The sequence below is a fragment of the Thunnus thynnus genome, chromosome 14, assembly GCF_963924715.1.
Source record: "Thunnus thynnus chromosome 14, fThuThy2.1, whole genome shotgun sequence".
NCBI lineage: Eukaryota > Metazoa > Chordata > Actinopteri > Scombriformes > Scombridae > Thunnus > Thunnus thynnus.
The window spans coordinates 6,243,793-6,315,881 of NC_089530.1; the positions used below are offsets into that span (position 1 = coordinate 6,243,793).

At 38.6% G+C, this 72,089-nt stretch overlaps 1 protein-coding gene across 4 annotated transcripts; it reads right to left on the bottom strand.

Moving 5' to 3' along the window:
- Nucleotides 1-2,265: 2,265 nt before the first annotated feature.
- On the bottom strand, nucleotides 2,266-59,814 carry LOC137196683 (cilia- and flagella-associated protein 46). Of its 4 annotated transcripts, none has more exons than XM_067609453.1 (59): nucleotides 59,517-59,814; nucleotides 59,313-59,434; nucleotides 57,066-57,197; nucleotides 56,616-56,680; nucleotides 55,574-55,738; nucleotides 54,550-54,673; nucleotides 53,999-54,093; nucleotides 52,218-52,370; nucleotides 51,935-52,034; nucleotides 51,445-51,543; nucleotides 51,071-51,261; nucleotides 50,608-50,833; nucleotides 50,093-50,210; nucleotides 48,139-48,268; nucleotides 47,755-47,879; nucleotides 47,257-47,375; nucleotides 46,041-46,153; nucleotides 44,378-44,590; nucleotides 41,792-41,993; nucleotides 39,452-39,601; nucleotides 37,418-37,528; nucleotides 36,445-36,626; nucleotides 35,909-36,040; nucleotides 35,635-35,800; nucleotides 34,573-34,645; nucleotides 34,121-34,256; nucleotides 33,819-34,002; nucleotides 33,281-33,434; nucleotides 32,143-32,366; nucleotides 31,897-32,019; nucleotides 31,417-31,578; nucleotides 31,013-31,161; nucleotides 29,108-29,206; nucleotides 28,983-29,034; nucleotides 26,309-26,461; nucleotides 25,791-25,991; nucleotides 25,595-25,701; nucleotides 25,171-25,353; nucleotides 24,330-24,468; nucleotides 22,888-23,085; nucleotides 21,800-21,988; nucleotides 21,283-21,405; nucleotides 19,576-19,758; nucleotides 19,054-19,227; nucleotides 18,188-18,285; nucleotides 17,766-17,842; nucleotides 16,980-17,146; nucleotides 16,600-16,706; nucleotides 15,886-15,962; nucleotides 15,258-15,431; nucleotides 8,873-8,952; nucleotides 8,405-8,465; nucleotides 8,189-8,221; nucleotides 7,729-7,831; nucleotides 7,483-7,595; nucleotides 3,857-3,938; nucleotides 3,483-3,619; nucleotides 3,215-3,304; nucleotides 2,266-2,890 (listed from the first exon to the last, which is right to left on the bottom strand). In XM_067609453.1, the coding sequence occupies exons 1-59, from the start codon at nucleotides 59,563-59,565 to the stop codon at nucleotides 2,787-2,789; spliced, it is 7,791 nt and encodes a 2,596-aa protein (XP_067465554.1). In that variant the 5' UTR covers nucleotides 59,566-59,814; the 3' UTR covers nucleotides 2,266-2,786. The 4 variants fall into 4 exon arrangements, with proteins under 4 accessions (XP_067465554.1, XP_067465555.1, XP_067465553.1 ...); XM_067609454.1 differs by having other exon boundaries at nucleotides 3,200-3,304; nucleotides 31,417-31,533; nucleotides 59,517-59,813; XM_067609452.1 differs by having other exon boundaries at nucleotides 3,200-3,304; nucleotides 15,892-15,962; nucleotides 59,517-59,813.
- Between the last annotated feature and the right edge of the window lie 12,275 nt (nucleotides 59,815-72,089).

The window sequence follows — 72,089 nt, forward strand, 5'->3', positions numbered from 1 at the left end:
AAATGACTGTTGATTAAAGACTTGAATTGAAGCATCCTCAAAAACTGTTAAAGCTGTTAGAAACCTAAATGTAAGTGGTGTGTGATCATGTATGAGTATATTGAACTCTGGGAGCACAGCAGCAAATGACAGAGACATCTGTTGGCTGCCCAGAGGGGTGACCGCTGAGTTGTCCCTGGGGGAAAAGACAAACAAGCTGCTGAGACAGACAGTTAGCAGCAGTTATTTATCAGAATAAGGGAAATAAGAAAGGTTGCATCCAGCAACTTGCTCTGAATGTCATCAGCTGTCCAGATGTTTGCAATGCAGACATAAGCTGAAACAATAATTTCTTAAGTGTTATTTGCTAATGAGTGATTTGTTCTAAAGGGTACAGTACCATGTGTCTACATAGGAGAAGCTCTGTAATCTTATCATCAATGTAAGATTGTGGACACAGGGCAGCATTTGGGCTTGACATAAAGAAATCAGTATGAGTCTCAATGTTGCTAGGTAGAGTCAGTCAATACAAATACATCCTCTGACAAGACAGTGAGATGACACTTAAAGCCTTCATTGTGTTTCAGTCAGCAGATACTGTACATCAATCAGGATGTTTATATAGAAGCTCATATAAAATTGAGAAACAGACACAGAAAACAAGAACTGAACGTCCTTTTCAATCAAATACAAAATGGGAATCCAGGAGAGTAAAATGTCTTTTACCCTTTTGCAGGGCCTGATCCCACCCAGTAAAACCTCTGTTCACCTCAAAACGTGACTCCATGGTTCCAATGCAGGTTTGAGAAATGTTCACCTTGATATACACACAAACAAACAGTGAGAGAGACAAAGATTAAAGGAAGCAATTCATCCTTAAAATGCCCAAACAATATTTGTGAGCACAAGAATATTTCGACCAAGGTCAGACCAGAAAACTGTGACTTTGTGTCACCACTAATAGTGTTGACATTGCTTTATTTGATATTAATTTGATTTTGTTGACTTAGAGTTTGAAGGTGGTACAAGTGAGCTCAATTCTGCCACGATTTCTACACAGCTGGCTTTGTGTGTCCAGAGGATCAAAAGAGGGATTAGATTTGAAGCCAGTTTTCTAGAGTCTACTGGATTATATTTGTTCTCAGAGAACAAGACTTTTGAGAACAACAGGAAATATAGTTTAAGGATGGATGTGTTAAGATTGTCTTTGAAATTAGTTAATTAGTTTTTGAAAAATAACTGAAAAAAAATGAAAGAACATACAATTGGCTGCTGCTAAAGACACTGTAGTATTTTCTGAAGAATATGTATGTGTGTATTTTATATATGATCATTTACATATCTCTCGTACATTTCTGTACTGAATAACTGTTTTAAAAAGTTTTTTTCTATATTTTGTATCTATTGTGATATGTTAGTACGGCTGATCAATGGACTGTATATACGGAAACCAGAAAGAAGCTCAGACAAGACATCATAAGCACTGGAGAAGAGCTGTGTGACGTGTTTTAATGTAATAAATGTACCAATTCAAGAAGAACAAAATCTCTCAATTTTTACATACACTGGGATAAAAACTGATCTGTGTCATAGTCAACTTACGCCCCTGAATCTACTGAACTGTAAAGTATTATACACACCACTGTTGTAATTTTAGGTTTTAGTTCATTGGGGCTCAGTCTAGTGAATTAGATTTAAAGGGATGTCAAACTTAAAGTGATACTGCTTTAAACGTTAAAATAAACAGAGAAGCATTTAAACTTCAAGTCACATAATTCCAACAGTGAGAAAATTATTTTCTCAAGGGTTGTGTTGTGGAATTTTTAAATTAATTAATAATTAATTAAGTTAGTGCAATACAACAGGATTAAGCTTTAGCTGCAATACATGATAAAGGCATTCCCTAAATTAAAATTAGTGACCATAATTATATTTAATATGAACCTCATGTCAAGGAAAGGATAAATCCTGCTTCTCTCAACGGAACGACTTTCATGAGTGCATCTTCACATGTGGGGTCAAAAAGTGAACGCGGAGTCAAATATCATGACAACAGCATTAGATAAATACCAAATAAATCTACTAAATAATCTGTCTAAATCTAGACTAAATCAGCACTATTTTTTTTAATTTCTGAAGCTACAATTGGAAAAGGCTTGAGTAAATAGACATTAGAAGACATAAGAAAACAAAGCAATAACAGTTCAGTTACACTTCACTCCAGCTGAGACCTTTTATTGTAGGATTTCATCCATTCTGTCAGCCCTCTCAAACTGTTTATTTGGCCCAAAATCATTTCTCACATTCAGTTTGATAAAGTCTGATGCTGACACACATTAATGGCGCAATGAAAATCATAGTGACTGATGTGGACAGACACTCTACTCTACACACTCAATATATTGAGTGTTATCTACAAGGCAGAGATCCTGAAGGTACAACATGTCAGCACAATCCTCAGCTGTAATGTTGCTATTTTAATAATACATTAATAATAGGGGGAGTCTCTGAAAGCTACACTCTCCTAGATCATAGAGAGCTATAGTCTCAGTTTATGGAGCCAGGCATGTTGATATTTGTATCTCACTTCGGCTGTGTACGGTGAAACAATATTGAAAACATCAAGTGCAAAAATGACTCGTAAAATTACTCAGTGGAGAATGTAAGTAAAGAATCTTTTATGAAATGTTTTCGTCTTCATAGTTTTTCGCATACAGCAATTTTTTCAAATCCAGCTGACATTCATGCCAGTAATTGTCTTGAACTGTACAATATGAGTGAGAAATTAATTGAGGGTATGCAGCATATTATGTGACAATTAAGTTAGGGAGTCCATAAAGTATACAGTTGAAGGCTGATGGTGTGAGAGTTGTTTTGTGTTGAACATCATCTTCAGTGAGGAGCATTTGATCTGCAGAGAACCAGAGAAAGTAGTAATTATGTTTGAGTATCATATTAAATCATACACTCTAGTGTATATACAGCTGATTCTATAACCAGCTTAGTGGGATTCAGAATGTGAATTATTCTGCTTGACGTTCATTTTTTTCTCTTTGCGGAGAAGCCCAAACCTCATACACAAGACAGAAAGAGATGTGTGGGTGTGAGGGATGGGGTGAGGTGCTCACACGTAAATACATGGACATGAATATATTTACAGTAAATGGAAATGCAAATGTGAGGCTAAATGAGGTAGAGAGCAGGATATACAGTACTGTACCGTATGATCCTGTACCATTGTGATGTGGTATCTCTGAACTGTGAAAGTCCCCTTTTCTCAAGGTATGAACAGTCTGGCCAGAGGTCTGTCTGACCCTCAAGAGATCTGCAACACATGGTGACACATGCAGACTGTATTACTGTAGCTGCTAATAATGCCCAGAGCCATTATCATTCAACCTTACAAGCAACTAAAATACAATGTAATGTTTAAATGTTTGACAGTAATAGAGATAAATTGTACTGTCAAACATCTGCTGTTTATTTGTGTGTGTAAAACCTACTGTCAAGAACAGTAGCCATATTGCGTGTGTTCTGTTGAAGGCTGCTGTGCCACTGGTTGAGGACAATACAGCTCACGCCATTCAAACTCAACAGCAGAGCAGTCTCCAGGGGTTTCTCCAAGGCAAACTGTCCAGCACTGCAGGAAGAAAATAGCAAGATTTTGTGTGACACACAGAGGGGAAGCCCTGTTTCTATGAACTACTTCCAACCATAGAGCCAAAATACTACCAAAGACAAATACATCAGTTGTCACTGAGTGAATCCAGTAAACACATTAGAGGAGGGGGATGAAGGAATGTGTCTGTGGTAAGAAAAAGGTGGGAAATTTCTTTGAAAAACTAATTTACTTAAATCAATAAAGCAATTTTGTTACCTCTTGTGCATGTTAAGGTCTGATTGGCGGAGAACACTTGCATTGTTCTGGACCAGGTCAAAGAGCAGAGCCATGTGACACTCTGAAGAGAGCAAACATCATTATCATTATCAAGAAACGACGACTATTCACTAACAGCTGCATTAAAAGTGTATCGTACATGTAAAACTCCTCATAAACACAATACACAACACATTTTGTATACTAGGCGCCTCAGTTGCCAAATGTTTGGCTGTTTCTTACAATGCAGAAATGCACTCTGCTTGCAGTTATGAATCCTTCATAACTCTTCTATATTGAGCATAAACCGCAGCCTTGAGGCAGTCAATCATGTTCTGCCCCAAATAAGAAGAGCTGTTTTCAGCTGTCCTCATGTGTCCAACCAAACACAATCTAAGTTAAGTGACAGAAGGCAAGGCAAGAGAACCAGGATGTAAAAGAAAGATGTACAGTATGTTATTGAAAAGAATATCAAAGATGCTTTAATTATTAAGATGATGATTCTATTTTTGTTTCAAATATTTTTATTGGAAGCATTTGTGCAAAAATCTTGACGTTTATACAGAATAGAGAACTTGATGAGTATCTAAATTTGTTTCCTTTCATGTACTAACATGTTCTGGAATGACAATAAACTTCCTTGAATCCTTGAATGATTCTATTTTTGCTCTTGTAACAGTATAAAGCCAAAGGCCTGTGTCACTTCCAGTCTATCTTCTGTCCTTTCAAGATCATTTCCCATGAGTCTATGTCTAAGAATTAGGTAAGCTCAGCTGGTGTATGAATGCACAATTGTCATTTTTAAATGTTTGTTAGAATGACAATAGATACCTATTTACACTGGCTGCCTGTCAAATACAGCACTGAATTCAAGGTTCTTTTATTAGTTTTTAAAGCCATACATGGGTTGACACCTCAGTAAATTTCAGAGCTTCTCTGCCCCTACTCTAAATCTAAGCCTCTTATATCCTCACATCAATTACTCTTGACTGTTCCACGATCGAGGCTAGTGGGTGAGGGAGCTCATGCGGTAGCTTTGGAATCTTCTTTCACTTTCGATCAGACAAAAGTCAAGACTTACATGTTTTCAATGGCCTTTGGCTGCTCTTGATGATTTTAGTATTTTTATATTTTTATTTATTTATAAATGTATCTTACACTTTGTATTGTGTTTTCTGTTTTACATTTGTGCATATATTTTTATATTGCCTTGTATTTTATCATTGCCTTTCATTGTCTTCTATTCATGCCTTTTATTACTGATGTCATTTCATCCTCTACTGTTGTGCCTTGCACTATAATTTGTACAGCACTGTAGTCAACTCTGATTGTTTTTAAATGTGCTCTATAAATAAACTTGACCTGAAAGTTGACTTGAGTATTTAACTAAGAGTAGGGACAGAAAACCCCACTATCAAGCTCTCTCTTTGCAAAAGTACACTATTGAACAGAGGTAAGGGTGAGGTTTTTGATGAAACAGGCCTACTATAAAAGTGGTAAAATGACACAAATGTTCGAGTTTTCTATATAGTTAATGTCTGACTGGGAGAAATTATCAGCTGATTTTACTATGCTGTTAAAAATGGCCTTTATACCTGGAAATCAAATTTGACAACTAAGTGAACAGAAGAAAACTGACATGGAAAATTAAGCAAACATACAGGGTACAAGCATAGAAGGGTTTTAGTACATAAAGTGTATAATTTTCTGTATAATTTAGACCTGTGGGTGTGAAAAACTGTGTCTGACACCAGGTGTGTGTCAGCGAGGTCGTCCACCATTTTCTCTATGGCAGCAAGGATGGCCAGTGTCTTGCAGCTATTCTGGCTGACTACCTATACAGTCATGTCTGCGTCTGAAGCGAGACACTGCTGCCCCCCCTCCCCTTTGCTAAGCAACTGCTCGGGGCCAGAGTGGCAGTTCACTCTGATCTGAGTCTCAGACATGCAGTTGTAGTCACAGCAGCTTTAGAGTCATTGAGTTTTGTCCATACAAGAGCCCTGTTAGGAAGAAATGTTGTTACTTAAACAAGATAAAGATGCAGTGATGAACTAACACAATTCCCAGATAAGATATGAGTGCAGATGGTGCGGCATGTTCTGTATGACACCTTTTTTTTCTGCCATCGCCTAATCATATCCTGATGCCCAATTAAGTAGGAATGGTCCGGTGTGTTGTGAAGTAACAGCTGGAATTCAGACCATGGTGTCAGTCACACTATAGTTAGCAGCACTAACGCTAGGCTAGCAGGAGGCACATATGTCTAGCCTGGGGCGATGTGTAAGGCCAACCTGACACTCTGTCAATCACGCTAGAAAGAGTCCACCCATCCTCAGAATACCTTTGTTTGCTAGTGAAGGAGAGGAAAGGAGCCATGTAGGGTAGGACCATAGTTGTTTTGTGAAATGTCTTTGAAGGTGTCAAGAGCTGAAAGGCGATGAGGACACTGAGGAGGGGAAAAGGCATCTCTAATTTTTGTTTGGAGTTTGGAGTCCTCTTGTCTCCTGATTGTAGTTAAGGAGTTCTTTAAAGACTACCCCAAGAAAAAAAAGTCAAGGGATTGGTGTGAGTTTTATCAGAGAGGCTTCTTATCTGAAAATACAGACTCACAGTTCTTAAGTCATTAATCAATGGAGAAGACACTGACACCAGGGCTTAAAATAGTTCAGTTCAACTGCCATTATTTAACTGATGTCACCAGATGTGTTATCTTGTATGACTTTATGACTTTATGAAAGAGAAATAGAAACACTTGGTTTTGATGGAATAAATTGTGTTAGAGCCATTTAAACAAATTGAATGAATTCTACAACAAGCAGTCCACAGAGTCCAGATTGTTAAAGTCATTTTTACAAGGAGCCAAACATTATTGCACTATCAATCAATTTGCAACTGCTTTTCCTAAGCATGATCCACCAATATAATTCCGAATCATTAATCTTCATTAGACTTTTGCAGTTTAATTGTTTTTTACACTCAGTGAAGTTGTGGATCCGATGGTAAAACCTCATTGAAGAGATTAAGCCTACTGCTCCATTTACTGCCTACGTATTACGCAAACAGCTCTGCTCTAAAATTCAGTCATTCATTCATTATTTTGCATCATTTTTCTTCTTAATTTACCATTTAAAATGCTTTAGAGAACTCAAGATGCTGCATGATTTTATAAAATCTGTATGTCTGTGGACATCAGAAGCACAAGACATTTGATGACGGAGACTGCTTCTCAGTCATTTTCATATTTTCTGTTTTTTATTAAGTGCTGTAGTAACATTAATGCTGATTTTCTTCTTGTTAGAAAAGGTCTCCATGTAGCAATAGTGGAAATAAGACAAATACTAACCTACAGGCATGAGAGTTACAGGCGAAGTCTCAATTTTCTCAGTATATGATAATTTGGTAATGGTACGGTAAATTCAAAAATCACTTTTTTAAAATTGAATTGACACGTTATTTGCAATCATCCAAAAACAGACAGCTAAGGTGACATGCAATGTTTTAATCCTCTCTCCCACTTTAACAAAACAACATACATTAATTCATATAAGATGCTCTCAGGTCCCATTACATAAATATCTCACAGGGAAAATGTAATGTGTGTGTGTGTGCGTGTGTGTTTGCTGTACCAGACAGATTGAGGGCTGCTAGTTTGGCAGGTGGAATGTTTGCCATGAAGCGCTCTGTCCCCAGGTAAATGAAGCCACCGCATCTGTACAGAAGCTGCTCTATCTCAGACAGACTTGACATATATGGAGTGGAGTAGAAGTGATTAGGTGCATTGCAATATAACAAATACAGTAGGTGCTCAGTATGCTCAGTGCAAAAGTCAAAGAAAGATGCTGCATTGATTTGCTCTACTTAAAGCTTCTAACCTGGGTGTTTGTTTGCTGCCCATGATGCCCTCCCACAGATGGGTACAATGCTGGCTGTGGGTTTCCAAAATCTCCTTCATCCTCTTGCACAGACTGGTCCCTTCTGTGCCACATACAGACATCAACATGCAAATATTATCAGACCTTCTACTTGCATAAGATGATACACTAAATGGCAGTTGCATTTGGATTCATATAAGGCCACAGAAAAGGACCTATACTGTAGAGTGAGCTGCCCGCTTAATTCCAGTACACCTCACTCATACAATCACTAAAATAAAAGCAGCTAGAGCTACATTGTAATTATTTATAAGCACCAACCATTTTTATCTGCCACAATGCAGTGCATTTCCACACTTATTTAAGAAGCGATAACACCAATAAACTTTTTTATTAACTGTGTAAGTATGTGATGTAAATTCTCTGAATCGACTTAAGTGGATCTATTACATTTACTTACCAAAGTTGCCTTCATTGTAAGGGTCAACAATATCTTTTGGAGGCATGTTAAGAATCATCATCGAAGAGTGCAACGACATTCCCAGAGCACAAATGAAATTTGGTTTAAGATACCAAAGCCGGATTAAGATACAGCATTAGCCTATACATTAAAATGATATTTAGAATAATATTTAACAAAATTTAATTTTAAAAGGACATTCTTAAAAAAAGATACATTTGAAGTTACGTGTGTCCACTGGAAAGGTGTTAGGAGGCAAGACACGATTGGCAGGTATCTGTATTTCAATCAAACCAAGCGCAGTTACAAACATGTTGCGTATACAGTATATTCACAGTATATTCACACACATGCACACACATGTATTTGGCACATGCACATCTGCAAATACCATTTGCAACACAGGATACAAGAGTGGATCTTAAGACAGAGAAGACAGAGTGAAACAGGAAATGGGAGCAAAAAGAAGGGGGTTGGTGGAAAAAGCAGAAGTGGTGCATGACAGAGGATAAATGCTACAGACGCTAGAAATAGGATCTTTATGAAAACACATTATGTAATTGATTGAAAAACCATACTTAAAAGAGAGGCAGGAGGGACTTAAATAATTGCCAGTGCTGACAGCAGGTAAAAGTAATATTGCTGTCTGTATCTGGTGGGTCCAGATTAATTTACTGAACTCACCACTTTGATGGCTTGGCTTTGATCTCCCTTCCCCTTGGTTCCTTTGCCACCTTTGGTCTCCTTTTTGTTGTCACTTTCAACTGTCACAAACAGGAAGCAGAATTAATATATACACTTGTCTGTTGGGTAGATTACACAGCATTAGGACCAGGGAAAAAAAACAACTTTCTCAGTATCTGCAAAGTCAATGACATTTATTGGTGACTGAGGAACTGTTCTATAAGTTTCCTTGTGGCTGCACCATCTACAACCCTCTGCAAATGACAGCACTGACTACTGATTAAGCATTGATTACCAATTTAATTACCTCATTAATTTGATTCAAATCTATCCTTCTTTTCAAATAAACAAAACAAATAATGGGTTTAGTCAACACCAAGTTGCAGTCACAGAGGAGTAGTAATCCTCAAGTTCTTCAGTTTTGATTCTTTTGAAGGAGTGGCAATGTCCGTCAGTCCATCTGTTGATGCAACACTTTGGTCCAAAATGCAGTCTTCCCATACCCAGTCATTGCACATCTTCCACTGCAGGCTTAAGACCCACCTTTTAAAGCTACACTTCCACAACCCATGCTAACACTTAGCATGTACGTTTAATTTGTACTGTAGGACTCTGACATCCTCAAGTTTGAATGCACTTAATTTAAGTCACTTCGGACAAAGGAATCTGCTAAGTGAGTATAATGTAGCTATTAAATAGTTTGAAATAAAGCTGACATTCAAGGCTTCCAGAAGATGAATCATAACAACATTGCTGATCACTTAAGTTTTTATCTTGCACCACCAGCAAGTCCAAATTTCAACACTTATTTCATGAAGGGATACTTGACTGAATTCCTACAGTTGAAACGTTGAAATTCATGGTATACAGAAGATGAATACCTGTCTCTAAAACCATGCTTTGGCTTAAAGGTGCACTGTGTAGAATTTAGCGGCATCTACCAGAACGGACTTCGCAGAAATGGAATGTAATATTCACAAGTATGTTTTAATTTGTGTATAATCACCTGAAACTAAGAATTGTTGTGTTTTTGTTACCTCAGAGTGAACCCTTTATATCTACATAGGGAGCAGGTCCTCTTCACAGAGCCCGCCATTTTGCACCGCCATGTTTCTACAGTAGCCCAGAATGGACAAAAACCAAACACTGGCTCCAGCGAGGGCCTTTCACGAGTTTCGTGGCCACTATAGGTTCTCCTACATGTTTGGAAGTGGAGGGTGAGGGGAAGGGTATTCAGTTGGTTGCAATCTGCAATCTCACCGCTAGATGCCACTAAATCCTACACACTGGTCCTTTGAGCTAACTGTACTGTACAATAACATACCTCAAAATTATGAAGGCAAAAATACCATCATGTTTGATGAACCTATCCAGTCTCCTCAAAGAAAGCATCTATTGGAAAATGCAGTAATGCTGCGACTAGTACCAACCTCTAACGCAGAGCTCAAGCCAAACTGTCAACCTTATTTTTGTCACTAAAAGATAAACGCATTTGACTTCATCTAAAGGAGTAAAAAAATTACTAATTTGCTGTCTGTCATCCCAGATGTTCAGTGGCGATGGGTCATTTGGGGCAGAAAAAAGTGGTTTCAGTGGCACTGACTAATTAAGAAATGAATTATTTATTACTTCATATTAATGAATGGCATAAAATACTCAGTTGCTGCTTTGATTTATTATTATTATAAAATTTGAGGTCAGTGACTTGATACAATAGTTTTAAAAGGGTTAGCCCACTCTGGCAACATAAGGGCAATAAGCAGGTGGCATAAACTTGATGCCAAGTGGGCTGATTGCTTATTGCCTCGTTGCTATTTGATTGGCTATTTTTGCTTAGTAAATTGTCTTATTCGCTTGTAGTGAGCAGTTAGCATAAGTTGTATTTCTCCTGGAATGCAACTGCCATTGTGAACAAAGTGGATTATCTTCTAGAACACAAATGTGAAACTCTGCCTTTTGAAGAAAAGCATGAGATTAAACACCTCAGTGCTCACCAGTCGTGGGACATTGTGATAAACCAAACTGCAGGCAAAAATAATCACAGATTTAATGTGGGGTGGTTCTCCAGGAAGAACTGGCTAACTGCTAGCTTGTCCAAGAAGGTGCTTTTATTGCTGTCTGTGTGTGTTATTTGGAGGGGATGGCATCTGGTCAAGTGTCAAATGTAGCTAACGCTAACCAAATTGCCAGTGCATGCAAACAGCAGCTACAGGATTTTAACTCAAGTTGAGCCACTCAAAAGTTTGCCCAGAGGAGGAACCGCTGTAACTCCTTTCTCTTCAAGTGAGCTTTGAATTGGTGAATGAAAGTCTATCTTGCTGTTAAAGCGTGGTATGCATTTTTAATGTAATTCCATCAGGTAATTTTTCTAATGGTTGTGGTTGGATTTTATGTCTTGGCTGGATTTTTAAAGGCTTGGTGCAAAACTCACTGCCGCTGAACTGTTTAATTCTGTGACTAGTGAGATACTTATTTGCCTTTACTTATGTGGGTGTCTACCCCTGTTCCTCCTCTTACTACAGTCACCTTCTGCTCTTCTTCCTGCATTTACTTAAAACAGGCGTTCCTGGCAAATGCCACCCCCCTCCTCTTCCTATTGCTATTCTACAGCCCACAAACAGCTTTGCTTTGTCACATTGTCATATTTTATCTAGTCCTGTAGTGTACTGTAGTTATCGTACGGAGCCCCCCCTGGGGTCACATGGTGGAAAAAAAACCTTGAAACTTGATGTGTAAATCTGCTCAAATAGATTTCTAAACTGTGCACATGGATTTCTAAACTGTGCCTATAGATTCTCAATCTGTGCGCATGGATTACATGGCCTCTTCTGTTCTTCATTGAATGGACCTGACTTGCATGGACTGCAGTGACCACATCCACCCAGTAAATTCAATTTTATCTAGATTTAACGGCAGATTTAACGATGGTAAAATGGGTTAAATTGATTTAGCTTTGTGTTTGTATGTTTTGACACATAAAAGCTGTGAAATCAATTTAACTGATTTTACCATCGTTAAATCTGCCGTTAAATCTAGATAAAATTGAATTTACTGGGTGGGTGTGGTCACCGCAGTCGATGTAAGGCAGGTCCATTCAATGAAGAACAGAAGAGGGCATGTAATCCATGCACACAGATTGTGAATCTGAGGGCACGGTTTAGAAATCTATGCACACAGATTTATACATCAAGTTTTTGTTTCTACCATGTGACCCAAAGGGGGCTCCATATTATCCTGTTGAAGAGTCAAAATATTATTCCAGGAGGGATATGAAGCATTATGTCAAATTGTAAAATCATGCAATTTTCTGGTCATGCCTCTGTCCAAAGTAGTAGTAGTAGTTGTTGCCCCACAATTTTTTTCCACTTAAAAACGCCACTGCAGATGTTCAGCCAGTTTATAGCTGTTTTAGGGACAGTGCATGCTGAGTTGTTGAGTCTGTCACATTGAGCCACTGTACTGCAGTGTGCTTAGAAGCATCTTGAAAAAAATCTCACAGCCTCAGTCATGTACTTCTAAGTGTCGTCAGTGTCAAGGGGTCGCCAAATTGAGAAATGGCCAAAATCTACATGTAGGAGATTCAATTAATGTGTCTTTAAAGTGTTTTTTAAGAAGAATTGCTCAATTTTTCATAATTCTCTTGATATTATTAATAAAATAATATAATAAAGTGCACTTAGTTTGACACTACATCTTGGTGCAACTCCACTACCCCTACACTTACATCTATTGTGATTTGCATGCATTTAAATAATTAACATGGCATTAGCGTGGTCAATACTGTTTGAGTGTAGTTGGAATCACGCAAAAATTCTCAAACACAGTAAAAATTTGCGTGAGTAAGAACAGACATTCATACAAGACAAACATTTCCCACCTGAAGGCAGTCTTTTTATAGTTAGTGCTAATTTGTCCTGTGCATACTTCATCCAAAGCACTGCACGGAATAACAAATAGCCCTTTCAAAAGAGGTTTCAGGCACTATATCTTCTTGACATAATAGTAAACTGCAGATGTCAAAAATATGGTAATCATGGTCCAGCACGATTCCACTTTTTTTTTCAGTTTCATAACCCATGAATTTGATCCAGGCATGGAGAGATGTATCATGCATGTTGTTGTAGTTTCCTGTACACAGCATATGCAAGTGTCAAGTCACACACACATACACACTAGTTTAACAGTAACCTTTGTACATTCATTCAAGTTATGCAAATGATTCAACCTTTAAAAAGGCAGAGATGTCTCCAGCATCAAATTCAGTGCTCTTTCTCCTTCCTTTCCAAAATATGAATGTGCATAATTCCCCCAAGGATTGATGAATTATTGCCAAAAAACAACTAGATTTTTTTTCTTGGGACCTTACAATCACAGACCTCCAAAATAAAACCCTGAGAGACTGGAGAATGACACAATGTGATGGATATTATCGATTAAATTAAATTTTTTCGTTATCTGTTTTTACTCTCTGTGTGCCTGTCATTTGGGATGCATATGAGAGTGTGCTGCATGCCTGTGTCAGGCAAAAAAACTACTGATAACTACTATTCCTTTATGATTCTTTTTTGTGCTACATGTCAGCCCAGAACTTATTTCACCAGATCATAACCTGGGAACAAAGACTACACTGTGTTTCCTCCGCATTTGTCTTTTTTAATTACTTTTAAACTACTGAGAGCAATTTAAAGGATTAAGGAGGGAAAAGATTGAAAACATCAGTCATTATTGGGTCCAAGAAGGACTGCTCATTAACTACAATTAAAGTTTGCTTTCAGTCTATCAGTCCTTCCCACCAGGTTCTGGACTCAGTAAGGGGGTGTTGTTTTGCTTCTCAGCTGTACCCACACTTTATGTTTTAGGCTGACAGCTTTAACAAGGTGTGGTAATTTCAACTTCAAGCGTGATTTGCTCAGTCACCAGTCACCCTTTGCCAGCACCTACATACAACACCCCTGGATAATCAGACCTGCAGTCCTCATTCTAAATTGTTCTAGCAGGCACAGCAAAATGGCCACAGTTAATGGACATCCACTTTAGCAAAGCAGGCCATAGTGTTCACGGATGTCCGCATGAACTTCTGCATGCCAACAGGATGTGAAATGACCTTTCTGTCCTGAACAAATTCCATTTCTATGGATGGCTGCCTGCAGCCTAAATCAAAACGTCAAAACGCTTTCGCAAGTGTAAGCTATTATTTACTAGAATATGATGAGGAATCCTTGAGGCAAACATCCAGTCATACAACAAAACCTCACTGTTTTTGTTAACAGTTTTATAGATAAGACAGTTATACCACACAAACCTGATGCTTCTTACAGTTTCTGTGACTCTGGGGTAAGCCACATTCAAGTTTCAGTTCAGGCCCTCTGGTCTTCTGTCGTAAGCCATAGCTTGTTGTGTATTTACTGTTCTTAACCTGTCACTGTGTGTTTCTATGCTACAGTATGTCCCATGCATACAGTAGAAACCTACTTTTAAAGAAACTTGTTAGAATTGTATTTAATTTGGCAGCATTGCAGCGATACCAACAAAATAAGAATGAGCAAGTTTGTGATAAAACTGTGATAAACCGTGCCTTAAATGAATGATTAAAGGATCTGTTGGAAAACATCTGACATACTTGCACCTCATCATTAGATAAATAAGTTCCTCTCACTAAATCATGCTGACAGATGATTTTTAATCTTCAACAAAGAAAACAAACGATTTCTTAGTGAAAAGAATTTAGGGGAAATGAATGATGATAGGTCTTGATTAAACACTCTTTAAGCAATTAAAAAACTATTAGTAATGCGAGAATTTCAACAGGGTGCCTGTTTAATTAGCTAGTAAAAACTGGTTGAATGAACACTGAGCAGGAATTCTCCTGATGGGTTTTAAACCTGCCTGAAATGATGTGGTCACCATCCAGTCAAGTCAGTTGCACTTCCATATTTTCACAGGTTTCTAATAATTCATGCGTTATATCAAGTACTGCATTAGTCATGCCTTTTGTTTACACTAATTGAAGTACACAGTACTTGGATATGAATTGTCAAAGCCATATTTAACAGACAGTCCAAACATCATTAATGGTACTGTATCGCTGCAAGCAATCAGGGCTCACAAATGCCTCATTTGCAAGCTCACAGTTACATCCATTGTTTGGACAGCTGTAAAAAAATGTTTAACTCAAATGTTAAAATCTTATCTCTGTTATTATGTATCTTCTATATTTAGCTGACATTCATTTTTCCTAAGCACAGGTATGTTACTCAGTATCTATAAATAAAACAGTGGAACCATACAATTATAAAGCTTTGAATCTACTACACTAGCTGCTCTTTTACAACAGCTGGCTGTTGATCTTTAAGATGCAGGTTTGTGGGGATGCTTGCTTTGGTACCTTTCTCTGGCTCTTCTCTGTGCAGGCGACTATGAAGAAGCTGGAGAGAGAAGTCTCGGGACACAGAGCCCAGGCTTTCCTCCTGCAGGAAAGATAAAGCTTCCAGTGGCAACTCCATCAGCTTTCTGTCTGCCAGCAACACCACAAACTCCCGTGGTTCCACTGGTACTTTAACTGTGTACACACACACACACACAAACCCACAAAACACTTTCATACAGATGTTGTATATAAAGATGTGTAACAACCTCTAAGGAACTACTGCTCCACAATTTCTTAATGGTACAGTGTGATTGTTCCAGCAATTTTGAATTTTTTACATATGTTTAAATACAGTTTAGTGTCACTTTAATCCTGACTGCGCCTTGTAAAAATACTGAGTTATCATGTTGTGTGTGTAAATCAACGTGTATCACATTAAATCACATGTACAGCAATGACTTTGGCCTGAGGGGGATGAGCTGTGGCCTGCCTGAATGGAAACCTGCTGATGGGCTGCCAATGAACAACTAGGACATGCAGCAGATGCTGGAAAAAAGATGACTCATATGATACATTGTACATACAGATAATTACAAGGCCCTGGGGTGTCAAAGACACACACAAGCCCACACCCAACATACAGTACCTTTACCTGAGCTGCCTTTCTCTTCTTTATCTTTGGTTTTGGCCATCTCAGGGACTGGTACTGATGCAGCCTGGGGCCTGACAGGAGGAGATAAGGACAGGTGAGGATCAGTAGGGCTGCACAACCTTATGTCTAACAAGCCAAGACATGAACCAGATAGTGTAAGATGTGACAAGTTGCAAGAAATATAGACATGCAGCACAAGCTTTATGTAAGCTTGCTGCATGCATTTGTGAATGAACAGACCTGACCAATTAAGATTATCAGACAGACCAGTCTCACTTTGCTTTAAAAACATACTTGAACAAACTTTTCTCACAGGACATTTGTACCTGCCATTACATTAAAACCACAAGTCTAACTGATAACATTAATAAATGCTCTGCTTCATTTAAGCCTAGCACTGGAACACATGTGTGTGATAAGTCAAAATGAGTACTGTGACAAAGATCTATTGTAAACACACTTTTAAGCAAAATCAACAGTATACAGTATGCACACATACAGTACACTCATAGATAAAATGTATATAATTCAAACCATACACTCCACTATCATTCAACAACTCCTTTGATAACTCGCAGAGGAACTCTAGACATTAAAAATCTTCACTTCAAAGTCACAAAGTTCCCTTCCTGAGGCTCAGGAAATGAAATGAAATTTGTCAAGCCTTTGTAGTGGACAAAAAGGGGAATCTGATGACATATACAGTACCTTAAGCAAGAGAAGTCGAACTGCCTGAGAAGGGGATTCAAATAATCTTCCATATCTTGTACAATTTTTCTGAAGCGAGGTGCTAACTTGTTCTCTGCAGCAGTTTTCTGTATAGGGGATCATGAAAGAAATCAATGAGAGTTTCAAGAGCTGTGATGCAGTATTTATTGTTACAGGCTATTGATAACCCTCACACACACTTTTATTGTAGCTACACAATGCTTAGATGTCAGCTGTCCCATGTCTCCCCAGTAAGCAAGAGGAGACATGAGAGGATAATAATTGCAGTGGAGTGAGTTTATTTATGATGCTTGCAGTGGATAATTTTAATGGAGTAAAAGCACAGCAAAGGCCTCAACAAGACACACAAGAGTAAAAACCTGATGCTTGTCAGGGGCCTCCTGCCTGCCCTCAGTACTGTGCCAACAGGCTTCTTTAAGGAAGGCAGGTCTGGTCTCCTGGCCAAAGGCCCAAACCTGCTCCCTAAGTGCCAGCAGAGCCCCCGGGCAGACTGAAACCTTGACCACCCTAGAGCATGTCAGGATACCTGTAACAACGGAATTGACACACAGTCAGACATGCATGCTCACAGACACATACAGGCCTTGTAATTGGTCCCCGTGAGCACCCCCAGCCCCTCCTCTTGCTCATGCTGCTCCTTTTGTAAGATCTCCCTCTCTCTTCATCTGTGTTATCTTGTTTTTTTCCTCTTTTCTGTTTCATGAATTCGCCCTCATGCTCAGGAAATGAGTCTAGATGCCAGCTCCCCCCACCCCTCACTATTCCCACAACATCTTATGTCACACTATTTCCATGAAAGGTCATGTGAGGGGGTTATACAGTATGCTAATACCCTGTGATGACTTATGAAAGCTGGTGTCCCATGCCAGGCCAGTAGCAAAGAGGTCAAAGGGAAATTCAGGTGATTTGTTCTACACTTTGTTGCTTTTTCCTCTCTCCTTGTCTTCGTTAAATTTGATCTTTTCATCTGTCTTGCATAAAAATGTTTGTGTGATGACGACCATATTCTCTAGACAAATTACAAGCAGTATAAAAATACAGAAATGCAGTTAAGTGTTCTGTTTGAAATGGCTCTCAAAAAAGTAGGAAGTCTAACAGTTCTTAGTATTATGAATATTGGTTTAAAAAATGCAAAGGTTCCTGACCTGTAACTTGCACAGTCTTTCCTTTTTGATTTTCTAGAGCTTTGGTCATCTCATAGAAAGCTCCATAAAGTTTTGACCTAAAAAACAAAACACAGAAACAAACAGACAGATACTTTTTACTTGACTTGTAAACAGTATGCACTGATGCACAAGTTAAAATACATTTGAACTAACACAGATGCACTCCTTCTCTTAAGTACAGATACAACAGTTTCAAACTATCAGCCCTCTAGTGGCAGATCTACAACACAGCAAATCCTTGTGCACCAGACATGACTGTAGCCTAAATCTAATGTGACTTGTGTGATCTGCAGTCATTTACTCATTTATCATGATTCTGTCAGAGGCAGAAAGGGCCAAAATTTACATAAGGCAAAGAAAGGAACACAGTTAGAGAAAACAGAGACAAAGATAGAATTTACCCATCTTCAGAGTGCTGAAGCAACAGGATTTTCAGGTTGGGTGGAAGCTCTGGAAGGATGTTTAGGTGGTTGGGATTGATGGTCAGTTGGCTGAAGGCCTGCAGCAATTTGACAGTATGATATACAATCTCAAAGTGTCTTTAAATTATTTCTTTTAAAAAACTGAATAAAAGAATTTTAGAAAGCAAATAAGGAAGTCTTAAAGATTTGATTTCAGAACATGAAAAATCCTGTAGCACAGGACCAACAACTGTGATGCATGAACAATCATTTACTATTCATTACTTTATTGAAAATGACTAGAAGGCTTCATTTCACATTTTCAAATCTACATTTAATAATTTTTCAGACAATCTTATTGATAAAGTTATGACATGTTAGTCATGTTAATGTTATTACATAAAATGTTTATCATGTATACTATGTCATGAGGATAATAAAAAAGTATTGATCAAAGTCACACGACCTACTGTGTCGATGTAATAACACATTTAAACAAGACACTTGAGGTAAGTTGAAGACTATAATCTCCACTATATAATATTATGCAAGTCTTCATATTTACATCAGCAGAATCAACACATTAACTTGCACAAGTTCTTACTGACTTGTATTATTTTCACAGGAAAGCGCAATGACCCACATACCAGCTACCGTACATTGTTGTGTGACATTGAAACATCTAAGCAGAAGTGTGTTTGCTGCTCCACCACTCTGTGTGATTTCGGAATCCTACAGTACATTCAGAGCAAAGGCTATAACAACACCAATGCTGTGTCCCCCGTCAAGGGAATTTACCGAGCTGGCTATGACAGCTTTCATAAATCATCAGTGGGGGGGTGGGTGGGTGGTTGGTGACCCAGTACCTTGGAGAAGCTGTTGAGGGAGTCCTCTACTCCCTTCAGCATGCTGCTGGGCCTCTCCTCCTCAGAGAGGAGCAGTTTCCTGTGGAGGCTGAAAAGAGCCGAGAGCTGGGACACACTGGTGTCAGCACAGGCGGAACTTAGGACCTCAGCCATTACAGCAACAGTGCAGCAGCTCTAGGGATAAAACAGAAGATGGATGAAGGGGCTTTTGGTAATAGTAGGAATTATAGTAGGTTATGATATCCTGAAGGACACCGTTAAGAAAGAGAGGATGATGTATGGATGCAGACGCAAGAGACTGTGTTGTAATAGAAACATACTGTATTAGTGATTTAGTATTTAAATGTGGAACTTTCTACTGTATACATGGCCAGATAATAATGATGAGACAGAGTGAAAGTGAAACCTATGATTAGTATGTATCTTTTGTAGATTATACATACACTGCACTCTCAATACAGGTGCTGCTGGCAGGCACTGTGTTAAAAAAACGCTCATATGATCCGATGCATAGCACTGTACCTGAAACAAGGCGAGATATTGACCTGCCACTCCAGGATCCGACTGGCCATGACACTCCAACATGTTGAGAGAGGCATCAGCCAGGATGGGGGCAGGAAGCTTGTGTTGGAGACACAGGCTGACAGCTTCAGCCAGTGCCTTCCTGGCCTGGGCCAACAACTGCTGAGCTTTACACCTCCTTCGCTGCACAGCAGAGAGACATCACAGCTCTCAAACATGCAGGCACATAAACATTATTACAACACTATAAAAGTGAATGCAGGTAAGTCCACATAATCAGTCAATCAATCATAAACATACATGCACATACAACATGAGAATTAAAACATTCACCATTTATAAAATTTGGAGTCTCTTAAGGCGGAGTTGCCACAGGTATAGTGTGTAGGAAGGGGAATACAGTTAGACCTTGACATCAGTAGGGCATGTTACATTTACATACAGGCGTACGTGTGATGTCACATTATGAGTCACCTGTAAAATGGTCACAAATTTATCTGACCTTACTCCTTGCTACTTGTGTAACTACTGAAAACATGGCTTCAAATCTCAGGAGTATCGAATCTAATAGTACAGTGGAAGTACAAAAACAACGTCTTTAGGTATTATCTATTAAGAGTATAACACTCAAACACTCAGTTAATCTAATTCATCAGGACTTTATAGGTATAGTTTGATCTGATTTGATTGACAGCAGCCAAATAGCCCATCAACTGTCATCAAATTCTGATTCAAATGTTGTGAATTCCTGATTTGGAAGAACGAGACATCACCTTTTTCCACCTGAGCCCTGCCCACTTTAAACCAATGAGAAGAGCACAGAAAAAAAAGACAGACATCTAGCATTATCAAATATTTGTCAAATATCCAAAACTGTTCCAACATTGTCAGAAAATTGCATGTTCAAGTAGAACCACATCACTCACACTAAGAAGCTGATTGAGAAAATACGTTTTTAAGGCCTCTTACACCAAAATTTTCTATAATCTTGACATGTCAAAGTCAGCACCATATTGGGCTTATACACAACATTTATAACTCTGTTATACCTTCAGACATTTCATCAGACCTCATTACACATCACTTTACATCAAGACTCAACTTTGTTCTATGCATATACTGAATGTCAAAGTCACAGTCATGTTTCTACCATAGCTTAAACACTTTTAAAAATTAGGTGTTACTATTAGTCATAGTTATAAGCTCTATAATTATTTTAATGAAACTAAAAGAACATTTAATTCTATTATTGGCATGTTTTTAACCCCAAACATGGGCCCATGTCTAATTTTTGGAGCCTCTGCCCGAGGCATAAAGACCTCTCTTGCATCAGTGTGCAGCTCAGCAGGTGTTCATTCCAACCATGTCATATCATATGATTTGTTTTTACATTTGCACAGGGGCTCACTAGCCACAGTAAAACATTTCACAATAGTATCAAAGGCAAAGCATAGTTTAAATTTTATAGTTCATGTTGCTACATAAGGCTAGGAGGTTCTCTGCATTTTGCCTGGCAACAATATTTATCAGTCTGCCAATGACAAAATAAATGAACTGATTAAAGCTGTCTGTGAAGGCATTTCTCTCATTTTGAACATCCCAAGATTCACCTTCAGGGGATTTGAGATGAGAGGTGAAGCTCAGTATAAAGATCTTAGATTAGAGATGAGTCGGGAGTGATGGGGTCACTTGTCAGGAGGTCTGTACCTGCAGCTCAGCACTTTTGGCAGAGGTCATCTTTGGTTCTTTTCTGCTTGATTCTCTGTCTTTCTCTTTCTTTGAATCCTCCTCCACACCGGAGGCAACTTTGGGGTCAGACCAGGCTTCTTTCTGAACAAAGTTATTTGAAGATCACAGAACAATGATCATGATTAGTATAAAATCCTCTTATGATCACAAACTATGAAGACCAAAGCTTTTCTGTCTTAAATTATGTAAGCAGACATCTATCTCTCTGATCACTATAAGCTTCTCACCACGTGGACCAACTTTTTGTGTGTTCATGTGTGTGTCTCTGTCAGGACTAAGTAGAAGTACCTCCACAACTTACGTGATCTCTTTCTTTTAAACAGGGTGATTTCTAGCTGATTAATTGATTAAGCGCCCTAATATTCCCCCTTTAATTCTCTAGATAATGTATCAAATTCAGTGGTGTCCTATCTGGAATACACCTCTAAAGATTCCTGCATTCTTGTGATATTTCATGAACATTTGTGTTGGCTACCTGTTTGTCTCTGTCCCAGAGAGCAGCCAGATAAATGGGGTCCTCCTGCGCAGCCAGCAGTCTCAGGTTCTTCCCTATCAAACCCAGGCAGCGAGCTCTGGTCTCCATGTTGTCCAGGGAGTGAGAGCTGACTGCAGCCAGCTGGCCCAGAGTCAACTGCCCCAAAGTACTACCCACACTCAACCAATCCTGCAAAGGACACACACAAGAAAGGAAGGTCAAATGAGGACACAGATCTCAAGCAGTGTATTTACTTGAACCATCATCTAGCAAACAGAGATTTGGACACACAAAAAATTTGACTGGAAGCATTAATTGATGTTTAGGACTTGGCTTAACAGTAACTCATTTTGGATGGTAAAACTGCTATAACGGATCAGAAGCAGTGGTACTACAGGAGGGTAAGGCGGAAAAACTTGAAGCAAGTACTCTACCATACCACACTATACCATTTATAAAGACTAATAGAAGGAGGACTACACTTTGTGTGCTTACGGCCTTACAAGCCCTTCTCAGCAGCCTAATTTGAACTATTAATATTAAATGAGTGGTTTCCTATTCAGAGTGCTCAGTGATGCAATCACTAACATCCTATTTGGTTTTCCAAACATGTGTTGACTGTCAATATGCCCATTCAGAGTGGAGGAGATTTTTAAACAGTGTACTATAACTGTGTTTTTGGTAAGAGATTACCCCCAACATTGGTCCCAGAGCTATGAAGTGTGGAGCTCCTTATGTTACTTTGCACAATAGCATCCTCTAGTGGCAGCAATACACAACTAAATAATCTGTACACACTAAATTTATAGTAGAACGAACTTTATCAACATGATACTTGTTGATGTTTAAAAGCATATTTTGAATTTTGTTATTTTGTCACTTCCTGTGCCCTAAGGAGGTTTTTTTCAAGGTGACTGTCACTCCAACCAGAAATTAATTTTGGCAAACAGGGAGTAAGACAGAAGGGAAACTGCTGCAGCCCTGCTCTGTCAGTCAGACTGATATGGCTGTTTATGTTTAATAAATATATCAATAAATGCAGGATTTCACATATGGCCCAAGTTTTAAGTTCTTGTGCACTGTCTAACCTGTTCTATAGAGTTAGGCTCAGGTGTGCAGTGCGTAAACTCCTCTAGTGCTATCTGAGCAGAGGTCTTCCTCTCACGGGCCAGAGCTTGGCGTTTCTCCTCTTCACAGTGCTCCTCCAGCATTGCCAGGCAAAAATCTGCCAGGGCCAGTCGTAGGCGTAGCAGCCTCCGCATGGCCAACAGTGAGAGTCCATGACTCTGGCAAGTGGGAGAAATCAAAAGCAGAAAAATATAAGTAGGAGAATACACACAAAATAATAAGCACACATGCAGCAGATTATAAAGGTAACTGTAACACACACCTAAAATAGACACATCAGGACATATGTCACATGGGAAAAACTAAAGGAACTCAGTTTTAAATGATAAAGAAAAGTCCAGAAGAGTGGGCTGAGATGATGAGTTCACAGATCAAGAGCGACTTAGACAAACCAACTTGAACAATGGTCTAAATGAGACTGAAAAGTCCAACTAAAAGAAAAACGGGCAATTCAACATTTGGCTTCATTACAGACGTTGTCTCCTGTTTCCAATGAGGGATAGATGTTTAAACTTACTAGGGCAGCAGCACCATCTGCTGAAAGCACACTGCTACAATCGAGTAAAAACATTCACACAATATTCCATCGAAAACTCAATTCTACATGGATTTGCAACAGGTGTGAAAGTCATGATTCTTTCATAATTCCATCAACATGCAAATCAAGGTTGCAGCCAGTGTTATGCCAGTCTATCTCTGGCACTGACGCCCTCAGATAACCTCATTTGTATAAGAGCTTGTAGTGTTTGGATCAAATATGATTCTAACACCCATCTGTGGTTGACAAGTTAAAGTAATCAAGGCTTTATCTGTTTTTGTCAGAACATTGTTTGCCTGTGGTCTGATATAAACAGCAACACACACATAACACACAAATAATCAGCTGAGATATCACACAGCCAGGAATCCAAGATTATGACAGTGGCACAACAGGGACCTAATAACTTCACGCAGCCACTAAATTGGGATTTCATAAATTACATTCTTTAGGAAATAAATGTGTGGATAGCACAACCAAAATCTCTCTGTCATTTAGCCATAAACAAGGCTTTTCACAAGAAAATCCTCTCTTCTCTAAACACTGGAAGACATGCTCAGATACTTCTCTAAATAGGATCACAAATTTTGCCATCTGGCCATGATCTTAATGTGCCAACGATTTCAGACAGCTTTAGTCAAGCAAATGTAATTTCCACAGTTGTGAACAGTTTTTTTTTGTTTTTATTTTATTTTAACCAGCTGTTTCTGCTGATCAGTATGCTTAAAAGAAAGTTATGTAGACTGGCTGTGATTAGTTAAAAGTGTATATAACAGAAAACACAAAAAAGATAAAATGCCTCCCGAGGTTTTCAAGAAGGCATCCTCACAAAGAAAGATGGATTTATGTGTGTGCTTCATTTACCTCCTCCTGAGCGGGGAGCAGGCCCTGAGCATTCAGCACTACGTGTTCCTGCTCCATGATCGCAAACTGAATGTGGGAGAGGCCATCGAGCAGGAAGCGCCATTTCTCCTGTGTATCAGTAGTACAGTTGGCTAGGACTCTTCAGAGGAGTAGTGTAGGATAAAGATTGACCAAGGTAGAGAACACAAAGAATGGTTTTGTCAGTGAGACAGCAACAGAGTAAAACAGTATAGTATATGAGCCTATATTGTGAGTGAGGCAGTTGTAGGTGAAAAAGTAGAGTGCAATCACATTTTAGTCTGGCTTTCATGTGCTTATGACTTTCAAGATTTACCTGCAAAAAACCATTAACATGAACTCAGGTAGAGTAAAACAAATAAATGTCAGACGGTATGGTTTACAGAATATTCAATTTGCAATTACAGTAACACTTGACAAATATTCAATAAATGGTTTATAACACACTATAATGTGGTTATAATCAGATAGATTTTTATTGCACATTTTAAATGTTAATTAATGTACAGTATTTGTCAGAAATTAATTACTTCTCCTATAATAGAACATATAGGAGAAGCATATTTTATTTTATAACAGATTGTGAAAGTGTCATTCATTATCATACTAACATCCTCTACTTATTGGTGCCCACAGGAGGGTTATAGTTGCTGGCAAATACATTAATAAACATTTATATCTGCTGATAATACATTATAGTGTGTTATAACAAATGCATTAAATGCTTGTATGCTGTTTATAAATGTCAACTAGAGGGACTTAAGTGAAGTGTTGCCGCAATAACAATTAAATCCAGGTTTGGAGTCACTCCAGACTGACTAACCTCAGACCACGTGCACACTCTGCATTGCTCTTTGCAGCCTGTTCTCTGTAGTTGAGTTTAGTGAAACCACTGGCACACTGTTTGAGTTTATCACAGGCAGCTATTAGCCTCTGGACAGCCTCTGTGCAGTGCGTCTCTCCAGGTTCAGTATCACCAGTGGCACGTATACATTCAATGGCACCCCTGGAACAAACCACAAATTTCATTAAAAGAATCATCTCCTAGGGCTCACTTTTCAAAAGGTTGTTATGTGATGAGATCTCAAATAAGTGTCAAATACTGTATTGCCAATGATTAATCTCTAGGTTCCTTTAGCAAAGTAAAAGACATTTTTAACACAACGTAGTACAGTACTAAAGGTCAGCTACACCTTTAAAATGTGACACAAGATTTAGCAGGTTTAAACACAGAAGGGTGACATTACCTCATCTCTAATGATGTGATCAAGAATGTGAGTTCTGGGAGTCTGTTTACACGCTGCTCCAGAACCTGTTTTAGAGCCCCACAGCCTTGTTTTATAATCTGATCAGTCTGTAAAAGAAAATAATGATGATAGAAATTGTGTTTTTAAAACAACATTAGGGACAGTTCACTGAAGAAGGATGGTAGTTATTCTATACCTTGGTTTGTGCATCCTGGTCTCTCTGGCCTACTACAGCTCTGACCTTAGTGAGAGTGAGCTGGTACCAGAACTCCTCATCCCCTCCCAGGGCTTGGGCCTTATCCAGCAAGATCAGAGCTTGGGCATAGTTCTGCTCTTCACAAGCCAAAGTGGCCAGACTGAGCAAACTTCTTGCCATGGCAATCTGGTCTCCAAGCTCCTGAACAGAGGGAATTTGAAATAGAGAGTCATAATTGAGTAATATTAGCAGAACCAATGTTTAAATAGTTCTAATCTTTTAATGGCCATATATTATTGACCAGTACAGTAAGTATCAACAGTAAATTTTAAGTTGACACTTTCTTTCATACAACTAGAATAAACATTTGTCAGCAGATGTGTGAAATTGTTCGGTCTGGTATGCCAAGTTAGTAAAACAATATATGTTGTTTAAATACAATGTTAGCAAGATTGATCACTCAAATTCTACTTTACTATCAGATTCTGACATTATAGTCTTGTTCTCCTTCAACTCACCACAGCCACCAAGTGGGACTCTGCCAGGAGCTTTCTGGCTGGTTGATAGAGCCCCATGCTGAGGCAAACCTCAGCTTTGTCTAGCCAAATGTCCTGAGCACACACATCCAAACTCTGTCTCCAAGACCCAGCCTTTTCATCCATCTCAGCTTTCTGGAAAATCACCAGCGTTATCAACAACTCATTGTTTTCAGAGATTATTCAAAATACAAACAGAAAATTATTTTTGAATCCTTTCAATTGTTAACAGCCTTTTACTATTTATAATCAACTACCAAGAAACTGAGTCCAAATCTGTGCAGCCAAGGCATCCTGTACTGTATGTTCCCTGTTAGGATCTAAACTGTGTTCACATAGACCAATTGTTGGTCTGTATGATGCGAGATGAGTCTTGTAGATTTTAATATGGAATTCACAAATTTACACACATTTATAGGATAATTTATAAGCCGAAGGACAAGAAAATGTGTAACTATAATAACCATTAAAAACATGATCATCAAGTCAAGTCAACTTTATTTATACAGCACCAAACCACAACAGAAGTTATCTCAGTTATCTCACTTTTCACATAGAGCAGGTCTAGACTGTACTCTTTATTTAATTTACAGAGAGCCAACATTCCTCCATGAGCAAGCACTTGGCCACAGCAACAAAGAAAAACTCCCCTTTAACGGGAAGAAAAGCCTCAACAGCCAAAATAATTATGTATGTGTACTTGCTCTCTAACACTCTTCTCTTTAATAGGCACATGAACACACACACACACACACACACACATAAAGAGCCTGACTCTGCAAAATGTTTACTTTACTGAAAATGCATTTGCTGACTTGCCTCAAACTGGACTTGTATCATTACATTTTATTTTATTGATAAACAACTTAACTATAAATCTGAGACCAAAATTAATATTTAAAAATAACATATCATAGACTGTCACAATAAACATTACAATAAAATAAATGTATAGAAGCTTTATAGAGTTTCATGACATCATCTCAAAAACTTCTATTTTTCTTATGTTTCATTCAACTCCTGAACTTATGGCCAGATCTTTGACATGACATCAGAGCTCACCTGAGAGGCTGCAGATCACCTGTCTGTGTCTCTGTGCTGCTGTGTGTCTCTTTTCATGATAAAATGATAGCTGACAGTCACAAACCGATCAGATTCAGCTTATAAATAATGTTCATGTCTTAATGACACATATGCAGTAATAACTCTGCTCCTGATCCACTCATGGAAAAGTGGAGAGATGGCATTAAATAGTAATAATAGTAGTATTTCTCCCACTAATGTCAAAGATGAATGTTTGGACTGATCACAGAACATTCTTATTTACTAAGCTCAGCTGTTACTGAAACTTTGGTTTTTCTTTAAAAAGGATCAGATGTCTTAGTTTGCTTTTTGGAGGAATTTTCACCAACAGTAATAAAGTTATTTAATTTAACAGCATCTCTGAGCAGCGATCACAAATTAGCTAACAACACCTAACGCCTGAAATTAAATATAATAGCAAATGATGTAAGTTTTGTCCTGTGAAGTCGTGTTCAATTCTGTGACGTTAAGAACGTTTATAAATACTAATCACTTCAGATTCTCCACCTCACTGACTCCACTACTGCTGCTGCTGCTGCCAGTAATATAAAGTGAATACTGCATAGATCTAAGTGTGCAGAAATCTATCTCATCAAGTTTGGATTCATTGATTTTTCCAGCACTTTACAAGGACTTAGCCGGGTGGAGTGGTGGAATGGTACAACAACTCTTTTTGGAGAAAAACAGGCAAATAACAAATTTTAGGCTCATAACAATATAACTTTTGCTATTTTGTTTAGCCAAATGAAAGTAGTTTATTCTCTTATATCAATTGCAAGGTTATTAAATGGATGGCACTCACTCTAACTGACATAGATGGCAATCTGTTAATACTAGCTCATTGAAAGCAAAAGTCATCAAAACCCTGTTTCACTGATCATCATCATCATCCATCTCATCTTCAATCTCCACCTCATCCTCTTCCCCCTCATCATCATCACTGACGACACGAGCAGCCAACATGTAATAAGAGATGGGGGCAGAATTGGTCCACATTGATGACTTTTGCCGTCAATTAGCTAGTATTATCAGATTGCCATCTATATCAGTTAGAGTGATTGCCATCCATTTAATAACCTTGTAATTAATATAAGAGAATATAAAGAGTGGTTGTACCATGTCACCATGTCGTGACCTTTCCATTTGATTCCTGGTCAAAATTATGTGAAAAAACGGGTTCATTTGTCTTTGTATATTGTCTGGTTCAGGAGTTATGAAAATCTACGTTTTTAGTCATTTGCGTGGACAGCAATTCAAGACGGCTGCCAGACAAACCCCATGAACCATTAGTTGACCTTGGCAACATGAAAAATTCTTAAGTAGACACCATTAGGGCCCTAAAATAACAGGTTACAACAAAATGTCATGCAAGTACATGGGAACCTATTTCCCCTGATGGACTATAGGGACATGTCCCTACCGTCCATACCCAAATCTACACCCATGCTGCCTGTCATTCTCTAAACTGTAATAAAACTAGAGTGAACAAGTTTTCAATTTTATTTCTTTCTCTTCAATTATTCTCTTCATAAAAAATAAAAGCATAGATTTATTTTGTAAGAAGCAGTCTAACCTGATTGTGAAGTTTTCTCCTCTCTTGTGAAAGAGCCATGGCTTTGTGGGACCTGCAGTCATAATATGTCATATCATAAGTCATTAAAGTACAAATATTAAATCTTCATAGCTGAGGTTACGTACCCCATTTGTTCTTGTTCTTGGATTCTACTTAGATTCAGGAGCTTCTCATGATATGGTGAATGAGTCTCCATGCCCAGCAGATAGCAGGTCCTCACAATTCTAATTGGGAGAAGAGAAGAGCAGAAGAGACACAGAGAGTCACCATTGAGTAGTAAACAAATTTTTTTAAACGTCTAGCCAGGGGTCAAAACAATTAGCTTTAATTAATCTGATCCCATCTATCCTTCCACTCTCTCTTTGTCAAACTAATGGTAAATAATGGCCATACAGGATGATGCTCATCAGTCTCCCAGTTGCCTGTGTAGGGCTCCAGAACTAACAGCGTAGAAAATGTGTTTGGGACAAACACAGATCTTCCCCAGGACGCCTCCGGAACAGAAGGGATTTTATATTTATTTATTTATTTTAAACTATTGCTTAGCAAATGACAAACTGAACTGAGCATTGACTACAACAGAGCACATCTTCTCATGCTGTTACTATAGTTACTACTGATGCATGGATTGCGGATCAGGCAGGTCAGGTGTCATAAAAATTAACATTCTGATTAATAGAAGATGGGTCATGGGTGGAGAAATGATACATGATTAATGAGAAAAATATTAATTACATACTCTAAAATGTGAGTCAGCAGCGAGCAGAGCAGAGCTACAGAGCCGCAGAGCTGTGGTCTGCTGCTGCTCTACAGCAGACAGCTTCATTTTTCATCAGGCACCAATTACAGACTCACAACTAAGCAAATTAAACTAACTATGGGGAATACTAAGAAATATACAGACACTAATAACGATTATACAAGAGAGATTGCTGCAACAGGCAGTATACATAGTAGGCTGAATAAATATGAAACTGTGCTGCAAAGGCATAGTTCACTATGGAAATGTTAACAATTACTGAAAGCAGCATCTCTAATATTTAAATATTTATAATTTTATCGTTAAAGAAAACACTCATACATCAACAGGGGCAGATTTAGTGATTTGAGGGCTCCAAGCAAACTCTGCCTTACTTTCACCCTTTCTCTAACTGGGAATGTTTCAAATCTGTTTTCTTTAGTAAAGCTATTAATATCCCACAGTAAAAAGGACTGTAAAAGTAAAAGGCCTGCATTCAAAGTTTTACTTAAAAGTGAAGAGTGAAATGTGGTGTTTTCAGCACAATGTACTTAAAATTACTTAACCAGTGATCAAGGTGGAGCTTTTGATTCTAACCATTTCATATCATTTCATATCATCATTTGTGAGTAAAATCTGAATCTGTAATGTAACCAGTAACATTTATCTGTCAGGTAAATGTAGTGATATAATGTTTTCCTCTGAAGTAGAAGTATACAGGTGCATATTTTTAAGTTCTTCGGGGGCTATTTGTAAGTTATTTTGGTGTATAATGAGTTAGAATAGTAACATAATTAAATATTTTTCATATCTAAACATCATAACAAATCTATAGCTGTTTGGGGCCCTTTTAGTTGGGGGCCCCAGGCAGACACAGAATTTTTCCCAAATTCTGTGTTCTCCTATTTACTTTTTCTTAATTCTGTTTTTTATAGTTTACAGATAACTTTTCAGTTTTGTTTTAAACCCATTTCTTTGAATTGAGCACAATCAATATAATCATTTATTTCCTCAAAATTTTAATGGTGTTTTTATTATGCTACTAACAACTAACAACTATAGACGATAATAACAAAGTAAAGAAACAATGTTTGATTTTGGGACAGTTTACATTCACTTCAGGACAGTTAAAATTGTTTTTCAGGACGGCCCCGGGACAGCGGTGAAAAAGTTAGTCTGGAGACCTGTGCCTGTACTAACCTTGGTTTTGACAAGTTAAAAAAATCTGCCTTTTCATATGTGACTTTAGCCAGACCTATCTGAGTCTCAGTATAAGAAATACACAAAGTACCTGAGTCGGTAGAGGTCAGAGAGGCTCCTCCTGTCCAAGAGGTCATGAGCAAAGGCCTCAGCTAGGTGCAGTATGGGCAGCGTCAGGTGGCTGAGTGAGAGCGAGTGCAGTTCCTTTTCCAGCAGGTTCAGATAAAACAGGCTCTGAGTCTATAGCCAAGCATATGAGAAAAAAAAGAAATAAAAATCTGATATTTACAGGAAAGATTAAATGATAAGACACCCAAATTAATGTACATATTAATACTATCCAATGTCCAAAATGAGAGACTGTCAGTGCAATAGTTGATACTTTTAGCAGCTGAGCCTTTGATCCTATATAGCCAATAGAAAAAATCCCACCTATGTTGAAAACAAATCAGAGACCACTTCATATAAATGTGAAGGAGACGCATGTAGCCTTGCCTGCTTTGTAATGCTGTGTATATTGATACACTGGGGGTTGCTGTTGGTTCTGAATATCTCCCTGGCCTGATCAGGACAGACGTATCGAGCCCAGTCCCCCGGGGTGGAAGGAAGTGCCTGATCCAAGACAACAGGTTTAGGTTTCTCATCAGCAGGTGGAGGCTGGTCAAACAGATGAGAAAGGGAATTGATATTTTCTATTGTGCTGTTATTACTAATGTGCAGTCACTTAAAATGAAGAAAAATTAATTAAAGATCAGTAAATACAAATACTACATGTCAAGGATATTTTTATTGCCCCAAATAGTTAATATAAATAATATGCAAATTTTCCGTGTTGTGTCATGTATTATCAGGTGCTATGTGTTCATTTGAAACTTGCTTACCCTGAAACTGCATGATTCATGGGTAACTGCATGATTCTTTAAAAGTAAAGAACTCCTACTATACTGATTGTTATACACTTGCAGTAAGACCTACATCTTTCACTTTTTTGCCTTTGCCCTTGTCTTTGCCTTTTTTGGAACCAGCAGAGGGAGGAGGTTGGGATGGCTGACTCTTTGCCAACTCACTGGAAATCTCACAAACCACTGCCATGGACACCTGCAGAGTGACACACAGAGCACACAGACGCATGTTCCACATTCAACTCAAGCATGGTTTGCATTTGAAGAACAGAAGACTCTTCTGTATTAATTGGGCAATGCAGAAGCAAAGATGCCATACCTGCCATATTAGGAGTACAAAGGTGTATGCTCTGAGTAGGTTAAGCTGGTGCTCAGGTGAAGTTCTGTCTGCCATGACAGCCAGCAGAGTGTGTGCTCGTACCAAGCTGTCAAGGCGCTGCACCTCCCTCAGATTAGACAAGCTTTGTGTGAATGACAATCCCTGGACTCCTACCAGGGACTCACATTTCACTGAGCTTGTATTCCTGTTTTCTGACTTGTCCTCTAGAGGGAAAATATACATTATGTAATTTACTGTGACAAAAAGGAAAGAGGACAGATATAAATAATAACCTGAAAGTATAATTGGTCATATACTGTAGAAAAACATAGAGAAAAAAATATTTATACTATATTGGCCTGTTTATATCACATTTGCTAGCAGAATTGATTTTTTAATCTGTACACATCAAGCTTCCAGCTTTTGTAGAGAGAACACCTTTCCTACATTATCTCGGTGAGATAATTTAGACCCTCCACTAAAACAAAATTGCACTTCTTTCTCTTTTTGACTGATCTCTGTAATAAGCTTCCACTTCTTTTATTTGGATGTTCAGTTTGTCTCTCAGGGAATATCTAATGGGCTCATAGCAGGAAATTAAAGAGACTGCTCACAGTAATCTTTTAGAAAGTGTTATGCTATTCTTAGTGGGTACCCACATGGGGCCTTGAGGAGTCTGTCTCTTTGTCTGGTCAGATCTTTGTCCTCTGAACAATATGTGCTTGGTTTAATGTTTACACATAGTAATAATTGAAGCAAATGTAGATACACTAAATCTCATTGCTGCAACTATCAAAAAGCTGTGGCACAACCCTTTTTCCTGATCAGATGTTATTTCCCTTTGACTAACACAGTGAAAACACAGTGCTTTGCTGTAAAACATCAGGAATGATCTTAAATAAAAGTATAAAGGCACGTTCACACCCGTGCAACCACACACACAAACCGAACCCATATGGCAGAGGGCCCCTGAGAAATCTGCATTCCACGCTTAGTCACCTCATGGGGAATTCTAACAATCTGTTCATTCTCTCAGTTTCAGAGTTTAGGGTGCACAGAGGCATAATTAACAGAACTATCTAGTCATTCACACAGTTGTGCCATGATACAATGAACAAGATGAGCCAATAAGTTCTACCTGGACCTTCTTCCTGTTTTGTTTCCAAGTGCAGAAGGATGTCTATGGCCCACTGAACCTGGTGTTGAGCATTTGCTTTGGGGAAGTTGTGACAGTACAGCCACTCTCCAAACTCCAGCAGGAGGCTGACCTTCTGACACTGAGTCTCTGCACTCTGTTCACAGATGTCATCAAAACAAAAAAGTAAAGAAAAAAAAATTAAGTTGTCTTTTTAAAACATTTTTCTTTTGCTTTATACAGCAGTTTACAGTTTTGAGGAGAGGTGATATGGGTTAATACAGGCATTCTATCCTTTTCAAGGCTGCAGCAACAGAGGTTGTTGGAAAGTAGCTGTAATGACATTACTGCTTCACAAGATGGTGCTAGAGCCTCATTCCTGCTTTTGGATACAGCCATAATACAACACAGGAAAAAAATTATATGTTTAAGGATTAGAATTCCCCAAATGACAAATTATAACGTGATCTGTCTGTTTTAATTTGCAGAAGCATCTGCTCTTGGTAATAATATGAAAATGGTGCAAGAACAGAGGTATTACCAAGAGAGAGGTGATAGATTTCTGGTAGTAGGTCAGCTGTTGGGTTATATTGCTGGCACACAGTGCCGCCCGGTGCCACATAAATGAACAGCACTGCTCTCCCTCATGTTGTAACTTCTGCATGTCCATCAGTACGCTTTCCCCCAGTCGCGCCTTCACCTCTATACGATGTTTCAGCAGAGGTCTGATAAAACAAAGAAAACAATAAGATGTATTTTGTCTTTCTTCTGTATGTATCTACCTTGTCTGATACCTCTCATCTCCTTCACCCAGTCCTCATTGTGTTATCTGCTTTTACTCACAGCCGGTGTCTGGTGTGAGGCAGGTCTCCAATAGCTTTATCCAGCAGCCGCAGGGCACCCTTCCAGTCTGCTCTATCAATGTGGATGTGGAGCAACAAACTGTAAATTTCTACTTTCAGGATCAGGTCCCCTTCTTCTACTCACAGAGGCACACACACAAAAACACATAATTAGACCATTGATCTGTAATTCAATGTAAGCAAGTATGTTGATAATGTAGTTATAAATGTAGATCTAAGAAATTAAACTGTCAAAATAGACCATCCATATGCAAATAACACATGCCCCAAAGTGTAATTGTTTATCCATGAATAAATACAATTTTTAATGCCATGCACTATTTACAGTATAGAGGTACAGAGGAAAAATGCAAAATGGTGTGTAAATTGCCTCAAAAAATGGAAAGTAACCACTTTACAATTGAACCCTTTCAGGGTCCTTTTAGCACTCACTTGATGCTTCAAGTTTTGAACTCCCAAGACGAAGTGCTGTCAAGGTCAGCAAGCCTTTCACTTTGCCATGTTTCTGGAATAGAAGGGGAAAAAGATTAATATTTAAGTCGCTACGAGAGTGATAGGAGAATGTTGCGGTCGTTGTGGATGGTTGATCATAGTGAAAGCTCACTGATGTACAAGATACATTACCATCTGACTTTGCCCTGTATGTGACCTTGCCCCCTTATCTTTAAAGCCCCTTTTACACTCAGTGGCTGAACATTACTGGGTTTAGTTTTCCAGGTGAGGTACTGTCACTGCTGAAGAACGGTGTCAAGTTGGAAAAAAACATCACAGATGAAAATCATTCTGAATTCTCACATACGCTGTCTTTAATTATGGATTTTAAGTTATTTTGCAGTTGAACTACTGTTTAGCCCCCTGGCTGGATTGCTGTCCACAAGGCAGCACTGGGGAGATGTGTTCTCACTCTGGAGCACACCAACAAGTTCTCCCCTGTAGCACCCTCACAACATTTTTTCCATCAATTTCATCATTAATTAAATACAACAAAGTAGTGTTTGAGAACTCTGCTGCCTATTTTACTCAGTTTTATAGCAACCAAACTAATGTAGCTCAAAAAATAAAATAAAATAAAATAAAATATAGGACAAAATAGAAAATTAAAAAAGGACAGGAAAGGTAGGTTCTGGCTGTCCTTTGATTTTGTTACTAATACCCTTTTTGGCTGACATTTTGTCCTGTCAGCAGTTGGCATGACTAAACATCGAACGTTTCAGGCAAGACTTGTCTGATGCTGTGATAAGAGTTAATGTTAATGCTGTGATAAGAGTTAATGTTGTCCTTACAGTGCATAATTGCATGGGGCTGGACCATTACCCATTGCAGAGGGGGGGACTGTGTGTTTGGAGGAAGAGTTATGGAAATCTTACCAGGCCTTGAGTAACTATCATAAAAAAAATCAACTCAGGCCCCTGCTCACACATGATGCCAAGATGAAAGATTGCTAGAACATACAGTCAAATATAGATTAAACATGTGATTAAATGTGGCTAATACATTTTTATGTTTAGTGTTGGTATGGACCAGTGCATTCAGAATCTTCTCCAGGGGCTCTTTGAGCTGGCATCTTTCCTCAGGAGTGTGTGTCAGAGGTAGACAAGTGTTCCAGTAATGCCTGGCAGCTGCTACACATAATGCTGGATTCTCAGCCTTCTCTGCATAGCTACGGATAAGAGAAGATAGCAAGCAGATATAAGATTGCTACATGTCAGAGAAAGCAGGTTAAGAATGTTTTTGGAAAACTGGAAAACTGAAAAACTGTGGACAGCACCTGACACTGAACAGAAGCATGTTCATAGCCTCTCTGTAACTTTGCAGATCTCCACTGGACTCATGGATTAAGCTCAAACCGCTCATACAGGCTGCACTGCTCAGCATCTCATTCACTGCAGGCAGGCCATACCTAGGGATACGAAGAAATGCTTTAGTTATCAGTCAATCAATCAGTCCATCAAACCAAATGTAATACTGATACCCTAGGAAAACCTGAAACTTTACAACTCAATTTAAACTTTGCAACTTCAAGCAAAAACAAGAAAAGCAATGCTTGCTCATTGATATGAACTGCAATACTCTGGAATGTGCACAAGATGTCACCTGGCCCTCAGAGGGCTTTGCATGCAAATATCTCACCCACCCCTACCTGAGTGCTTTCCATAACAAAGCACACACATTCATATCAAATGCTCTTGCGTATTTTAAAGAATCAGACTAAAACAGACCGACTTTACAATATGGCAAATCCACCCAGCATTTCACAAATTCCATTAGTGTTCAAATACACTGTACTCATCCAATTACACTCACAAAACACAAGGCATGGTGTTGAGGCACTTTGCTGCTGCTTCTTCCAGCTGCAGAGCATTCTTGGTGCAGAGCAACACCAAGCTGTGGTCCTTGGCATAGTGACAGAAGGCAGCCAGCTGGCACCACACCTGCAACTCCACCACGGCATCATTCCAGCTGCATTCAGACGCCATGCTCACCAGCTATAGGTGAGGAGAGAAGAGAGGGAAGGAAAGGGAAGGAAAATGGAGGTGATGAGGGAAAAGGAAGGAGGGGAGGAGGGAGTGAGGGAAAAGACGTGAAAAAAAGGGAGTGTGGGAAAGGAGGTGCGGCAAGAAGGGAGGGAATGTGAGAAAACCCGGAGGTGTGAGTGACAAGGGGATAGGCAAAGAAAATGATGGAGCAGAGAAGATAAGAAGGAAGAAGAAGAAGAGAGGATTGGTAAGGGAAAAGAGAGGAGGAGGGAGTAGAGGAAGATTTTAAAAAGTGAAGGAAAGCAAGAGAAGAGAGAGCCACAGGCAGGGAGTAGGAGTGTAAAGGAAAAGTAGGAGGGAATCAGGGATGGAGAAGGAATGAGGATAATGAATGGGGCCATGCATGGGAAGAGTGGATGGAAAAGAAGAGAAGAGGAGCAAAAAATGGAGGAGAGAAGCAAGAAGTAAATGAAAATTAGGAGAAAGGAAGGGGGTAAGAAAAGAGAACCAAGGTGAGAAGGACGGATGAATGACAGAATGAAAGGAGATGTCAGTGAAGAAAAGGGACAAAGGGTCTTGTGTGTCAGAGAGAGCAGTTTTCAAAAAAAAAAAAAAAAAAAAGTACTACACAGGACAAACACAACTGATAATTGGCCTAAGCATGATAATCAAGACAGCTACAGTAATTTGAAGATATTGACACATGATGTGATGCGTAGGGCACATGGGTCATCTTGGCATCTGTTGTTGCCATCTGGGGCACAGCGACAGTAGGAAAACATGAACATAGAAGTACATACTGTGGAGAAGCTGGGAACAGAGAACTCCATATGCCTCGGGTTCCTATTGCACTGAAGCATCTCCACTCCAACCAGCACATGTGTCATCGCCAACACTTCCTCATTCTTACACTGCAAGAGGGGAAAAAGAACAATACTTAGTGAACATTTCAATGTAGTCCTCTGCTGAATATGCAGCAACCCCTTGTTTAATTATAGAAAAGACACATACACGTATTACTATTTGCTTATAAATTAAACATGAACCTGCAGTATGATTATCATATTGTATGTGGCCCAAATACTGGGGGAGATGGCCTCGTTGATAATGTATGATTTGCCATTGTGTGGAAAATGAGTTGATGAATGATTTATTGATTGCAATTAGAGATAAACCCCATTTATATTAACGTTGCATTTCTTCATTTGCATGGCAAGAAACAAACATCATTTAGCTGTGACTCAAAGCATATCAGACTGAAGGGACTTAATGAAGGGCGGGAAATTCTTGGCTGACAAATGGTCATGGGATTATGGTGACTAATCAAACAGTCCATTTAACTGACAAATTGTGTGAGAGCTCTCCCTACATTTCTGTCCCACTGTAAACGAGTAGAATCAGGAAATGTGACATCCGGACCTGATCACATACCAGTGGATACAATGCTGTTATGTGGATATGGTGGAAATAACACCTACAACATCAGAGAGATTATTAAAAATGTCAAGCATCATAAGCCTACAATATTATAAGCACATTATGGAGGAGCTGTGGATAGACCTTAATACAGGATATATTATGAATGTGACATGATGATGTTATGAAAGTTTCCATTGGTTTCTCAGGTATAGCATACATAGATTGAAAAAGAATATAACTGCATTAAAAAGTATGGAAATAATTTGACTGTACTTCTTAATCCTCCTTTTTATATCCCATAATTTGCAATACATGAGGGTTTCTGTTGTTTGTTGTTATTTTGAGCCAATTTTGTTTTCTCCATCGTTTTGATGCTCTTCTGCTGTGCTCTAAAAATGCAAATGCAGTGATCAGCTAACTTTTGATTGTCTCTGCTTCTTTTCAGACAATTATCTTTACTTTTGACACAAATGAGTAGAGGTATGTGATTGGAAGAAGGTAAATATCTGTGGAGGGCCAACAGTTGTTTGTTACAATGTAAGCCTGTGAAACAAAATCAAAGCTCTCCTATTTCTCAGTGAAAGTGAGAATTTTTTTCAGTGTGGTCATGGAGAGATTCCAGTCACAAATCTCCAGTCCTGGAGACAATCACTGAGGTCATGCCATAGTCGGATTTGTCACACAAACTATTATACCTATGAAATCTGGTCAGGGAGAATATCACAGTAGGATTATTGTGGCCAGATGTGGAGCAGTAAACAGATGGCCTAAAATGCTTTGTTACTCTTATTTACAGTTTTTCACCATAAAGTGACAGCAGGTACAAAGTTTTATTTTGATGATGGTTGTTTTTCTTTTTGCTATCTTGACTGAGGAGTTTTTTTTATTTTATTTAATTTTATTTTATCTTACAGTATTGTCTTTTCAGACACCAGTCTGTGATTTTGTTGACTGTGTGAAGAGTTTTAACAACACAATAACTTTTGGAGCATGTATTTGCTCTTTTGGAAATTGAAACAGAGTTCTGGTGTTTGTATCATTATCTCTCAAAGCCAGGCTTTTGTTTCCAATATTGCATCAAGATACATGGAGAAAAACTCAAAGTAAAAGGTGCTGCAGAGACTATAAGTCAGTGTCTGTAATTCACTGATAATACACTGCATCCAAACAATTCTACCAAAAAACACTACCTTATTATGCCAGGTCTAGGTACAAAGCCACTGAGAACAACTATATATAGCTTGCTTATTTTGCATCATTTTCCGTTATGATTCTAACTGTAACCCTATGCACAATATGCCTGTATACTGACTACAGTGTAAAGTCATATGAACAGTGCTTTGAAATGTTGATAAGAACCCAAAACACTGATTAATAACCACTGATTGTTTTTGGGCTGATAGAGAGAATAGTACCTCATCATCTGTGTCCATCTTTGATCCAATCTGTTGTTGCAAGAGCCTTTTAAGCTGCACCCATGTGGTCACCACCTGTTTCCTCGCTGCGATGGGAACAGTCTCCCCTGAGATGTTGCAGTTGGACATGCGAAGGGCGTAATCACACAGCTTGGAGGAAGTGTGAAAACAAAACTGAGCATGAATTTCTTCAGCTGAAAGCGTATGGTGCAGTATCAGCAGTCTGAAAAGCTTGATGAGTAGAACTTGACACACAACATATTTCTGTCAGGATTTTGGATAATCCTAAATGATATTAAATATGTTTATGTGGATCAAAGGGTCTATTTAATACTGTAAAACGTGCTATGTATCTGTAAGATTCTGTAAGACTCTGCACACCTGAACTTTCTTTAGCCCAAGGCCTACTGCCAGCCTGTCAGCTGCAAGCATGACAGACATACACAGTAGACTTTCAGACAGTTCAGTATGGCTTTGTTCAAGTCAGACACTGTATCTGGCCTTACTTTACTGTAGACTATTAATAAAAAATTTATTGTACAGGGCGACTTTTAAGAAAGTCTTTCCTTCAGAAAGGAAAGATGGATAGATATGATGAAATTTAGTTAATAATTCACTGATTAAGAGACTTTCATCTGGACTTAAAGCTGATATTCATGGTAGCGCCTTTGAATAGAAAAAGAGAAAGGAAAAAGGATTTAATTGGCAACTGCAGCAGACAGAACAGAGAAATAAGACTTCAGCAGCACAAAGGCGTTATGTCATGAAAGCTACATGTAGATTAGTAATGTGTGTCAAAAGGGCAAGGAAAAGAACAAAATGTATTCTGAGAGCTCTTCAAGTTTTGTCTGTGATATCTGTCATGATATCATATGAAGGTGGAATAAGATTTCCTGAAAGGCATCATGCTCTTGATGTGCAGATATAAAACCTGGAAAATGTCTGTGTCTACGCTGAGAGCTTCAAATCAGCACCATGAACATCAGTTACAAACATATACACAAAATGGTTTTGTTCCTTTGTGTTATTGTCTATTATAGTGTCCCCCATAACCTTTTTGACATAATACTCTACCAAAGTATAGTTGCAAGTTCACTCATCAAGAGAAGGAATGGAGGAATAAAGGTTTACACATGTAATGGAGGGTGACATTAAGATTGTTTAGCTCCAAAACAACATGAGAAAAGCTTCCCATTTGTTCTACAAAAGAACTAAGTATCTGTAAGAAGCAGAAGCACATTCCTGATTGATAAAACTAAAAGAAAAGGTGTGAAAGATACAAAGCAAACTTTAAACTGTGATTTGAAAAGTGAAAAATTTACAACATTATGTCTGCCATGAAGTATCTGTGCGAAAGCTTACATTTTGAGTGTCTGAACACATCCTGCAAAGATTCAGTAAACTCCATTCAGAGATTATACATGCACACTCTCCTTTCAGAATCTCAACACACTCCGTTCAACTCCTGTCAGAGATTGCAATCTGTTCTTCAGTTCTGAATGCTGGGATTTCAACCATTGTTTTCACAGTGGAAAGTGTGAAACTGAAAAAAAAGCAACTCAGAGCACTCTGACTCATGGAGGGACGGCGTGTGCTGCAACATATTACAACTAATCAACAGATTTCCAAATACATTTGTTCTGATTATTTTGCATGTAATCTTTGCAATTTGTCTTATATGCAGCTCTCATAAAAGCTCCTGGTTGTTGGCGTTTACATGTCACATGATACATGGAGGCTTCTGAACCCTAATGTAGGATTATACAGTATCTTTTTGCATTCAACCTCATCTACCCTTCTTCAGCATTCATTTTTATATTCTACAGAAGTTTTGGACAGAATCAGCAAATGTGCAATTGTCACTCAAGTCTTTTCAGATTGTTTCTGTACAAGTAGCTTATTTATAGTTTTTTTAATAATCTTAATGCAAATATGGCGACATAAGTTGCTCTGGAAATGAATGGTGATATAAGGAGTTTTATTATACATGTATGGCAAGAGAGGGCATTCTAATGCAAATGTATAGTGAAGTGTGGAGATTTTATAAAAATATATGTGGTGTGAATTTTTTATTTTTATATATGATGACATCGGTAGTTTTTATGCACTTTGGGTGACATAGGAACATGATTTGGAGGAGGCTCAAACCTGTAAACCAAACAATCAATAAATAAAAAAAATGAAAAGAGATGAAAAGCTAATGCAACAATAAAGTAGAAGCTTTGACAAAACTGAAAGTAACAATTCTTCACAAATACTTCTATTACACTAATTAAATCATTTAGTCATACAAACGCCCACAAGGGTGCCACATGCTCCCACGTACACACACTGACATACCTCTAATGCTTTGCGGACATCCTGCAGGGCAGCAGGGTCTAAGAAAACACCCTGGACACTGGCAGCCTTTTCCATCCCTTTCTCACTTCTGTTTTTGCCCTTGTCTCCTGTCGGGGCTGGCTCACCGCTGTCTGGTCCACACAGAGGCTGGATCAACCCTCGGGCCACAGCATCACACAGCAGCACAAACAGAGCACGATTCCTGAGAAATACAACACAAAGAATGCTCCAAACTGACATTTTGTGGAAATATAAGGACTGAAAGTTGAGCTTGAAGGCCCAACATGTTTTTATCTTTTAGTTCTTTCTGAAAGTATAAAACTTTCTCACAGATTTGGACAGCAAATGTGAGTTTCCTTGGCCACATTGTTGCATGTGAATGTCACTGACTCCCAAAATTCACATAATTATTGCTACGCCCAAGGACAGTTTGGTCTGTTTTCATGAACATTCACAGCTTCATTCCATAGCCAAAAATAAGAGCCACACATAACCGTCTCTTATCCTCTGAGTGTGGTACAGTGCCATAGACAATGAATTTGCAAACATTTATGAATTTGCAATTTTTTAAAAGTCAACTTTGATAGTGTCTAACATGATTTTCTGAGGTGGACAAATGTAGATATTGCTGTCATCAGATGAAAAAGTAATCATTTTCAGGTTTCACCTGAGTTGAAGGACTGTGTAGTCCACTGTGGGTTAATTACTGCAGTGCTAAGGAAAGTCATTCAAAACCCACTGAGTAATTTAAAAAATGTACAGCCATGACTCATCACTCCTCACAAAGGACGTATGCGTCATGTTTCTTGAAATGTTGACATTTTGTGAATGAGTTTTCATCAAACACCTGTGATATTCCAGTTAAAGCTATAATATGTAACTATTCTGCATTAAAATGTCTAAAAACGACTAGACCAATGTTATATATTTTGTTGAGTTGTGTAATGACATTATCCCAAGTGTTTCCAACAAATTTCAAACCCAGAGAAATCCAGAATTTTAATCAAGGTAACGCTCCATTTCATTTGGTCGCCTGTCAATGGCGTCACATCCCTCTACCAAAGAGTATACACGCACAAGATGCATGCGTTGGTGTTGTGGGTGTCCACCAAAATGGTGTCTACAAAAGAGTATACACGTACTAGGCGTGTGGCCAAATCCAAATATGTTGTTCAGCAAAGCACAAATAGCGGGTTTTTTACAATTTTTTAAAAAATTATTTATTTTCCGGAAGAAAAAAAAACAAAACATGTCAAATACCAGCGCGCAGGTCGGTTACTTTACTATCTCAGTCTCTCTCCTCTGCTCCGCTCCCGGAGTTGGAAGTGTTCCCCAAAGATAAAGCTGAGCTACTGACACAAGCGAAGTGCTTACAAGAGACTCTCAAAAACCTGTTGTTCCCCCTCTCTTTTCCACAAAGTTAGGTTGTAAAAAATAGGCAATAAATGTAAATTGCAAAGCAATAATTGCCTTTGAAGTTCTTCCCTACACATTACATGGTGTGCTGTCTCTGTGTTATGGGTGTATAAATAGGTAGAGGTCTGCCTGCAATGAGGTGATGAGTAAAGTTTTAGCTCAGTAGTCGGCGCAGTCGTCTATGATCTGGGAGACTTGGGTTTGAGACCCAGTTTGGGGACCTCTTTTGTAAGATAGTTTACTCATAAATACTTATTTTAAAATTTAATATCCTAAAATTAGAAGCATAATAAAAACAAAAACACCTATTTCCTATTTTATTCAAATACAAATACAAATATAAATAATTTTTCTGCCTCAAAAAATACAGATACACTGCACATCCCTAATGCATACAAGATAATATGTCGGTGTTGTGGTTGTCCGCCAGAAACTGTCATAAATTGACTTTTCATCAGTTTTAAGACACATTTTTACAATAAACTTTTTAGATCTTGGTCGTTTTTAAGTATATATTTAACCGGATGAACAGTTTTAGTCATCGGACGTCTGGATCTTAAGTTATCAGAGAAACAAGCTGAGCAAACGTTAGCAGCAGCTCAGCTAGCAGCCCCTCCCGGACGTCCTGTGCCCACTAAGTGTGGGAGAAACACAAACTGCTTTATTCAGTGTTTTTACTGGTTTTAATCCCCATGTGCATTTGTTTTGGAGAGGAGGAAACCTCTGCGGATAATTAGGCTCCCAGTAAAAACATCCTGAATGATGAAAACTGTAGTAATCGTAACCAGGAGAAGCTGGTAGTTTAACAATGAACACAACAACTGCTATGATCCCACGCTACCTCACAATGTCTTTTGTTATTGTTTTGATTGAGAGACCCCTAGCGGCAGAAATTACATTTTGTGCATTCAAGACCTGTTTATAATAACACCAACAGCACCTGCACAAAATTAGTCTTTTATTCATTGCCAGTGGAGCAGCTTGGCTCTTTTTTTTACCATTGGACTGAAATACCAACTTTGTAAATACTCCAGCCCAAACAGTGAAAGTTATGGGTTGTGGGCAGGTGTCAGTGCTATATGTACATGTCAACAGCAAGAATAACTGCGACCTAACTACAGCAGCTCTACCATGCAATAAAAGCAGTACTAATTTAGAGACCAGGTCTACCCAGTGTATTCTGTCTTTCGGAGCATCTCCACCAGGCTCTGGAAGGTGGGAAGGAGGCGTTGGTACTCCCCAGCTGCCAGCAAGTGGTTACTGTAGTTCCACAGGTAAATGGCTGCATTTGCCGTCACCCACGGCTCCCTGATCTCCGCTCCGAGCTCTGCTGCCCGCAAGAAGTTGGAGGTGGCGTAGGCAGACAGGGCTTGGATCCAGTCTCTAGGTAAAAGAGGTAGAGAAGTACAGTAGAGAGCACAGAATGGAAAGAGAAAGTTATGTGTGTGAGAGAGAAAGATATTGAAGTATAATGCTACTATTTTTACATACATCGTTTAATTTGCTGAATAAAAGTGGAATGCTATTAGCCAAGTTTTACTGCATGACACACATTTTATTTTTTATTCATCCAGCCACCTGTGAATCATGGCAGGGCATAAGCAGAGTAATCCAGTAGTTATACTGCTGAATGTGATATGTAAGGTCAGTCTATGTACGTGCTGGATAAACCTTTTAAAATGATCCTGTTAAGAATCCTCCTCTGTTTTTTTATTCAACTCTGATTTCAATCCAGGGAGACTAGTTATTACTCTTTGCTTTATTATAGCACTCTTTATAAAACCTAGATTATATTTTTGGTTTAGACTCCATCTGGGTTTGATGTTCATTTATGAATGGCATAATTTATGATGAGCAAGATAACCCCCCTGACTCCCACAACACTGATTCTAGAAGTATGAAGTGGTGAGGAAATAGCTAATGATGAAACAGGTGATGAAATGTGTCTGGCCCTGGAGCTTTATGGCATACACTACATTTACTACATTGTGGTCTTTAACTTTTAAAGATAATCACAGCATTGATGTTTTAAACTTTGTTTCGTACTACATCAGTGGTGTGGAGATGATTTCAGATCCGATGTATAGTTTTGGTAGAGGAGATGAGGAAACAAAACCTGTCTTTCTCATCAGAATTTCTGACCAGTTATGCAAATATATTCACTTTAAAAGCATATTCACTGCCTGGTTTAGAGCGCCACAGACACTAAAGCACACATATGTTGTCCCTCCACTCTAACAGAATCTATTAAAAGCCACAGTTGGGCAAGTAAAGGTTTTGTAGACTTTGTATAATGCTATATCGCAGCTTAATTTACACATTATAAATTATAAATATTATATCAACTTTAGGAACATCAGATTTCAAACCATAGAAGACATTCTTGGAACAAATAGTGTGTTTTTTTTAATAAATTGAATGACTTTGTCAAAACTGTTTATCTAATGACAGCATGCCATAACAAAAGTAAAATTAAAATTAAATAAAAATGATAAAACATTGGAGGAAACATGGGTGTTGACAGCTACTTTTGTCTTTTGTTTTCTTGCTGTCTCCTATTGCTGCTATTGTATATAAATAGTATAATATTTATTTTAATAAATGTTACAATAGATCAAATATTCAATTGTTAAATATGGTCATGTAAAATTAAAAAAAAGTATCTCATACTAAACATTTTTACTTAAAATGAGAAAAATGTATTAAATCAGTGATAAAATTGAATAAGAGCAGATACAGATACTGCAAATAGACAAAATATATAGAAAACAGACACAAGATCTTTATTCTAGTTTTGGACGCTGCATGTGTGTGTGTGCTTATGTGTTTTCACCTGTAAATAATCCAGTCTGGATCCTCCTCAGACACACAAACCCCTCTCTCCTGTTGGGGGACAGCAGGGCTGTTGAGCTGCACCCCCTTGGTCTGCAGCTTTTGGATGGTGGCCTGAATAAGAGAGAGACCATTTATTTCTCAACCTCAAAAGATAATATTAAAGGTGACTTCCTATACTGACAACTCTATAATAAAAGGTGAAAAGAAGACCTCCCACAATGGGAATGGCAGTTTTCTAAAGCTGGAGCTGTAGCAGATCAAAGAAAAAAGAAATGACTTTGGAGCATTTTACTCCAGCGGCAGACATCTCAGGTAAGACATCAGGAACCTGTCTTCATCATCAGACTGAGAGGTAGATATGTTTTAATTAATTAACTATACGGAATTCTTAAAAAAAAATACCCATGTGTCATAGAACAAAGGGAGAGTTACATGAGAGGAGCACACAGAGAAGCTATAGTGTGAGTGTGTTTTGGCAAGGTCATCTAGTCACTGTGGAGAGTTATCTCCATTTTCTTCAAAGTGCTGTCAAGTTAACATCTCTATGGACTTAATAAAGACTTGGAGCTGGAGGCTTGATGGGAAGTGGGATTACACAATACGACAAGCTCATATGACAAGCACAATAATCTCTGACTCTGACCAATCAACATCTACCTCACGGGCTTGTTAAAAAACTCCCATAATGCATGTCTGCTACTGCAAGCAGTCTTGGTCTCTAATCTCATATTAAAATAAAGAGATAGCACCTCACTACAACAACATCTGCATCCAAATAACATTTGATAAAATGTGAATTTTGTCTTCCTAATGTGTTTGTTTGTCTTATACATAAGCATCAATAATGGAAAAGGGTCATAAAAAAGGCCAGGCAGACTGAGGTTTTTGTGTCTGACTAGATTATAACTGATTATTTGCCAGAGTATGATCCTCTTATGGACAAATGTGTTGTACCTTGACAATCCTCAGAAAAAATCATTGCACTGAACTTCTGCCCTCTTTTCATCAATAATGGATTGGGACAACAAAAAAAAGACATTACAGAACAAAGTCTCTGCACTCTATATTGATGGTTTTGTTGTTTTGTCTGCAAATAGCGAGTAAACTAACCAAGTTTATAGAAGTGATGTAAAAGCAATTTTAGTGGAATCCCACTTCAAGAACTTCAGTGTGTATGTGTGTGTTGAGTTGGAGGTATGAATTGGGGCAAATACCTCAGCACTGATGAAGTAAATTTCAGCCAAAAGGCGCAACAAGTTCCTCACGGAGCTTTGGCTTCCATCACAACCGTGAAGACACTCTGCACAGCTCTCTTCCTCTGAGCATCTACAGTCTGGATAGAATAGACAAAATCTGTGATATGAATTCTCTCAGTGACAGCAATCTTCTCCTTCTTGTATTTAGTCATTTAGTTAAGTAACACTGTCACTATTACTACTACCTACCTGTGTCTTTATTGCAACACCTAAAACCAATTATACCTCATGTAAATCACATCCATACTATATTATTGCAGATCTGATTTACATATGAACAATGAGATAAGATCATTTCATAATCCTGAAATATGAACAGAACAGTTCTATAAACTAGATTACACATCTACCTAGTCTGCCTGCGTTTTGTCCTCATATTACTCTAATATCCCTCTATCAGTTTTAAGAATATTTCTATTATTTTACAGTCAGTCTGAGGATCATTTATCATCTCACTGTCAGCCTTTGATATCTTCCATCTCCCATCATCATACAGCAAACAGAATCGACAAGCAGCTCGGCACACATCCCAAACTTCCTGTTTCCTGGCTGTCTTTACCAGTGTTGCCCACAACTTCACCCTTGAACAGCCAACAAAGAAAGAAGAGAGAGGACCAATATTATCAAAGATTCATTAGTATGTAATGCTCAATAAAAGCTTGGAGTTATAAATTCAACAAGGAATAAAAGGCTTATTATATAGGCAATTTTCCAACTGGGTTCCTGGGAAGCTTAACAACTAAAAATAATTACGAAGAAAACTTTAACCTGGAAAGAAGATAGACATAAAAAAGGCATCTACGTGTACGCATACACATACATGTGTAAATGTGCACACACCTCTCTGTGTTGTCTGTGTTCTCTGCTTGTCTAGCCAGGTGTCCATCCACCATCTGTACAGATGCAGAGTGATGCTGAGCCTCAGCAGAGAGCTGAGCTGCTGGTCCAGATCCAACACTGCCTACAGGAACTACACAATATTTGGAGTAAAATATACATAAGTTTATTAATGCTGTTCTGCATTTTCTCCAAATACTGAATCAATAACATATTCTAGCTATTATGCATAACAAAAACTCTAGTCATTTTGTTGCACAGCTTTAAGGCCTAATTTATAGAACATGGAAAAAAATCTGCACTCATATGTATAGCTTGAGTGTAATCCTTTTGAGGAAGTTACATAATTATCCCTATTATGCCATTTCCATGTAAGCATCAGGAAACATAACAAAGGGGCTACAGGAGTAAATGGCCCATTTCCAACGCTCTCAAACAGTGATGTCACTGGCTACAGTTCTATCAGAATAGACACATAAGAGTAAACAAAAAACAAAAAAGCATGTTTCAGATTTGTATTTAGATCTGCAGTTGTGTCAGCAGCACCAGGGGCATTCAAGCATTTGTTTTAGGGATTGGATTATGAAGAGAGGTCTGTGTCTGTGACTGCAATGTTGTTAAGAAGCAAAATGCTCCAGTGCGTGCGTACTCACCCTGAGAGTTCAGATACTCATGCACACACAATTACACACGCACTCATATGCACACACCTCTAATTGATGAACGTCTGCAGGACAGTAGAAAATTGCAGCAACATTACACACTGTAATTAATTAAATCTTCCAGCCTCAAGGGTTATTTGGTGTGCTGGCTTTGGAGCTCAGAACACAATGATCTGGGCGTCGCATGAGGTTTATAGGCAAAAACAAAAGTGCCTGTAGGGAGCAAAGGTTTTAACCCATGCCTGCAGAAGTCTCTCAGCTGTCAGAGGCAAGATCTTCTCTGCATCATTAGGACTGCTGAATGTTCATCTGATGCTGTGGACCAAGGAGTCTGGAATGAGTCTGAGATCAAAGGCTCTCTCCGAGCTCCACTTCATGATCCACTGCATACAGTCAATAGGATTTCACTATGAGTAACACTGGAATACACCCTGAAGCTGTTTCTCACACACTACCTTCAGCAGCAACAAAGTTTAACACTGCCATTAAAAGACCTTTGGAATGAGACACAAATTTAGATATGATAGCCCCCACGATACGACAGTGCCCACCAATTTTGCTCTGTGAAGTTCATTCAATTTAAACTCAAAATCTGCGTTTAATCTGCCTTTGTTGTATTTTTTACGAAGACTGAGGCTCCATGGCGTTGAGCAGAAAGTGATGTTACTATTCTATCAGGCTGAGTCATCCATGATGGGATAACTGCTGCTCATCGTTTGATGCTATAAAATAGTCAGACACTGTGTTCATTTGTTATTACAGCAGATTTTCTCTCTAAAAAGTTTTTAAAAATTTGATACAATCTGTACTCATTTTTCATTAATACATTTACTTTTTCTAACTTTACTAATTCTACACTTCTCCACAGATATGTTTGTGATGTGCTCACCTGTGATTTCTCTTTCCTACCACAACTTTCGTTTTTAATACAATTAAAAACGAAATTCTACAGAAGCACAGCAATTGCATCAACCCAAGTAAATCCAGGGAACACACAATCAGCCATAAATATCATATATGATCCTGCCATTTGCACATTCCTTCCTTAAATGTCTATGCATAAAGACGAGAAGGTGCACTTCTCTGCAATCAGATTATGTCTGAGATACGAGGGAAACTGACATTCAGGCTGATGCACCTGTTTGATAAATGAAATGCATCACTCCTCATGTAGAAGGCAAAGAGGCTTTGTAAATGTGCACATTTGTTTTGTATCTATTTATAAGTAAGAGATGTGTTAAGAGCACATCATCATGTCTAAGTGAAAACTGAAAGAAAGGAAGGGAAATCTGTACCTTTGGAGGTGTTGTCTGCATCCAGTACCATCTGGAAATAAGCAGGGGCCAAGAGTAGACCTACATCCACCAGGATGGGGCGACTGTCTGCATTATCTTCAGGCTTGATGTCCCTAGCCTGACAGAAAGAGAGAGAAGGTTTGGGATTTCAGTGTTAACTTGTAGCTGTAGGCTGCACTCTCAGGCACACAGATTCCAGGTGAAGCACCATACATTCAAAAAGACTGGTAACAATATTTTAAAGTTAAATAATTTTAATCTCATCGCACAACAATTACACTTACTGAATTCTTGTCTCATTAAAGCTGCACACAATTGTTTTAATTAACTTCAATACCCTGAAATCATACAACAACTCAGTTTTGAGGAATAGGAGGCTTTTTTCCTTCACTGTACTTATCGGCGATTGCAACTGATAAGCCAAGTTTGTTCTAACATAAAAAACTTGCCTTGTGCAGCTCTAAAGAACCATTATGTTTTGAATTGTTAGACTGTAACACAGAAGTGCTGAGAACCTGCTGCATAAGCATAGCCGCTTTATCCTCGGTCTGGGAGGGTGTTTGGTAGAGGGTCCCTCTGAGCTGCAGGAGGCGGAAAGCTGACGACAGGCTTTCCTGTTGTGTCCCATTATCCAACAGCATGGCTTTCTGAAGGTGAGTCAACGAAGCCTCAAGGCGTCCCTCCTCCTCTTCAATCACTGCCAACTCTGAGTGGACCTGACAGCGTGTTTCCAACAACATGCTGTTGATAATAACACATAAACATTTCCAGCATAAAATAACACATTATGACAGTACAAAAATCACACTACAGGACAAACACAAGGGATGTTTCTGTAGGTTCATAAGTGTGTACTATGATACAACCAAAACAACCAAACATATGTTCAGTAAACTGCAGATACAACAAAAATAGTGAAAAGTCCTAAGAAATGCACACATAACCCTGACTATTGATGAATTTAAAGAAGCTGGAAACCTTTGTGTGTCTTCCAGTATTTGGGCCACTCTGAGCAAAGGTGTCTTAATGCGTCTCCTGAGGTTGTGCTGCAAGAGGGGTAGGCAGAAACTCCACTGGGTAGCACACACTGCCTGCACGGCCCGGGGATCTCCCTCTCTCACTGCAGTCTGCAGCCACTGATCCAGCTTGCCTATCTCCTTCAGCCGGGCCTGTGGGATAACAACTACAGATTGAAAATGTCTCTTGTAGTATTGATAAGAGAAAACACTTCTATCACTTGGCATATATACTTGGATTGAATTGGGCTGAATAGGTTGTGCCAATCCTTAAATGTGACAGTTTTCTTGCAAAGTACGATATGGTATCAAATGAGATCGCATATGATGGAGCACCTCCACACTGGCTTTGGAATAGTCATTCATCTTCGCCTCTTTCTTCAGGAGGTTGATTTCACAGTTGATACACTCCATTATTATGCGTTGGCCGATAGTCTAAAAAGAGAAATACACATGTGAAAAGTTCAAAGGTTTCAAAAGTTAGTGTTCAGCAGTGTATGGAAGAGAGGATAACACATATACAAACAATTAGCCATGTTTTACAGCCAATTAAATCTTGTACATGCGATGTTGCTACTTGTGTAATAATTTCACTTGATTCATTAAGAAAATAAGAGCAATAAAAAGGGCAAAATTCTAAGAAAAAATCCACAACCTTCCAGTAAAAAAAAAAGTTCAGCTCTTGGATTTGTGCTCAGCTAATTAATCTAATGTACTGTCAAGGGTCTACCTAAGAGAAGATGTCAAAATCCATTCATAAATATGTAAAGATACAGAATGGAGCTTTGCTACTGCCTGAGGTTTTAAGAGAATATCGGACACTCACAGCCTCTTCCACCGACTTGAGCTCTTTCAAACAGTCGGCAGCTACTTTCTGATGTTTCGCTTGCAAGGCCAGCAGAGCCAACTCCAGGAGGAAGGAAACTCTGCAAATCCCAGATAAAACCTAATGTATACAATTCACAATACTTCAGAACAGTAATCTGAGCCATGTACTGTCCCCGGGATATCCATGTGTGGTTTTACAGCAGTGAGAGATTTATGAAGAGGACAGGGAGCAAGAAAGGTGTTGGATGGGAGATTTAATCAGGACATTCTGGGTCACAGACCTGTCGGCTGGTTGGATGGGTGTAATCTGTAGAGAAATCGAATTCACAGGCATAGACGATGCTTTTGTGCAATCCACCAGGAGATGGAAAATCTCCTCAAGCTTGTCCGAATCCTTTTTTGCAAGCTCATCCTCTTTTATTTCTTCCAACCCACTACAAACAGGAAAACGTGTTTGTGCACATTAATATACACATACATATACATACATTTATGTGTCCAAGAATACACATGCATCTGTTTTTCACCCCCCCCTTTAATATACTCACACCAAACAGAACATAAACCTTAGGCAAAATAACCTATATGATGCTGATGACGGTTGGGTCAGACTGAGTCATGCTGTCGACGTTTATGGCTGAGCTTAAGAGCCATAAGGGGCTCTGACATGTTGAGTACATGCCTGCAGAAAGGGGGTGGGGGCTGGGACTGAGCTTGTGTAATGCCACACCAGAAGCTATTGTATACAAGTAAAGTACGCAGGCAGCTTGATTAATCGGCACACTATAGGATGCCACAGGCTAAACTGAGAGCCAGTGGATCACTAGCCTAATGACCTAGTTTAATGTTTCGTTAATTATTAAATTAAGTCCTGTAGCTTAAAAAACAGAGCAAATATAGAAACAAATACAGAATGGTAGACTTGAACATTTTTGGACAAGTAATAACCTTGCAATGACCATCAACAAGGTCATAATTGATAAAGTTTATGACTCAATTTGCCTCTACTTCATTCTAAAGAAGAAAAGATAAAGCAAACTCTTTCAAACATAATTTTGCCTCCCTAGTTGTTCAAATGTTTTCTCAAAGATTGTTACATTGTTAAAGCAGATCAAGGGCATCCTTCCCTAGACAATTAGAACTACAATGTGTTTATTTTAGACTGAGTTGCACCAACAAAGATTAATTTAAACTAAGATCAGTTCTACTAGGTTTAAAATGAGTAAATCCAGATTTAAAATTAAGCAGAGCTCTGTTGTACAATTAAAAACTAATCTCTGTTAAGTAAATCCAAGTTTATTGATGTAAACTGATATTAAATAGACTTTGATCAATATGGAGATGCTTGCTTACCCAAATTAGACAATAAAAATTAATTTGTGTGCTGTCAGGACATAGTAAGTATAAAAGAAGGGGGAAACCATGGCATAAAATCTCAAGGCTACCAGGAGTTGGAGCAATAGTGCTACAGCTGCATTTCTGTCACTGCCATGTTTAGTTGATCCAGTCTTCCTGTTCAGCTTCATAACAGTTTCCTTGCCGAAGTGGTACCTTGAGAGAAATTCAGCAGCAATTGGGTTGAATCTGTCCCTTAACTTTCTTCGAGAACTAGATTATTTTGCTCAATCCATCTCAAAAAGGCAGCCATTTTAAAAGTTCAACCTCCTCCAGCGTAGATTTAAAGTTAATATTGGATCACATTTTAAATTGGCGTTTAAAGTTTTGGTGCAACAGAATTAAATTTAATCTAGGTTAAGAGCAAAAACTAAACTGAGGTTTGAAGAGAGGTTTAACTTGAATCTTTGTTCATTTTAAGTTTTAAAGTTTGGTGCAACATAAAGTTAAACAATGATTTAATCGGGTTTAAAAATGAATCCTTGTAGGTGCAACACAGTCTTAGCTATGAAAACATGGAATGAGCTGTCATCATTACAGAAAACAAAAGCAATGCTCTCTGCAAAATAAATCCTGCAGCACTTTTAGAGCAATAAAACATGTAAAAATGAAAAGGTGTAGAAAAAACTAAACATTTAATGAAATGAAACACAAAAACTTTCCTTACCTTTTAAATTGCTGTATTTTGTAAATGAGCGCTAAGGTAGTACACTGCCTGCTCATTTCAAGGAGGACATCATTCTCTGACAGCTTGTGTTGTACCTAAGGAGAAAGGGGAAAAGTCAGAACTCATACTTGATTCTTTTTCCTAAAATGTTTCACTAAAAGCCTTCTGTCTTTCACATTGAGTTGAAATTGCATTAAAAATAGTCAGCAGATATTTATTGTCCAGGATAGCGTTATAGGTAAAGTCAGGACTCTGGTTACATAATCTACTGAGAATTCATTGTACACCTTGTTGTTAGTTAAGTATAATGTTTGGACTACTTTCATAAAGTCTTACCAAGTTTTAGTTTTAGTTTTTCAGATATTATACTAAAAAAACCTCTCAAAATTCACTGAATTATCTCAAAAAACACAGAGCTTCAAACAAGGCTGTTTTTCTTACCTTCAAAAAGTTCTCACTTGATATGTTAACTCTCAAAAGGAATCCTACTACAAAATTCTTAAATTCTTAAAATCTTTTCATTTTAGCATGTAGCAAAAAACACTGTTTACCAGCAAGGTAAAGAGTTTTGGATAAAGATGTGGAGTATGTATCTTGATGAATTCTTCTGTCACTTTGGCAAAACTTCCAGCATCCTCCATTTTCCCAGAGTCCACAAGACTTTCAATCAGGTGCCTGAACAGAAGCAGACAGCAAACTCCAACATTTACTGGGATATTTCCACAACATATGGACATGTGAGTCAATTTGAAGGATTTTTAAAGGATTTTATTGAAGTAGTTCCAAGTGGAATATTTTTATATATCTTAAAATGTGTCTGGAAGGAATCTTTAAGCTTATGTTCTGTTTTTGTTACACTGTGTCTCTATGGTCTTTTTCAGTTTGAGCTGCTGTTAAACTGTATTGCATTATAGTTAATAATGTTTCAAATATTTTTAAATATATTTCAAGCCTTCATTACAGTGACAGTGGAGAGATTGGACAGGAAATGAAGGAGAGAAAGAGGGGGGGGGGGGTAACATGTATCAAAGGTCTGCTGCCGGAATCGAACCGTGCACGCTGTTACGTGGCATGTGTCTTAACCAGTAGGCTACTGGGGCATGCCATGCAGCAAATATTTTGTTCACGTCAGTCAGTTGTTTCAGTCAGTCAGTCATTCACCATGCTATTCATTATTGTAGTGGCACAGTGAGTTTTGAAAGGAAGCCGTGCATGTTGGCCACCGTATCTTATATGAATGACATTCAGTTGTGATTTTGGTCATGCCAAAAATTTCTAATCCAATTAATACCCTGACTATCACATGCATGTTTAGCTTTATACTAAACATGCATAATCCATTATGTCCTCCGAACAAAGACGAACTAACATTTAGGCCTATGGTACCATGGGAAAACATGAGAAGATGACTTACATTAGAACACGTTCTCCACTCCATAGAGGAGAATAAGGCAGTATTCAATTAACTTGGGAGCCAGAAAGCTGTGGTCACACATGAACTGCTTGTTAATTAGCTCTGTACGTCATCCCCATAAAAGCAGCATGAGACTTGGAGGGCACTGCGGGGTCACTTACATCATAAGTTCAGCCCTCCAGCTGTGGTCCTGGTCTGCCACCTCCTCCAGACTCTGGACCACCTGCCTAAGGGAGGAAACAAGGTGCAGGCACCGCCCTGGCTGCAGGAGAGGACGCACTGTCTGGAAGTACAGCACGGAGGCATTGAAAACCATGAAGTGGTATCTGCAAGAAACAAACCGCATACAGAACAAGTTAACAGAGAACACTGCATTATTTATACGATGCACACGCAAGCCATTTCCTCTCTCAGTACAACTCAATTCAGACCAAGTGTCATCTCTGAACACAGAAGTCCTGTGAATTGTAAATGAGTGTGGATTTACCACCGTCCAATGAGCCACAGGAGAGCACCTCGTATCAGCCATTCTATGTGAAATAAGTGATTTTTATGAATTCAAAGCGCTGTTTTAGAGAAAACTGTGTGAACAGAGAGAGTGCTTCTAATTTATTCACCAGAGAGCGTGTTGTGCATTAGTCTGGGCTGGATGGATTAGATATGTATTCCCTTTGGTGTTAATTGGGTTGCTCATTCAGCCCTTTTATTGACAGGTTATGAGTTCATTAGCAAAAAGATTCAGCGCTGATTGCTTGCAAAGGCTAAGCCTATATTTCAAAACACATCTTTCAGAACAAGAAACATGGGAATGTATGTTATATGATTCATTTTATTACATCTATATTTATTACCCTTTTCACCCTGCTCACAGAGACTTCCAGTCAGCTGTTAGAATGTAGAAGAATACATGCTGCAGATCAGCCAGTTGTGAATAATGGGTCGGGGTGAAGTATGAAGAATTGTTTTATATTTCAAATCAAACATTCATATCCCAAAATAATCTAGCAGCAGGCTGAACCCTCATAACCTATTTCAGCTTAAAGGCATTCCCTGATGTGAGCATATTACTTTGATTATGTTTTACAGTTGCACCTGAGCAATGGTTTTGCCAAGCGATATCAGAGATGATAAACTGAACATAGTACAAATTAAGTCAACTTTCCTGACACTGAAAGCTAAACATGCTTCTAAAAGATAACATACCTTGGCTCATGCTTTGACATTTCAATTGCTTTAAGAAAATACAACACAGCTTCCTCAAAGTCCTCCTAAAATAGAAAATAATGCAAAAAGGGTGAGTGAAAACTTGTCACATCATATAAACATACAAAGATTAGAAAGGTAATTCAATAAAGGCCTCAGTTTGACAAAAGGCAAAGACAATCTTTAAAGTGCTCTAAACTATGAAAAGAAAAAGGGCAATGATGTGCCTTTCATACTGAATAAGAGATAGTGAAACCACAAGTGCTTGTTTACGAAGCTGGGGCAGCTGCTCCATTTTTAGTCTAAATAAGTACAGTATATCTCTACAGTAACTGTGTGTGTGTGTGTGTGTGTGTGTGTGTGTGTGTGTGTGTATGTGTGCTTCACTGGCACAGAAACACAAACACACACAACCCCCTCGAGGAAATGTGTCCAATTTACTGTCCTCACCACACTCCCAGTGGCCGGCGGAGTCTTCTGCTGACCCTGGCAGAGGTAGGCTCGACACATAAATTGATTGGCTGGCGGATTCCCTTCAAAGTACATCTTTAGACACGCTGCACTTATCTCCAAACAACCCAGCTGAAACACAGAAAAAGAGACATACAGAGGCTAACCAAAATAAATATTTCAACCTTATTTCATCAGCACTTTCCTAAGTTTGATGCATTATTAAAACTAGTCAGATGTGACTAAATGTATGTGTGATGCACATTTATACAAATGACAAAAAAAAGTCTAATCTCATTGTTACTTTTCATTCAAGGAATTGCAGAACTGTCAGGGAAAAGATGATCCTGTAACAGAAAGTTTACCTGTATACTGTATGCTTTTAATCATGTTATAATTCAGTTAAACTAGTAAAACTTTACAGTAATGAACTCGGCATCACTGTGATTTTTTATGTGACTGGAATATTCATGTTTCTCTAGAAAACAGAAGCACACTGTGATGTAGTCCTACTGAGGATGCAGACTAATTCAGCATTCACTTAAGCCTCAGACTTCAAGGCAAGCTGCATTTTCACTGAAAACTCGCTGTATGATATAGACGAAAGAACAAATCACATTACGGAATAGCACCGAGTTTCATTATTCAAATATGTTTCCCTTGCCCTAGGACAGTTCGGTCTATATTAGTGAATATTCATTACTATTCCCCTCTGGGAGAATAGTTAGATTTAGCTAACAAAAGTTACTGTACTAAAACAATGAAAAATTAAATCTATGATCAGACTTTGCTCTGTAGAGGTTTTATTTCCACGCTTTACTGATTTGGTCTCACGTCAACTAACAACCACAAAAGTCCTGCTTTATTCAGTAAAACCCAATAAATCCCCTCTACATGCCAATAATGTCAGGAATTATTCAGCAACCTCCGCAGAACATGACGCTCGCATGTCTTCACAGCAGCAGATATTCACTGTGCTAATAAGAGTGAATTCTATTCTTCCCAGTCAGATGCGTATCTTTATTCTTGGGGGCTGCTTATAGCATCATGTCTTATGCGACATCTCAGCAGTCACGAAATCCTCACAACATGAAAACACTCCTCATAGCACTTGGAGGGCATGGCTGCAGGCATATTCCTTCTCATATCAGTCATTCATTCAAGGATTGCAGCATCAGAGTCTAATGCTGACTCCTCATCTGAGTCTGATACTGACTCTGGGCCAATGTGTAGGCTTACATTGGCTGCCCTTAATGTACGTCCACAGATGCTTCAGTATGAACCTTGTGACAGAATTTACAGCAGACTATCATTTATACTGGAGCATATATAGTAACTGAATTCCTTTCCATTGACTAGCATACAGAAGAGCTTGGCAAACATATCTGGAATGGTATAGACACTGGAATTCTGAATGTACACACGTTATATTCATTATGACTACAGCTGTCATTCCCTTAACATTGTGATTTGCACTAATCAAAGCCTAAAAAGGCCTAAAAACCTTTCTATTCGGGAAGGCTTTTTCATCTTAACTCTTATTATTTTCTTTATGTTGTATGTTTTTAATGCTGTAATGCTTGAACTTTGATGCTTGAACTGCCTTGAGGACATAAAGTGTTGGATAGCACAAAACTACCTAAAGCTGAATGAAGGCAAGTCTGAAGTTGTCCTATTTGGCCCCCCTGACTCCATCAAAGTAATTACCAACAGTAATGGCAACCTGTCCACCTTTGTCAGACCTCATGTCAAAAACCTTGGTGTGATATTTGATTCCGTCTTTAAGTTTGACAAGCAAGTTAATGCAGTAGTGAAAGCCAGTTTTTTCCAGCTTCGTACTATTGCCAAAATCAAGCCATTTCTTGAGAGATCTCGAGAAAGTCATCCACACCTTTATAACCTCCGGCCTGGACTACTGCAACTCCCTGTATACTGGAATTAGTCAGTCGTCCCTGTCCCACCTGCAGCCAGGCTCCTGACAGGTACCCAGAAGAGGGACCATATTACCTCCATAAAGTATTGTGACTTTTATTATTCTACTTCAGGGATAATTTTAGACTGACATTATTTCTAAGAAACCACTGTCTTAGAAAACACAGTATGCCCTATCCTTAACCATACACTTGACTCAACTGACTCAGACCCTGCTATCCAGGAGCTGCTACTTATGACCTCAATACAATCTGTCAAAAATCCTGCCTACGATGACATGTTGACCAGGTCTACACACCTGTAGGCCCACGTTACCTGTAGTGCTGCTTCCGCGCACAGGACGTACAACTCTGGGGCAGTACGTGGAATTCGTCCGCTGCTTCCAGCTGCTCTCATCTCCGTGATTAAACTGTACGCTGACTGCAGAGCTCCAGAGTCTGCAAAAAAAAAACATAAAAACAGTGAAGGAATACGTTGACCACTCTTTATAGCTGTAACTGCCCCTAAAACATGACAAACCTTGTTGCTCATTGGCCTTGGTGAGATACTGACGAATATCCAGGTCCATGTCGGTTGAAAGTTAGCGCCGATGTTATCCCATTAAAACTGTACAGGTGTGTGTAACTAGCTAAACAACAAAATGCGAAATTGTTAAACCGTTAGAAAAACAACAAGTCTGGTCATTAACTCAGATGTTGAAGTAAATATGCCAATAGTTAGTTTCAACAACCAAATCCGTCAACAGAAATGCCAGAGTTTGGTTTAGCATATCCCACCATCCGCGTTTGTAGTTAGGGAGCGTTACTTAGCAACCGGAGAGAGGGTTTGAACTACGGTAAACGAAAAGGTACAAAAGGGTTTGACACTCTCATTTAGTCCAATGCATATACTTATCTATCTATCTATTTATCCCCTCCTCCCACACTCCATCTCATTCTTTCTGTGTATGTGTGTGTGTGTGTGTGTGTGTGCGTGTGTGTATGTGTGTATGTGGCAGCGTGCACATGACACACAAACATACACACACATGCATACAAAAAGCACTTCTTCATGCTTGTGGGTCCAACGCATCTTAGTAACTTCAAAGTGCATCATTAGAAATCAGGCCACTCAGTGTGGAAATACAATTAACTTGGTCAAACCAAATACCGCTACTGATGTGACAGGGGACAAAGTAATCAGGCAAGGCAAGCCACTGTGGCTCTCCCTAAAGTGGACTTGGGGCTCCTAGTTTGAGGTTTAATTGACAGAATCATGTATTACCTGCCAGTATTTCAAAGCAGCAGAGATAGCTCCGGAGCAGCCCTCGAGCAAATTTGTTAAGCAATTCATCATGGGACATGTCTAAAAATACACACAAAGAGAATATTCACCCTTTGGAATGGCTTTAAATGTGATATATATAATTATTTTCTGGAAAAGATTTTTCCTCAGTCACTTGACCTACTTAATGTTTTGAGTTTATACTTTAATTTGTTGTTTGAAATTGCGTAACTGCCGTGTCATTTACAGTGCTTTGCTTATAAAAGTGGGTAAATGTGAGTTTTACTCTGAATCCATTGTTGATTTGTGCTCTATGAGGTAATAGGTAGAACAAAATCTCTGTGGATGAGGAGCTGTGGGCTTTTTTGTGGTTGTTATTTACGGTCACAATTTAGGATTGATTTGGTCTGATGTGCTCAGATACTGCCATTGAAACATGCCTCATTTTACTGAGATTATGTAATCATAGTAGTGCATCATACCGCACAAAGGCTTGCTGGCTTTTTCTTAGGTCACTGTAAGGGCTCATGAGTCCAAACAGTGTACAAAAGTATATACTGTGTACTTTATTTAAGTCCATATGTAGCTATAAGTTGCATTTTGATGGGGTTTTTTTTTGGTAATATCATTGCTTCCAAGCAGAAGAGGATGTTTCTGTCTTGATAAAGCAAGTAGCCAGGCAATCTGGCCAACACAGATGGTGCTATATGATGATGAATAGGCTATGAAAATGCAAAATATGTTTGTCCAGGCTGTCATACAGTCTGTTGCAACAATAGACCTGTCCTGCTATATAGCTTAGAAGAATCTTTACTGTTGTATAATGTAATTAAATAGAGTTTATGCTTTTCTACAGTATTTGTTATATTGCTATAATACTGTGTATTTCAAATAAAATCTGTCATCATGAGCAACTCTTCATAAAAATCTACAAACCAGGACCAAGGCTACAACATGTAATGTCAAGGCAAAACTTCACTGACAGTGGAGAAACATGCAGCCAAATGAGCTTTATTTACAGTAATAGAAGTACTAACAGTTATAAGACAGAAAATGCGCCGGTATCCCAGGAAAAACAAACAGGGCATTTTCACTGTGTCCACAATATCTGACTTTAATTCACTGTCACTGGAGCTGCTCCAGGAAAGGCTCATACTCACAAAGAAAGACTTAACTGTCTAGGATTACATGAATAACAAGAGTCTGGACTCTTTTTTTAGAATTTAATTTGAAGCTTTGAAGAGTGAGTTGAAACTCAATCCAATGAATAAATGTTCAGCTCCAGTTACCTCAATAGCAGCATTCTGATTCCATTCGGTGTCTGTTTATAAAGTTTCATGAATACAATTTTGCTGAAATGCAGCATATATTTGGATCATGGTCTCTTGTAAAATGAGAAGGGAAATTGAAATGCCATTAAGTGATGATCCACGAGCTGCGTCTATGACTTATCTTTGGACTAATGCACAGACTCTAGCCACATTGAATGAGGATATAATCATATGACACAATCTCATCAGTGGCACTGATGCACACCAAGGTGGAGAACAAAGATGAACAATGCACCACCGGTGGTGAAATTATATTAATCACTCTAGCATTTTCCAGAGATGAATGGAAGCAAACTGTTACTCCTGTGATTCTCAGCAGGAGGCTCATTGTCAACATGCATAGATGAACAAAATGAGTCATAACAGATTTATTAGAAGTTTTTAATTTATTATTTTAAGAAATAAAAGGAGCATGCTGGTAAGGCTAATCTATGTCTACAGCAGGTGGTTGGTATCACACTGTGCTGAATGGAGAGCCATGGACAAAAGTATCCTGCCTAGTGTCTTGTTTGAACCTTTGATAAATCTGAAAGTTTTAAAGTTACAATATATTTCATGGACATTTCCTGCATTAATCAAAATCTAGAGCCACTGAGAATTGGTGGGATTTTGATTTACATTTCATGTCTTCTGTAAAAGTTGCCTACATTAAGCTACACACATGCACAGTTCACCTCTCATTCATAATGAATCAAAGCCATTGTGTGAAGTAAACTCTTTTCGCATTATCTGACCCCCCCTCGATGGGATAACTTTCAGCATCTCTGAAAATCCCCACATTCCTTAAGATGTTAAACCAGCAGAATCTAATAAATTATTGATCAACTCACAAATTGTTATTAATAATTGAACATTTTGCACATGTGAAGCCCACATACACAAGAATGGCAGCAGCCAAACAGCGATCACATAAGCTCAATTTATACAGACTAGCTGCTCCTCTGCATACATGCAAGTCCCATTATATTTCTATTTAAAGAAGTCATGCGTTTAGACTCAGAGCCAAAACACTTCATCTATGATTGAAAAGAGAGATTTGTTTATCTGTATGTACACGAAACATTTTTCAGCATTTCAGAGGGAAACATTGTACTTTTTACTCCACTACATTTATTTTACAGCTGTAGTTACTAGTTACTTTTCACATTAACATTGTACATAAAATAACATAATAATGAGGTTAGAAACTACACTGCATTGTTAAGATTAATTCCCAAACTTTTTGGCTCGTGGCCCCTTACACAACATCAGTGTCTAGTTATGTCTCCTTGTCATGTTTGAGATGTCAGAGTTGCTAGCAGTTCCACCAAAGAGCCACTTCCCCTCTAAATTTCCCCTCACATGGTTTCAAATAATTGACTGTTTGAGGCCCAGAGGTAAATCTCTCCAATATTTTACAAAAGCATAAAGACTGAGGAAAATGTAACCAAATTATGTAGCAGAACTACCAGTATGTTCTTTCCAACCCAATCTAACATCTCACAGCCCTTCAGATTTATCCTGTGACCCCTATAAAGAAGTTCAAACTAGCTCCGACTCGTCAGCTACAAATGCTGCTTACAGTATGCATTGACTGTTGAATTTATTCAATATACCAGTCACAACCCAATTTCTTGCAAAACAAATATTTTAGTACTTTAAGTACAGTTAAGGATTTTGAAATGCAGGCCTTTTACTTGTAATTAAGTGTTTTTACATTGTGGTATTGATACTTTTACTTAAGTAAATCATTGTTCTACCATACATCAGGAAATAGAAACCAGTCAGAAATGTTAAAAAACACTGTAACAGCTGTAATGTACAGCCATACACCTGCGGGTGTACAGAGAGCTGTAACATCTTGTGTTTTGTGCACCACTGTGTTGTCTGCGGCTAATCAGCAGGACCAGTCACGTTTAAGATGTAAATTAATCAGCATTGAATTTTAAGCAGGCGTAGATGTTAGGGGATTGAATTAATCGATTAATTAATCAATTCCAAAATTCACTGTGCATTTGCTGAGAAAGCCCACATTGAGCTGAGTATAATTAGTTTTTCATGAACCAAAGCCCTCTTTAAAAAAAAAAAAAAAAATTGACTTACAGCAAAAAAAGTCATTGATTGGATAATGAGCCTCTGGCTAAATTCTAAGCTCTTCCTGAGTGTCCATTTCAAATCCTTTCAGGCACTAAATCAATTGGTTATTAATGTGAAATCAACAGACTGTCCAAGCAAAATTTGGCAAACTATAGTGTTCCTGTGATGTCTCTTTTCATTCAGTATATGTTAGTGTTCAGTTCCCCTTAGGAATGAGGTTTTCTATTAGAAAGGGGTAATTAGTGGTGTGAATCATGCTGTGGAGCATTTGCACACATTTGATACACCATATAGCAGTTTTTGGCGCAGAATACCCCCCTCCCCCCAGTACGGCTAAGTCATTATGAGCAATAAATCATTTACAGGTTCTTTGCTTGGACATTTGATTCCCTCAAGATTTTTATAATCCGATTTTGTAACACTGAGCGAGTTAATGTCGCATCTCCTCTGAATTTGTACCCAGCAGTTGATGTGTACTGTACTCTTCAAGTGTCCTACTTTATGCACAATAGGCATACACACTTTTAGGATGACTTGGTTCCCCAATCTGCTAGTTTACACAGTTCGACATTTGAAAATAATCTGGACTGTCAGAGCTGGACCGTCAGACACACACTTTCTTATCTACACAAGCATGTGTTCAAACAGCTAATGAGGGTATTGACTTGCTGCTCACGCTCTCATTGGAGATGACGGATGTCACTGATTTATTTGAACATCATCTGTGTGGGGATTGGATTTGATGGCTCCCTGGATAGATACTTAGCAGTAACTGACACGATGCCCAATCCTTTACAGCGTGTATTTGCTGATTTGGTTGCACTCCATACAGATTAGTCATTAATATCAAGTTGAACGGAAGCAAAGCATTAGTCTCAAGCTGCATTTCTGCATATAATTTACATAAATCCTGTAAGTTGTTAATGTATGTATTAATGCATATAGGTGGGCTGTAAGTACTATAAAGACTAAAGAGTAAGATGGTAGATGAATTTTATAGATTTTAGGCAGCTCTGCTGATGACTTTAAGATCACTGTGCTCATAAACATTGCACCAAAAACCAATGTACTTGTTGGTTGTGTTATTGTTGATGTGGTTATCTCATAGCCATTGCAAAAATAAAAAAAAGATGTCTTCCTTGCTGAGATCTTTCCTAAAGTCCTTAAATCCCCACTAGACATTTTTAGTGTTTACTTTTACTGCAGTTGCTCAAAAGACTGATTAAAAAGTCCAAACGTATGTGATGGAGGTTGAGAATCCATTAAGAAGTGATCAATCAGTTATGCAGTCAAATGCATGGAAGATAAATGACACTATTCATTCAGCGGATGTATTTTTTGCCTCAGTGGAGGTGTGACTTTCAGTATTAAAATTTTGGTCAGACTGTCTCTCAGCCTATTGGTCCAATACATTGCTCCAGAGTGACATACTGTATCTACTTTATATTGGATACGTATTAGATGGATCACCATCAAATGATTTTGGTGACTTGGTCACCAAATCACAAATACTGCAAATAAATAAAACAAGCATAAACTAATAAATTTAATCAATGATTATTTAATAATTAAACTATATATAATTATATATAATTAAGGTAGGAGGCACTTGTCTACACAGTTTTCCCACGAGCCAATACAGGTTTATTCACAATAAGTTCTCAACAATCTGTAAATATCAACTGAAGTTTGTAGCCTTCTCTAAAACCAGTATCCACAGTAAATAAAATCTCTAATCAGAGGAATTATCTTAAAAAGTTCTACATAAAATTTTCAGAAAATAACTAAAACCAGATTTAAATATAAACCAATAAAAAAGACTTAAAAACAAACAATATAAGATGTCCTAATACAAATAAAACAGTAATAGTTTAACAATACATTGCAGGTGAGGCAAGTGGCAATCTCTTCCTAAATGGAAATGAGAAGTTAATGATACATGTGATCTAATACTACTACAACTAATAATAATAATAAAAATAAATAGGGCAAGATAATGAATGGCATGAACACAATATCAGACTGCATGATTAAATGAAATGACACAGCAATTCAACCTGATAATCTGTCTGAATCTGCAGAGTCAGTTAGACAAATGTTGGTTTTCATCCTACAAAGAAAAATAATCTGACCACCTACTGTAGCGGCAATCCTCTGCTGAGGGTTTGACGTGGTAATAATAGCAGTGTTACTAAGCTTTTCAAAGTAATGGGAGCTTTTACTGTGCAAACAGTTTTATTAGAGTAGCCTATAAGCTGTTCAGAAAAGTCTCACTCAGTGAGATGGATAGGGTCAACATTTTAGAGCTAGTGGTATCCATGGAAACAAAATAAATCCTTTTGACTCTAAACTTTTGTCCCACTAATGGGAATAATCTTAGAATAGCAAAGCTGTTTCTCTATTTGTCGTCTATGCAACATTTCTCATCTGATGTGTAATGAGCAGCACAGTCTTACAGAATTGCAGGGTGCCCATAGACTTTGAGTTTTGTTTGTGTTTGAGTCTTGCAATATGTACTACATACTGCATACTGCATTTGTCAGTAGTATGTGGGCCTAGTAGGCGGTTCCGAATACAGTGAGGGCGTCGGTTATGATTAGCGACGCCCTGCTTCCCCGTTGACAGGCATCAATAAACCACTTAAAGGCACATACTGGTTGCATTTTTACCTTTCATCTTCTGTCGCCTGACAGTGCTTCAGTACAGCTTGACCTGCATAAACCATATCTCATATTCATAGAAGTGCACCTTGAGTCACTTCACCCAAGGGATTATCACTCATGCTCACTGACATAAATATACTGTAGCTTGTGCATTTACTGCCCATAGAAAATAGCCTCTCGTCATCGTGACTTACTGTTTCTCGAGTTGTGCCTCTCCAGAGTGTATTGCTTTCCTGATGGTGGGCTGATATGGGGCTTTTTCCCTATCTTTATTCAAGAGTGTGGTCTATCAATTTGACAGCATGATTTATTGATTTCACGTTCAGATTCTGTAATTCTTTCCCTCAAAAGTCTGCCCTTGCACTCAAATAGCCCCTGCTTGTGCACAGATTTGCTCTGTTTCCGCTCAAACTGTATCCTTGCACTCAGATATATTGTTGCTTGCACAGATTTCCTGCTCCAGCTTCAGCCCTTCTTCTCACACTCACGCTGCTCCGGTGCGCTCATGAAACGTCTGCTCTCGGATTTCTGCTCTGCTCTCAGATTGTTTGATCAACAACTCGGTCAAATTTCCTCAATCAGTAGAATGCCAGGTGTACTGTTGACCAATGAAATGACCCCTGACTCCTTGAGGACGCGTCCCCTATAGGCGATTACTCTTTAACCAGGTTTATCCACTCCCGCCCTCCAGGGCTTTGTTAAATGTACTTCCCTCACTTTCTTGTACAACTTTTGGACTTAAAGGACAGTTAATGTATATACCAGTGTCCGTACTTTCTCTTTTACTTTAATAGTTGCTTATAATAGTAGACGTACAACACTGTCCTTGGTGTGCTAGATGAGAAAACAATGTCACCCTCATGACTCAGGAGCAGGAGTCTACATGGATCGCCAAAGTCAAGGACTTCAAGTAAGTTTTTAATTTCAATGGTGCTGTGGCTCAGGAGGTAGAACGGGTCTTCCACTAATTGGAAGATCAGTGGTTCGATCTCCGGCTCCTCCAGTCTGCATGTTGAAGTATCCTTGGGGAAGATACTGAACCCTGAATGAGTGTGTGCGAATGAGTATTAGATTAGATCTCCTGATGAGCAGGTTGGCACCTTGTATGGTAGCCTGTGCCATCAGTGTGTGAATGGGTGAATGTTGACCACGCGCTTTGAGTGGTCGGCCAGAAAGACGCTATATAAATTCAGCTCATTTACCATTTATTACTTCCTTCAAATTGAATTGGTTAAGTCATATTTGTGGCACAAGAATACATCTATGATAATATGCTTGGCTTTCAAGTGTTGTATGTTACGTGAACACTGTTGCTAGGCTACTAACAACAAAATGGATGACGCTGTGTTTCTTTTTTTTTAATCTGTATTTCATTGGTTAGGAAAAGTAACTTTCAGTAAGCTATGGTAAACAGCAAACTTTGATATAACTACACCACTGTTTTAAAAATGTAGTAGCTCATTTCTCAGTTTTCTACTGTCTGAATGTGTTAGCTAGCATTAGTTACTGTTACTGTTGGTACTTTTCCCATTCCTAAACAATGAAATACAGATTAAGAAAAAAAAAAGAACACAGCAGCATCCATTTTGTTGTTAGTTGCCTAGCAACAATGTTCACATGATGTTCAAGACTTGAAAACCAAACATATTATCATGGATGTATTCTTGTGTCACAAATGTGACTTAACCGGTTCATTTTGAAGGAAGTAATAGCACCATTAAAATAAAAAATGGACTTGAGGTCGATGACTTAGGCAATCTGCTAGACTCCCACTCCTGAGTCATGAAGGTGATGTCATTTTCTCCTCTAGCACACTGACGGGGGTAAGCCAGTATGAATGCTGGTATCTACATTAACTGTCCTTTTATTCCAAAAGTCGTATAAGAAAGGAAGGGAGGGCGGGAGTGGATGAACCCGGTTAAAGAGTAACCGCCCATATGGGATGCTCTAAGGTGTAAAGCGAATGTGCCGCTCTTGAATAAAGATAGGGAAAAAGCCCCATATCAGCCCACGATCAGGAAAGCAATACACTCTATAGAGGCACAACTCAAGAAACAGTAACTCATGATGAAGAGAGGCTATTTTCTGTGGGCAGTAAATGCACAAGCTACAGTGTATTTATAAAAAAAACCCATAGGTTGAGATCAATGGTCTGGTGGTGGATTGCTATTTGAAATCTTTGAATTTTGCTGTTAGAAGAAGCGGTAGGTGATTTTCTAAGACATGTGTGTTGAAATTGGAAAAGAGTAATGAGGTACAAGCCAAAAGTACAAGACAGATAAGTCTGTCAGTCGGTTAACCATTTTGGTCCAGATTGAAGACTTTTGGATTGATTACCATGAAATCTGGTATGTTCATGGTCCATAGAGGATACCCACTGACATTGGTGATCCCTGACTTTTCCTCTGGTGCCACCATGAAAAATGAAATTTCGACTTTTGGATGGATAATGCAACAGACACTCATGTTCCCTTGAGGATGAATTGTAATAACATTGGGTAACTTCATCCCATGTCCATCATCAGGTCCAATTTTTAATGTCTAATCTAATACTTTGTTATATGACCAAATACCTGCAAAGCTTTTGTATTTAGTGCTAATTAGGAAATATTTGCATGCTTACACTCTAAACTAAGATGGTGACCATGGTAAGCATTGCCTTATAAATATCAGCATGTTGCCATTGTCATTTTGAACATGCTTGCATGCTAATGTTAGTATTTAAAACACCACAGCTGCTGCATAATAAATATATTTACTTCCAGGGCTACACAGGCAGACAACCAAGCAATTAATAATATGACCTATGATGTCTGGTACCTTACATATTTGACTGTGACACTTGCAGGTGGATTGTTTATTACCATGTTTACTGACTTGTTAGCATGCTGGCATGGTGGCTTGGTTCTGCTTTTGTTTGTCGCCTAGCAGCTGCTACAATACATGGACTTACATGGGTTTTTATTTGTGACTGATCTCTATAATCATATTTTTGGTTTGATAGCTCTGGTATGCTTGTTAGAAGACACATTTTTTGCTAGAACTGTAGCTTGAGTTTTAAAGAAGACCATTGCCACCAATGCTACTTGAATGACATGTCTCATTACATTTCATGTTTTTTCATGGAATTTCAGCCTGCTTCACTTCACCTTCTTCTGCTTATGCGATATGTGTTACCATGTGTTAAATTATAAATGATGTAGACAGTGATGCATAGGCATGTCAGTTGAAGTTAGGTGTTCTCTGCTCTCAGTAATTGTTTTTGTGTGATTCAATGTTCCATGCTTTAAATTTCCTGGATAAATAGATGTTTTTAGTGTTCCATGGTTTAGATTACTTGGATAGATGAATGTTTTCATGTCACTTTAATATGTTTTGGCATCTTTATGTGTGCATTTCAAGAACTCCCAGATGCAAATTCCTGACAGTTGGAAATGTCGAAAACATTCCTTGATCTTTTTTTTTTTTTTTTTAATCAGGACAAATAATACATTTTATGAATATTTCAAGAGGAACCTGTCATTCCTCTTGAAATATAAACTGTCATTCCTCTTGGATTATAAACAGATATGTAGGTCCCCTGGCTAATGGGGACCTACATATCTGTTTAAATTTGTGGTACTGTGTATGAATGTATCTCTCTCCTCAGGTGGCTGATATGTTTTTCCAGCCAGGTGCTGGTCCTGCCAGGATGTGGAGGAGGAGCAGCCTGCGTCTGCAAGAGTTGGATCAAAAGCAAAAGGACCCTCAGTGATATTTAATACTTCTGCAACATCACTGAGCTCAGGTACCATGGTAACCAGCCAGAACCTCCCTCCTCCCTGCTTCCTTCCCTCTGACACTTTCCCCATTTTATCTCCTTTTCCTCTATTCCACTAATCCCACATTTAAAAACAAACTGTAGATACACATAAACATGTGACAGCGAGCAACGGGGAATCAAGCTGTACCCAACTTATGAAGTTACAGCTCATAGATGGATAGAGAACTGTTGGCATGCTATATTGAAGACAAAGTTCACATCACGGTCACATTATGAAAGCCATTTCTAAGGGAGCAGCCCCCCCCCTCCCTCTCTCACTCATTACTCTTTCTTCTTTTCTCTTTGATGATAAGAAAAGTAACATGTGCTTGAAAAAAGCATAATGTTATCTTGTCACAATATGATTGAAAGAAAATAAGATTTGAAGTGTGCCAAAGCACAGAATAGAAGGAAAACTTATTTAGTCCATCATAAATTGTATGCACATGTATTGAAGGAGTATTTTTGCATTCATTATGTTTCTTAATACTTCCTTAACGCTCTGTCGTTTCTCATTTCCTCTTTGGCTGTTTGCCCAACAGACTGGCTCTGGCCTCAGGACACATGCCAAAATAAGGCCTCCCACTGGCCCTCACTACATGGAATATTCAAAATAGAGCAACTAAACTTAAAGTCCCCCTCCACTCAAAAAATGTGTTCTTCTTGTTCCCTCAGTTGGATGTTTGGGCTTCACTGTGCAGAAAGATGTATGTTCAGAGTTTGACACTAGAAGGCTGCTTTCACATTCATCTGCTGAAGTGGAAATTTTCTCCATGCTCACCTTAAATTTGAGTTTAAGGCAGGTACCTAGAAGCATGATTTGTGATATCACAACTAGTTTAGAGCCAATCGTGTTCCAGTACACAACTTACACAAGTGCAATGTGGAAACCTGAAGCCTCCAGTGCACAAACACTGAGAATGGAATATACAGTGAGGTAGTATACATTTGGATTCAGGTGACTTTATTTATCCCAGAAGGGCAATTCAGTTCTACAGCCTACTCAGTCCACACACAAAAGAAAAATGCACAGGCAAGTAGCAACACGTCAGAGACAACAGATCAGCACATGGGTACAACACGAGCAGCGAACACACTCTGGCACCCATGGGTCACCCCGCAGGCTTACATGAGGAACCAGACGAAAAGCAGACAAAACAAAAATAATTCACATAAGTTTAAGGAATGAAGCATTCAGCAACACTCTGGCACCCTCAGGTCACCCTGTAAATGCAGGCTTACGCAAGGAGCCCGGTGAAAAGCAAACACGGGTAAAAACACCTGTTATAATTCACATAAGTTTAAAAGAATGTGGCACTCATTTAAAATGACTGTTGGCATTAAGCAACATGATAGCAGAAGGAATCAAGGACCTAGAGTAGCGATTTGTTTTCCTAAGGGGTGCATTATAACGCTGGCTTGAGGGCATTACAGTGAGTTCAATGGAACATAGTCAGATTGGCTGATAATCCTTTTGCTTCCTTTTGTCAAATTGGTCAACACAAAATGTGGTGTATGACGAGACAGTGTTAGAAAGTTCATCAATGTCATCACAACCATCATAAAATCATTGCCAGTTCATACAGTCTATGTCAGCAATCAACTGTGTAGTAGCGGATGCATTGGCTCATGGATGTATGTACACAATCGGGAAAAACAGCTGTTGAAATTCACAAGGCAAGTAGTAAGGGCAGAGTGAGATGGTCAACAGTTCAATATCTGGGGTACATATCTTCTCCCGAACCGCAACAGTGTTATAGTAACTTTTGTTGACGTAAAAACACACTCCCCCTCCTCAACTCTTACTGGTAATCCCCAGTGACTGGTCCAGTTGAAGTGGACTACTAAGCCACTTATTGTCAGGTCCTCTTCCCGGTCTGATTCACTGAGCCATGTTTCAGTGGAGGCAAGAAGACAGGTTTCCTTCATTTCGTGTTTGAATTTGGCCCACGCTTCC

Bases quoted from the DNA above. Each gene is read 5' to 3' on its own strand.
- LOC137196683 (XM_067609451.1), bottom strand. From the start codon at position 59,565: ATGGACCTGGATATTCGTCAGTATCTCACCAAGGCCAATGAGCAACAA. The intron at 55,739-56,615 runs GTATGTTATCTT...TGTTTCTTGCAG, and splicing joins ATGTCAAAGCATGAGCCAAG to ATACCACTTCATGGTTTTCA. The intron at 19,759-21,282 runs GTACAGACCTCC...TCTGCTGTGCAG, and splicing joins CCAAAAGTGCTGAGCTGCAG to CGAAGGAGGTGTAAAGCTCA.